This window comes from Dermochelys coriacea, chromosome 23 (assembly GCF_009764565.3).
Source record: "Dermochelys coriacea isolate rDerCor1 chromosome 23, rDerCor1.pri.v4, whole genome shotgun sequence".
Lineage (NCBI taxonomy): Eukaryota > Metazoa > Chordata > Testudines > Dermochelyidae > Dermochelys > Dermochelys coriacea.
The window spans coordinates 5,850,122-5,918,423 of NC_050090.1; the positions used below are offsets into that span (position 1 = coordinate 5,850,122).

The 68,302-nt window shown below is 61.5% G+C and overlaps 3 protein-coding genes across 7 annotated transcripts in view; all 3 read left to right on the plus strand.

Moving 5' to 3' along the window:
* The window catches only part of EML2 (EMAP like 2), a 26,484-nt gene extending 17,460 nt beyond the window's left edge, over positions 1-9,024 (plus strand). The window contains 8 exon segments of the mRNA XM_043501378.1: positions 4,183-4,314; positions 4,425-4,492; positions 5,017-5,105; positions 5,421-5,518; positions 5,828-5,915; positions 6,533-6,628; positions 7,779-7,909; positions 8,384-9,024. Coding sequence (XP_043357313.1) covers positions 4,183-4,314; positions 4,425-4,492; positions 5,017-5,105; positions 5,421-5,518; positions 5,828-5,915; positions 6,533-6,628; positions 7,779-7,909; positions 8,384-8,509 — 828 coding nt within the window. The 3' untranslated portion in view covers positions 8,510-9,024.
* A 26,087-nt stretch (positions 9,025-35,111) lies between these two features.
* On the plus strand, positions 35,112-56,276 carry GPR4 (G protein-coupled receptor 4). Of its 5 annotated transcripts, none has more exons than XM_043501488.1 (3): positions 35,112-35,242; positions 43,308-43,386; positions 52,402-54,068. In XM_043501488.1, exon 3 carries the CDS (start codon positions 52,696-52,698, stop codon positions 53,797-53,799), a length of 1,104 nt encoding a protein of 367 aa, XP_043357423.1. In that variant the 5' UTR covers positions 35,112-35,242; positions 43,308-43,386; positions 52,402-52,695; the 3' UTR covers positions 53,800-54,068. The 5 variants fall into 5 exon arrangements, with proteins under 5 accessions (XP_043357423.1, XP_043357422.1, XP_043357426.1 ...); XM_043501487.1 differs by lacking the exon at positions 35,112-35,242 and adding an exon at positions 36,601-36,787; XM_038381051.1 differs by lacking the exon at positions 35,112-35,242 and adding an exon at positions 41,479-41,860 and having other exon boundaries at positions 43,304-43,386; positions 52,402-56,276.
* Positions 56,277-61,692: 5,416 nt separating this feature from the next.
* Positions 61,693-64,267, plus strand: OPA3 (outer mitochondrial membrane lipid metabolism regulator OPA3). The gene is made up of 2 exons (XM_038382000.2): positions 61,693-61,895; positions 63,709-64,267. The coding sequence occupies exons 1-2, from the start codon at positions 61,754-61,756 to the stop codon at positions 64,035-64,037; spliced, it is 471 nt and encodes a 156-aa protein (XP_038237928.1). The 5' UTR covers positions 61,693-61,753; the 3' UTR covers positions 64,038-64,267.
* Positions 64,268-68,302: the final 4,035 nt, after the last annotated feature.

The following is a 68,302-nucleotide window of genomic DNA, read 5'->3' on the forward strand; positions in this document are numbered from 1 at the left end:
AGTCTGACCTCTTCCAGCTGTGCCTTTCCCCAAGTCCCCCTCCTGGGATGCCACCGTTGGTTCCCCTTCCCCAGACCCTTGCTCAGGCCAGTCTCCTTTGGGTTTCTTTCCATACCTCGCCCTGCTGCCCACCCACTCCTCTGCCAGCCAACCAGCACTGGGGAGATCCTTCGGCTCCCTGTCTGCTAGCCACGGTTTAAGCTTGTGGGACAGATCTCGCAGCGCGGCTCCACCCCAGCCAGGTTATCTGGCTCCTCCAGCCTGGGGTCCCCTGCACCCTGACCCGAGGTGCGAGAGGTTCTCCCAGCTTCCCTGTGGGTGTCTTTGCATGTCCCGAAGCCACCTCGTCCACGCCGCAGGGTCGTCCCAGTGGAGCCTGTTTGAAACTGTCCATAGTCCCCAGTCTCCACCCCATCCATCTGGCCATGCACCTCTATGGATCTGGGGCTGAGGGAGGGGTGAGAACGGCCGAGGCGCAGGACCAGCCGGGTTCAGATCACAGGCCTGGCAAAGGCAGGGAGGTCAGCGTCTTTAGCTGTACCCCTGCCCCATTAAACTGGGGCAACCCCTGTGGAGTTGCCTTTTCCCACTTGCCCCTCAGGGGGTCCTCTCGCCCCTTGCTCCTGCTCTTCTAGGTCCTACAGCTCCTTCCCTCTCAGCTCCAGCTCCCACCACTTCAGAGCTGTCAGTGGGAAGGAGCTGTAGGACCCAGAAGAGTGGGAGCAAGGGGCGAGAGGTCATGAAGACCCAGACGGGGAACCGGGTCTTGAGGACGTCCTGTTGCTGCCTCAACTGCTGTGTGTGTCACTGCCCGGCTGCTGCCTTGGCCACTCTCGGACCTGCTTCATGGGCCCATCGTCCTTCTCCAGCCGTGTAATCAGCTGCTCCTTGCTGAGCATCCCGATGCCTAACCTGTCTCCCTGCCTGAGTTGCAATGGACTTGGGGAGATCTCCTTTGACTACCCTTGTTTTCCTGCTGCACGTCACTTATTGCAAACAGCTTCTTGTGTATTCAGCATCCCACTTGCCACCACCAGTCACGGATCAAACAGGGTAGGTGCTCTGGCCCCAGATTTAGAAAGGCGCCCTTCAGTGTGCCAGACACCCTGGGGTTCTCACTCTTCCTCCAGAGCAGGCCCCGCAGCTTCACCACCTCCCTAGGCTGGACCCTGGGCTGTCAGCCCCTGTGCTTCCCACTGTGAGCTCCAGTCAGCGAGACCCGCTGAGGCAGACCCTGAGGTTGAGACAGTTGTACAATCTTAGGGAGCAAGGCACCTCACTCAGCATCCGCAGGGATGCTCAGCCAGCATTGTCTAAACAGTCAGCTGTATTAGTCGACGTGACCCCAGCATAGAAAGTGTTTGGTCAGCCAAAAGAAAAAAGTTCCAGCCTAGCCCATTGTGGTCAGTCCAGAGCCCAGCCGAGCAGTGTGACCCCCTTCGCTCCTGCCCTGTCCCTCCGTGTCATCTTTGTTCAAGTTCCCAAGCCCGTCCCACCTGGCCCTTCCTGTTCCCAGCTGCACAAACCTGGTTGACTTTCTGCAGGGGGGGGGGTTCCATGGTCGTTAGTTGCTAGGTACCAAGTGTCCGGCTGATTGGATTGGCCATTGTCTTTGGGACTCTCCATTGACTTGGGCCCCCAAACCCGAGACAGCCAGGCACCATTCACACCTCTAGGCCTTCACTGAGAGAAACCAGCCCTTTCCCAACCCCTTGGTGACAATGCAGCGTAGGGGGGAAACTGAGGCACATACAGTATTTATACCTAAATGTTTACAGAAAATTCCCACTTCAACACACCTATCTCTTCCACCTCTCTCCCTTGCAGGTACCCATCCCCACTCCCCACCCCGGCGGTATCCATCCCCTCCGCCTCTCTCCCCCTTGCAGGTACCCATCCCCTCAACCCCCCAACCACCTGCAGGTATCCATCCCCACTCCACACCCTTGCAGGTATCCATCCCCTCTCACTCCCACAGGTACCCATCCTCACCCCACACCCCCACAGGTAACCATATCCGCCTCCCATGGAGGATGCCCTGCCATGGCCTGGAGTGGGAGTCCGGGGCAGGACAAATGATGCTGAGACTGACTTCCCTGACAGCCAATAGAAGAGCTCTGTGCTGGCTCAGCCCCCTCCCCCCACCTTCTTGGTTGGCGGGGTGTGGGTGGGGCTCTCTGCGCTTTGGCATCTGAATACTTGGGGTCACATGCCTGGTTCTTGGGGGCGTCAGGCTGTGGGGAGCGAACACAGGTAGGGCGTGCCTAGAATACTCCCTGATCCGACTGAAGAGATTAGCGATTATCTTCGAAACCTCATGGAAGACAGGAGAGATGCCAGAGAACTGGAAAAGGGCAGATATGGTGCCCATCTGTAGAAAGGTGAATGAAGACAACCCAGGAAATTCCAGACCAGTCATCTTAATTTCCGTACTCAGAAAGAGAATGGAGCAAATAATCCATCAATCAATTTGCAAACATCTAGAAGATGATAAGGTGATACGTGACAGTCAGCATGGATTTGTCAAGAACAAATTGGGTCCACCAACTGGACAGCTTTCTTTGACAGGGTAACAAACTTTGTGGATGAGGGTGGGGAGAGCAGTAACTATGGTATATCTTGACTTTAGTAAGGCTTTTGATACTGTCTCGCATGACCTTCTCCTAAACAAACTAGGGAAATACAACCGAGCCCTGGTCTACACAACGAGTTTAGGTCAAATTTAGCAGCGTTAGATCGATTTAACTAGGGAATTACATCCTAGATGAAGCCACTATAAGGTGTAGAACTGGTTGGAAAATCGTTCCCAGAGAGTAATTATGAGTAGTTCACAGTCATGCTGGAAGGGCAAAACGAGTGGGGTCCCCTGGGGATCAATTCTCGGTCTGGTTCTGTTCAATATTTTCAATATCTTCAGCAGTGATTTAGATAATGAGATAATTAGATAATAGAGAGTCCACTTACAAAGTTTGCAGATGATAGCAAGCAGGGAGGGATTGCAAGTGCTTTGGAGGATAGGATTAAAATTTGAAATGATCTGGAGAAATGGTCTGAAGTAAATAGGATGAAATTCAATAAGGACAAATACAAAGTCCTCCACTTAGGAAGGAGCAATCAGTTGCACACGTACAAACTGGGAAATGGCTGCCTAGGAAGGAGTACTGCGGAAAGGGATCTGGGGTCATAGTGGATCACAAGCTAAATATGAGTCAACAATGTAATGCTGTTGCAAAAAAAGCAAACATCATTTTGGGATGTATTAGCAGGAGTGTTGTAAGCAAGACACGAGAAGTAATTCTTCCGCTCTACTCCTCACTGATATGACCTCAGCTGGAGTATTGTGTCCAGTTCTGGGCACACATTTCAGGAAAGATGTGGACAAATTGGAGAGTCCAGAGAAGAGCAACAAAAATTATGAAAGATCTGGAAAACATGAGCTATGAGGGAAGACTGAACAAACTGGGTTTGTTTCGTCTGGAGAAGAGAAGACTGAGTGGAGACATGAGAACAGTTTCAAGTACACAAAGGCTGTTACAAGGAGGAGGGTGAAAATTGTTCTCATTAACCCCTGAGGACAGGACAAGAAGCGATGGGTTAAATTGCAGCCAGCATGGTTTAGGTTTAGGAACAAGTTCCTGTCAGGGTGGTTAAGCCCTGGAACAAATCGCCCAGGGAGGTTTGCAATCGCCATCCCTGGAGGTTTTTAAGAGCAGGTTGGACGAAGAACTGGCAGGGGCGGGCGAGTTATTACCTGGTTCTGCCGTGAGTGCAGGGGGCTGAGCTAGTTGTCCTCTCGAGGTCCCTTCCTGTCCTACACTTCTGTGATTCTATGGTCACCTGGGAGCAGAGGAGAGCTCATGAGGGCCTTGGGTGTGGGGGTGAGCGCTTGGGATGGGGGGCAATGTGGGGGTCGCAGCCATAGTGATATACACAGGAAATAGAAAATGGTTTGCAACCTGGTTTGGGGGTCAGGAGTCAGGACACTGGTTTCTATGCCCAGCTCTGGGAGGGGAGTGGGGTCTAGTGCTCAGGGCAGGGAGGGGGCCAGGACTCCTGGGTTCTATCCCCATCTCTGAGGGGGATTATGCCCACGTGCTGAGGGACGGGGGGGCCCTGGGTGGGAAGGGCTGGGCGTAGCCGGATCGGGAATGCTGGGCACTCAGCAGGCCCATCTCTCCCCAGGGTCACACGGAGGAGCTCTGGGGCCTGGCCACCCACCCCAGCCTAGACCAGTTCCTGACCTGTGGCCAGGACAGGCAGGTTCATCTGTGGAGCGTGGCCACCCACCGGCCGCTGTGGAGCAAAGCCATCGAGGTGAGCAGATTGGGGGGCCCACTGGCTGGGAGGGTCCCATGGGGTGGGGGTGGGGCATTTGGTGCAGTTGTCCTAGGCCTGGAGTGAACCTGTCTCTCTCTGCCCCCCAGGACGCAGCCCGCTCAGCTGGCTTCCATCCCAATGGCTCTGTGCTGGCAGTGGGGACGGTGACGGGAAGGTATGGGGGTGGGGAGTGGAAGGGGCTGGCCCTATGGGGGTGCTGCAGCCCTCCGGGGAGCCCAGGGCCTGGTGGGGAGTGGACCACGGAGCCTCATTCCTGTGGGGTGAGGGAGGGCGCAGAGTCCGTGCTGCTGCCCCCGAGCTGGCAGTCCCTGGATGGTGGTGGCGCCCTGCATCGCCCCAGTGCCCGGCAGAGCTGGGTGTGGATGGCGGAGCTCAGGCCTGGCCTGGGAGCCGGTGCTGTAATGACCCCCCACCCCCAACCCGTGTCTGAGCAGCTGTGTCTGGGCACCCCCAGGGTGGGGGTTCGCCAGCCGGCTCCAGCTATGCTACCTGTGGGCAGGACACGCTCCAGTTCGGGGGCCTGCACCCTGAAACCCCCTCCCAGAGGGCCAGACCCCAAGATGGAGGATTATTGGAGGGGGGGTGCCAGGCCCTGCCCCCTCTGGGTAGCTGTCACCCATCAGACAGATGCTGGGCGGGTGCAGGGTCCCTGGACTACAGTCCCGTTCTCCCCACCAGGTGGCTGGTGCTGGACACGGAGACGCGGGACCTGGTCACAATCCACACGGACGGCAGCGAGCCCATCTCCGTCGTCAGCTTCTCGCCAGGTAGGGGACCCCCAGCGTGCTGAGCTAGCAGGGGCTGCGGGTCGGGAGTGGAGGGGCACCGGCAGAGCTGGAGGAGGGAGTCCAGGGCTGAGCTGGCAGGGGGCTACGGGTCGGGAGTGAGGGGCACTGGGAGATCCAGGGGTGGGGAGCTGACCCTGTCACGCCTGTCTTGACCCCGCATCCCCAGCCTTTCCCGTCCCCGATTCCAGTAGCTCCTCGGCTCCCGTGGAGGGGCGTCCCTCCACCCGCCCCTGGGCCGGGCCCTGCTCCGCAGCCCATGTGGCTCAGCCCAGCTCCCCCTCTCTGTGCCCCCAGGTGGCAGCTACCTGGCCGTGGGCTCCCACGATAACTTCGTCTATGTGTACGGCGTCTCCGAGGGTGGCAGGAAGTACAGCCGCGTCGGCAAGTGCTCGGTAGGTGGGAGCTGGGTGGGGACCGAGGGGCCCTGGGTGGGGGGGGCGGCAATGGGGCTAGCGGAGCCACTCGCCTGCGGTGCAGGGGGCGGCCAGTGGGAGACGCTGCCGAGCGTCTGCCCCGCGAGGCTCACCCCGGGGCTGCCCTGGCCGGGGGCGGGGAGCCAGCTTGGGGGTCTCTTGGGGCCCCTCTGAAACCAGATGCTCGTTCTCTCTGTAGCACGGGCCAGCCCCAGGTCAATCCTCCCCCTGGGATCAGTCAACTTCCCTCCCCCCCCCGTTAACCCCCTCCCTGCCCCTCACCCCCAGGGTCATTCCAGTTTCATCACTCACCTGGACTGGGCAGCCGACAGCAGCTGTTTCGTCACCAACTCTGGGGACTACGAGATCCTGTACTGTGAGTGTGGCTGGGTGCTGTGCCAGGCTCTGGGCATCGGGCTGGGGAGCTGGGCCCTGCTGGTTGCTGTGCCAGGCTTTGGGCATCAGGCCAGGGGGTCGGGTCCCGCTGGGCACCGTGCCAGGAGCTGTGGTCCCGCTGGGCACCACCCCTTTAAAGGCTGGGATGCTTTGGCCCCAAGGTGTCAGGGACAAATCAACCAGGGGCAGGTGTGTTCTTCCCCCCTGAGAAGAGAGAAATTGTCCCATGTCCCCAGAGGGGCCCAGAGACACACACATCCTCAGCCTGGGGAGTAAACGGTTAATGCAGGAAGGTCCTTGTGGGGCCCAAGGTACAGCCACTTCAGGGCTGACCTGGAGGGGGCAGGGGGCCAGGACTCCTGGGTTCTGCTCCTGGCGCTGGCCGGTGACAGAGCCGCGCCCTGGTCCCCCCCCATAATGGGGGGATTATGGGACTGTCCCCCACCCCAGGGTGGCACAGGGAGACCCCTGCGGCCAGGGGAGTATCCTGGGCTGTTGGGGTCGGGGGCTCTGGGGCTGTTCTGTGGGGCATCTCCCTGCCCCTCCCACACTGGAGGGTGCAGTGTCCCCTGCTCATTCCGGCCCCCTTGTCTACAGGGGACCCCACCACCTGCCGGCAGATCCCCAACACCGGGGCCGTTCGCAACCTGGAGTGGGCCACAGTCACCTGCGTGCTGGGCTTTGGGGTCTTCGGTGAGTGCTGGGGCAGCAGGGAGCTGGGGTCCAGCCCCACTCAGGACACCCTGCACTGCGGGGCTGTTTGGGGAACAGGGCTGGGGGAGGCTGCAGGGGGTAGGGGTGGCAGGTGAGTGAAAGGTTGGGGAGCAGATTGGGGGTCGGGTCAGGAAGCAGGGTGGGGTGGTGGTCGGGAGGGTGGCTAGGGTGGGGCTGGGGTCACTGGTTGAGGAGCAGGGCTGGGTGGGGAGCGCGACAGGGGGGTGAATGTGGCTCAGTCAGGGAACAGGGCTGGGAGCCTGGTCGGGGTTGGGGGGTGGATTGTGCTGGGAGGCAGGTTGGGGAGCAGTGCAGGGGACTGGGGGTGCGGGGCAGAAGGTCGTGGAGCGGGGTTCGGGGGGCTGGTTGGGGAGTGGGGTTGGGTGGTGGATTATGCTGGGAGGAGGTTGGGGAGTGGGGCGCTGGTTGGGGAGTGGTGTAGGGAGCTGTGGTGGAAGGTCGGAGAGTGGGGCTGGGGTGTGGGTGAGGCTGGGGGGCTGGTCTGGGAGCAGGATTGGGTGGGGAGCAGAGCTTGGGGGTTGGTTGGGGAGTGGGGCTGGGTTGTGGATGAGGCTGGGGGGGCTGGTTGGGGAGCAGGATTCGGTGGGGAGCAGGGCTAGGGGCTGGTCAGGGAGCAGGGCTGGGGTGTGGATGGGGCTCAGTCAGGGAGCAGGGCTCGGGGGCTGGTTGAGGAGTGGGGCTGGGTTGTGGGTGAGGCTGGCGGGCTGGTCGGGGAGCAGGATTGGGTGGGGAGCAGGGCTTGGGGACTGGGCGGGGAGTGGGGCTGGGTTGTGGGTGAGGCTGGGGGGGCTGGTCGGGGAGCAGGATTGGGCGGGGAGCAGGGCTTGGGGACTGGGCGGGGAGTGGGGCTGGGTTGTGGGTGAGGCTGGGGGGCTGGGCGGGGAGCAGGATTGGGCGGGGAGCAGGGCTTGGGGGCTGGTCTGGGAGTGGGGGCTGGGTTGTGGGTGTGGCTGGCGGGCTGGTCTGGGAGCAGGATTGGGCGGGGAGCAGGGCTCGGGGGGCTAGTTGGGGAGTGGGGCTCGGGGGGTGGATGGGGCTCAGTCAGGGAGCGGGAGTGGGGGCTCTGGGGTGGCCCCGTGCTCAGGCCTGGCCTGCCCTGCCCTGGCAGGGATCTGGCCGGAGGGCGCGGACGGGACAGACATCAACGCTGCGTGCCGCTCCCACGACGGCAAACTCCTGGCCTCCGCCGACGACTTCGGCAAAGTGCACTTGTTCTCCTACCCCTGCTGCCAGCCGCGGGTGAGTGCCAGCCCCGGGCCCCGCCCCCTGGTGCCCCACGCCTGCTGTGGGTGAGCGCCAGCCCTGTGCCCCGCCCCGTGGTGCCCCACGCCCGCTGTGAGTGAGCGCCAGCCCCGTGCCCGGCCCCCTGCTGCCCTACGCCCACTGTGGGTGAGTGGCATCCACATCTCTAAGTGCCCTGGGCCCCCCCAGCGCCAGCCGTGTCCCCCGCTGCCCCAGCACTGCCCCCTCCATCTCTCACTGCCCCTAGCTGTGGGGGGCCCCTTCTCCAGGCTGAGTCTCCTCTGGGTTGTTCCCTGCCCCTCCCTGGCTTGTGACCCCTGTCCCGCCCCCACAACCCAGCCCCTCTGGCACCCGTGTGCCCCCCTCATCCCTGGGGAGCGCCCAGCTATGGCCCCGGCTGCCGCAGGCCTTGGTTTGGGGGCGTCTTGTCCCCCCAGTTCCTGGCCCTGACGCTGCCTGTCTCCTTGGCAGGCCCCGAGCCACGCAGCCGGCGGGCACAGCAGCCACGTGACCAATGTTGCCTTCCTGCCCGACGACAGCCTGCTGCTCTCCACCGGCGGCACCGACACCAGCATCCTGCAGTGGCGCCTGGTCTAGGGGGCGGGGTGGGGGCCGTGGGGCAGGGGCTGTATTTTCCAGAGATCTATATATGTATTGAGTCTATATCCAGAGCTATATTGAAAGGCTGGAGGTTGCACAGGCTGGGATGGGATGGGGCCTGGGGGGCAGACCCACACCAGGGGGAGGGGGCACTTTGTCAGGGAGGGTGCCTGACTCCCCCCCAAGGGGAATAGTAGAGGGATCAAGGGTCACAAGTGCCCCTCCCTGGGGGTGGGGTTGGGAGAGGGACCCAGAATCTACACCCCAGCCAGGAGTGGGGTTGCCTCTGCCCTTCCCCACCCCCACTAGGCTGCTGAGTATGGGGGTCACACCCCCCTCCCCAGCCAGCCATATTTGCACTGGACACGGGGATGGTCCTGGCGTCCCTGGTGGGGGGGCCAAGGGCAGGGGCCAAAGCATGAACCTGTATTTCCAAAGAGCAGAGGCGGGGCTGCGGGCATCGAGCTCTTCTGTGCCCGGCCCAGCCAATAAAGGCAAGTGACTGAACCAGCCTGGCTCTGTGTGTGTGTGTGTGTGTGTGTGTGTGTGTGTGTGTGTGTGTGAACCTCCCTGGGGGTGTATATGAACCACTCAGAGTCTGGTTCTGTGTGTGTCTTGGGGGGACGCACTCAGGGGCTGGCTCTGGGTGTGGGTGTGGGTTGGGGGGACGCACTCAGGGGCCGGCTCTGTGTGTGTGTGTTGGGGGGACGCACTCAGGGGCCGGCTCGGTGTGTGTGTTGGGGGGTCACACTCAGGGGCCAGCTCAGTGTGTGTGTTGAGGGGGGACGCACTCAGGGGGTGGCTCTGTATGTGTTGTTGGGGGGGTGTCCCGGAGTCCCCGGGCGATGCTCTGGAACTGCTCCCTACGAAGCCAGTGAGGACTCTGGGGGGAGTCTCCGCTCTGGGAGCAGCCTGTCTGCAGGACACACAGCTCACCCGGCTTCCACCTTCCTGGGTCTGACCTCGGAGCATCCAGCATCCTCTGCCCCTCCATGCGCTTCCCACAGCGAGTCCGCACAGGCGGGGTCCAGGGGAGGCCAGAGGGTCCTGCCCCCCAACTCCGCAGTCAGACGTGACTCTCAGCCAGCCAGTAAAACAGAAGGTTTATTAGACGACAGGAACATGGTCTAACACAGAGCTTGTAGGTGCAGAGAACAGGACCCCTCAGCTGGGTCCATTTTGGGGGGCAGTGAGCCAGACAACCACGTCTGCACTTCACTCCATGTCCCCAGCCAGCCCCAAACTGAAACTCTCTCCAGCCCCTCCTGCTCTGGGCTTTGTCCCTTTTCCGGGCCAGGAGGGCACCTGATTCCTTTGTTCTCCAACCCTTTAGCTCTCACCTTGCAGGGGGGAAGGGCCCCGGCCATCAGCTGCCAGGAAACAGGGTGTTGGCCCTTCTCTGTGTCCAGACCCCTGCACCCACCTGCCCTCTAGGGCTCTTCAAGGATCATACACCCTTAACCCAGCACCTAGATACTTAAGAACTGTCTAGGGGAAACTGAGGCACCCCCACAATATTCAGAGGAAACATTAAGAACAGCTCCACTTCATCACAGGGGGGATGTGCCCAGGGACTGGCTCTGTGTGTGTGTGTGTGTGTGTGTTGGGGGGACGCACTCAGGGAACGGCTCTGTGTGTGTGTTGGGGGGGACGCACTCAGGGACCAGCTTTGTGAATGTGTATTGGGGGGGATGTGCCCAATGTGTGTGTGTGTTGGGGGAGATGCACTCAGGGACCGACTGTGTGTTGGGGGTGGGGACGCACTCGGGCCGGCTCTGTGTGTGAGTGTGTGTGTTTTGAGGGGGGACACACTCAGGGACCGGCTCTGTGTGTGTGTTGGGGGGGACGCACTCAGGGACCAGCTCTGTGTATGTGTATTGGGGGGGATGTGCCCAGTGTCTGTGTGTATGTGTGTGTGTGTTGAGGGGGGACGCACTCAGGGGTTCATGCATGGGGGGGAGGTGGAATTGCTGGTGTGTATCCCACATGTTACCCTGAGCCAAGCAGTGACATCCCAGCCGCAGCCCCTAGGTGGGGCCATTGAGCTGTACAATTCCCCTCTGAGAAAAGAAAACCCCGGGGCAGTTTCCTCCCCCCGCCCCGCTCCCACTCCCCCAGGCTGTGGGGTGAGGGGCTGGGCGGGGCTGGTGGCAGAGCACTCGCCTGCACCCCCTGGGGGAGGGACACAAGCTGTCAGCCTTGGGGCTGCCCTGAGGGGGCCTCTGCCCACTGTCCCCACACTGGGGGCTCAGTCACCCCCTCCCCCTCTCACAGGCCCCTGGGGGCTGCCTCGTGGGGATTGCCAGCCCCTCATGTGGGGGGTGCCCTGGTGACAGGAAACGAGGCGAGGCCCCGTAGCAGCAGGATTGGGGGGGCAGAACTCCTGCAGCGACAGCGGGTGATGCCCTCGCTGGCGGGGACCCAGGGGCTGCACCCTCCGAGGCCTCCAGGCCTGGGGGGAGTGAGGAGATTCCCTCCCCCAAGCCCCCCCATCCTGTACCTGAATCCAGGCCCCTTGTTACCAGGGAGACCCTGAGCACCTAGGGGGGCAACTCAGGGATGGGAGGCGGGGGGCATCTGTCCTGATGGGTGGGGTTGTCAACTTTCTGATTGCAGAAACTGAACACCCTTGCCCCGCCCCTTCTAAGGCCCCGCCCCCTGCGCACTCCACCCCCCCCCCGTTTGCTCGCCTTCCCCCCACCCTCAATGACTCGCTCATTTTCACTGGGCTGGGGCAGGGGGTTCGGGTGTGGGAGGGGGCTCAGGGCTGGGGCAGGGAGTTGGGTGTGAAAGGGGGCTCAGGGCTGGGGTGCAGGGTGCAGGCAGGGCTGTCCCTAGCGGGGTGCATGGCCTGGGACCTAGGCACCAAGTTTCTAATCAGCCAAGGGGTGCTCCGCCCAGGCCCCGCCCCCCCTCCACCCCTTCCCCCAAGGCCCTACTCCTGCCCCACCTCTTCCCACCCCACCCTCTCCCCACCCAGTTCGGCCCCCTCCTCTGAGCGTGCTGCACCCCTCGCTCTCTCCCCACCCTCCCAGCGCCTCCTGACATCGCGAAACACCCGATCCAGAGGAGGCGCTGGGTGGGAAAGGGAGGCGCTGATCAGCGAGGCCCGCCGGTGGGCAGGAGGCATTGGGGAGAGGGGGATCCTCCTTGCCCCCCCGCCCCACTCGCCTCCTCAACCTGCTCGCTCCCCTGCCCACCTCACCTCCCTGCCCGCCTCCTCGCACGGGGCCCCCCAAAGCGCAGGGCCCGGGGCAGTTGCCCCGATTCACAGTACCCAAGGGACGGCTCTGGGGTGGGCTTCGCACGGCGCTTACTTCAGGCAGCTCCTGGGAAGCAGCCGGCAGGTCTCTTTGGTGGCCAGCTGGCTCCGCATGCTGCCAGGCACCTTCCCCGCAGCTCTCATTGGCTGCGGTTCCTGGCCAATGGGAGCTGCGAAGCCGGTGCTCGGGGCGGGGGCAGTGCGCAGAGTCCCCAAGGCTGCCCCTCCCCCTAGGAGCTGGACAGGCCGCTGTGCGGAGCCGGTCAGGGAGTCTGCCTTAGCCCCGCTGCGCCGCAGACTGGCCTTTTAATGGCCTGGTCAACAGTGCCGGCCCGAGCCACCAGGGTCTCTTTCCACTGGGCGTTCCAGTTGAAAACTGGGCACCCGGCAACCCTACCGATGGGCCAAGAGACGAAACGGGGGGGTTGTGCAGAGGGCTGAGAAGGGGAAGCGTCAGCGTAATGATCTGCAGGAGGTGAATGGAGCCAGCTCGAAGCCCTGGGGCTCCCCGACGGGCTCGAGTCTAGCTGGGCATTGCCCCCCCCACCACCGCCCCGCTCCGGGGACTGGCTGGGGCTAAATAACCAGCATGGGGCCGGGCCCAGCCCCGCAGGACAGACAGGCCAGACCATGTTTGCTCCAGTCTGAGATTATCAACTGGGGCTCAGCAAGCCCCACGGCCCCCGAGCATGGCCCCAGGCCAGGCACCAGAGGGCCCTGGCCGCTTCATCACGGGGGGGGTATGTGGCCAGATCAGCAGGGGAGGGACGGAGCCGGGGACATGAGCTGGTGAGAGCCCAGACCCAGTGGGTGGCACTGGATACCCAGCAGGGCTTGCACGGGGGCACTGATCTCCCAGGACAAGTGCACGGGGCGATTTGATGGGCGCCCAGGGCAGCAAACGGGGCGCCCACCTCTCCCTGCAAAAACCTAGGTGGTGCTGTGGTGGAGTCCAATGCCCCTCCTGTCCCCGAGCAACTGGGCCGGGAAGTCTCAGAGCCATGCTGCCTGTCAGCTGTGGTGCGGTGCCAGCCAGCATCCTTCCCTGCGGCATCACTTCTACGGCACAGAGCTGCAACCAGCAGCCTCTAGAGCCCAGGCCCTGCTGCCCGGAGCAGGAGCTCAGCCTACAACCATTAGAGGGGGACAAAGCCTCCGGCACCCCCATGGCCCAGACCTGCAGGGCCAGCCCCTGTGGGGCTCAGTGCTGGGGGGCGCAAGGTGGTACCCGCAGCCATACCGCCCCACACGCCGAAACCCAGAAGGGGCTGGGCCCCATCCACTAGCAGGTGCTCAGCCCCCCCCCCCCTTGCGACCAGGCCCCTCCGGAATGTGAGGTGATTTCGGGGAGCGGGGGCAGGGACCAACAGCTGAGTGATGGTGCCACCCCCTCCTGTAGGGCTTTACGGCATTGCAGCCCGCAGGGCCTGCCAGCCCTGTGAGACACAAACCAGCAGGGTGGTGGAAAATGGCTCCTTCTGGCCGGCACTGCCCAGAGACCCTTGTGATGGGCCCCGGCATGAACCCCAGGGACCCACAGAAGATCCTGGCTCTGAGCGCTGGAGAGGAAATGGGCCAAATGGTTTTGAGGCACAAAATCTTGGGATGGTGGTGATTTACTGTCTGTGCTGTCAGCCGGCTTCCAGCTTGCCCTGCCAGGGCCCTTCAAAGCACGGAGCAGGCACCGCGTTCCCCTCTGCCCCCCAGGGAACATCTGCACCAGCTGCCCCTGCCCTTGGCAGTGCCACGGGCATTGGGCATGCGGAAGGGTGCAAGGGGCACCATGTAGCCACATCCACCCCAGCTCTCGCCGTCCCCTCCAGGGATCCACGAAGGGAACGGAGGCGCTCGGCTGGTGCAGTGCCGGCAGGGCTCCCCGTTCCCCCACGCTGGCAGTGCAGTGGCATGAATTGCCGCTTGCCCCCAGGCTTGGGCGGGGGAACCCTCAGGGAGACCACAGGGCAGCCCGGCCCACGGCTGGGACTCGGGCAGCTTCCTCTCGCCGGCCCCTCCAAGAGGAGCCCCAGTGCGCCGGGGGAGAGCTCCAACGTACGCGCACCCAGCTGGCCCCGGCACAGGGGCAATCATTCAAGGGTCCCTGCCTGTTCCCCTGGGGCACCATCATCCCCCCAGGAGCAGGGCAGCCCCTCAGCCTGCTGGGAGGGGGAGGAGCCCCAAGAGTTAGAGGTGGGGCTGCAGGGCAGAAGCCTTTGCTGGGCAAGGGGGCAGGCAGCTGTGGGGGTGATGAGGGACCCCCCGACATTCAGACCAGTGTCAGACCTGCATGGCCTCAAGCTGTGCACTCGCGCACCCTGTCCCGAGGGGCCACATGCCTGGAGCCCAGCTCGCCTGTGGGGGGCGGGCAGCTCTAGCCCCCCTCGGCCACCGCGTGAGCTCAGGCCGGGCTGTGCTCTGGAGGGGCAGCTGGCAGAGGTGGGCCGTGGCTGGCAGAGGTGCCGTTGTGGCTGGGGCAGTGACGTTGGCAATATTTCTAATGTGCCCCGATGGGCCAATGATGCGCTGAGCTCGGGGACAGCAAGGGTGGGGGGGGCTGCTTTTCCCTCACTCATTCTGCATCAAAAGAGTGAATATTTTCAAATCAGCTGCGGGGCGTGACATGCCGCGGGGCGGTGTCTGGGGAAGCCTTGCCCCAAGTGACCCCTCTGGCACCAGCTGCTGCGACCTGACCTACACATTTGCAAGCCCGGCTACCTAGGCCACTGGCTTTGAGAGCACTGGGGCGGCTAACGCCAGCTCATTGGAGGGGGCTGGTGTCACGGCGTCCCCAGGCGATGCTCTAGAACTGCTCCCTACGAAGCCAGGCAGACTCTGGGGGGAGTCTCCTTTCTGGGAGCAACTGTCTGCAGGACACACAGCTCACCCGGCTTCCCCCTTCCTGGGTCTGACCTCGGAGCATTCAGCATCCTCTCTGCCCCTCTGTGCGCTTCCCACAGCGAGTCCGCTCAGGTGGGGTCCTAGGGGGGCCAGAGGGTCCTGCCCCCCAACTCCGCAGTCAGACGTGACTCTCAGCCAGCCAGTAAAACAGAAGGTTTATTAGACGACAGGAACATGGTCTAACACAGAGCTTGTAGGTGCAGAGAACCGGACCCCTCAGCTGGGTCCATTTTGGGGGGCAGTGAGCCAGACAACCACGTCTGCACTTCACTCCATGTCTCCAGCCAGCCCCAAACTCTCTCCAGCTCCCCCCCCCCCCCCCGAGCTTTGTCCCTTTCCCGGGCCAGGAGGGCACCTGAGTCCTTTGTTCTCCAACCCTTTAGCTCTCACCTTGCAGGGGGGAAGAGCTCAGGCCATCAGTTGCCAGGAAACAGGGTGTTGGGGCTGGGTTGGAAACTGAGGCACCCCCACACTATTCAGAGGAAACATTAAGAACAGTCCTGCTTCGTCACATCAACGCCAGCTCATCGGAGGGGGCTGGTTCTCAGGAGCTCGTTGAGCAACGGCCACAAAATTTGCTCCGCTGAGTCACGCCCTGGTCCTGTGGCAACAAACCAATTTTCAAGCCCATCCCCCACAGCGTGGGAATTTTTGAGCCCTCCACAGGTTAACGTGTCCGGGACAGCCTGTGCAGGAGGAAGCCTTTCACCAAATCTGCCCCCCCCATTACTGACACACACACCCTGCCCTGACAAGACCCACCCGTTGTCACATCAGTGTGGGGAGTTTAGAGCAACTTTCTGAGCTTGTCACTGCCACAGACCCCCTCCCCCCATCACCCAGCCGCTGCTGACAGTCACCTGCGAGGGCGGGACCCGAACTCGCAGCCCTGAGGTGGCGTTTGTGTGCAAGGGCTATGGGCCGGTCACTTGCACCAGGACGTGCCAGCCGGCTGCGCTTTCCCCCAGCGGGTCGCTGCAGTGCATGCCCCAGGCTGGAGACCCATCAGGGCACAGCCCAGGTCTCTGCAGCCAGACTGAAGAGCCATGAAAGCCTGAGCTGTCAGTCACCCTGACGGGGGCACCCCTGGAGTGAGGCCTGTTCCCTGCCCATCCTCCACCCCCCAGTAGGGCCTGGCCAGAGGGTCTCAGACATTTCATCTCACAATCTCCCCATTCCATCACAGGACTTCGATATACAGTCACTGGCATGGTGCTGAGATGCAACCACTTTTGGAGTGGGGCTGTTTATATAGGAACCCTGCACCACAATGCAGCCACCTCTGGGGTGGGGATTGGGGACTGTTTATACAGGGTCCCTGCACCTAGATGCAGCTACCTCTGTGGCAGGGTGCATGGGGTGTTTATACAGGGCCCCTCGCCCCAGCACCAAGATGCAGCAGAACTGGAAGGGATGAGCCCGTATTCACCCGAAGTGGGTCCCATGGGGCAGCAGGAGGTTCCTGGCAGGGCATCCTCCCAGGGACACCAGTGATTTGTGGCCCATTGTTCCCAACCAGGAAGAGACTCGGGCTCCTACTTTCCGGCTCAGAGGGGCTGGATGCTGCCTGGAGCAGGATGCTGACCTGGCTCTTGGCTGCCTCCTCGATCCTCCCTGCCCATACTCTGCCTCCTGCAACACCCTGCTGCCTCAGGCACCACCCCTAGGGTCCCAGGCTCCACCCCCGCAGGTCTCCCCCTCCCCCAAGCTCTGCCCCTGCAGGATCCCCCCCGCCCCAGGTTTTACCTCCATAGGTTCCCTCCTGCCCCAGATTCCTCCCCTGTGGCCAGGCTCCACCCCCTCAGGGTCCCACCTGCCCCAAGCTCCCTCTGACGTGGGGGGAGGCTCAGCCCGGGGAGGTGTCTGGGATCTAAGTTCTCACTTAGAACCAGGACCCAGCAAGTGGGATTTACAAAAAGGAAAGGAGAACTTGTGGCACCTTAGAGACTAACAAATTTATTTGAGCATAAGCTTTCATGAGCTATGGGGCATTGGGGTTCCTGGGGTGGGGCCTTTCTGAGATCACTCAGAGGGGGTGGAGGGGCTGCCAGCATGCGGGGCACAGAGCTCATGCAGGGAGTGCACCGGCGGTGCTGGTACCATGAATCAGGGAGGTGCAGAGCGGGGCGAGGGTGCTGGTGCAGGGGATGGGGAGGCATGTACCCAACACAGAGCATGCCAGGTGCTCTGCCAACTCCAAGGAGGAGAAGAGGGGGCCAAGGTGGGGTTTCGCATGGGCACCAAAGCCAGGTGGGCCGGGGGCGGGCAACATAGTGGCGGAAAGTCTTGACATGCTCCTGCGTCCCACATTCAGCCTGAGTCCCCTATGGGCCCTGCAGGGCTCACCAGCTCCTCTATGGGAACTGTGTGGTCTCCCCAGCTCCCCCCGCTGTGATAAATGAAAGCAGGGAGGGGTAGCTCCTTTTATGGACCCAGCCAGCCTCTTAGCAGCTGTTCTCTACTTGCTTTACCTGTAAAGGGTTAAAAGAAGTGAGTGGGCACCTGGAGAGCCAATGGCAAGGCTAGAACTTTTTAAAATTGAAAAAAACCCTCCCCTTTCGTCTGTCTGTGGTTGTTGTCCCAGAGCAAGGGAACAGGGGAGAGCTATGCTGTAAGAAGCTTGGGGCCAGGTATGCAAAAATCATCAGGATCATATCTAGAAGCTACTCATTTAAAACCCCAGAGATGTAAGTAGATCAGGCAATGTCTAGGAAGACGCAATTAGGTTTATCCCTTTTATTTCTTTATGGCTTGTGGACTCCTCTGTGCTAACCCCAAATGCTTTTGTTATGCTTGTAACCTTTAAGCTGGACCCCAAGAACGTTAGTCTCGATGCTTAATCCTTGTAAGTGTTTTTTTTCCTTAAAGCTAGCAATAGCCTAAGTTTCCAAATGTATTTTTTCTTGTTGTTTTTAATAAAATTTACCTTTTTTAAGAACAGAATTGGGGTTTTTGTGTCCTAAGAGGTTGTGTGCATGTTATTTGATTAGCTGGTGGCAACAGCTGATTTCCTTTGTTTTCTTTCTCAGCTCTTCCCCGGAGGGGGCATAAAAGGGCTTGAGGGAACCCCACAGGAAGGAATTCCCAAGCGCTCCTTCCTGGATTCTCAGAGGGGTTTTGCATTTGGGTGGTTTACCCATCGAAGGTCAGAGAGAAGCTGTAACTGTGGGAGTTTGATACAAGCCTGGAGTGGCCAGTATTCATTTTTAGAGTCGTCGCAGGTCCCCATCTTCTGCACTCGAAGTGCCAGAATGAGGAATCACCCTTAACACTCCCCAATGGGCACTGCAGGGTCCCCCCCAGCCCCTGAAAAAGATATGAGAATTTTAAGGGGGAAGCCCCTACATTCCTGTCCCCAAATCTCCCGGGGGCCAGGGCTTTAGGGCACAAAGGGAGGAAGTGAGAAGTCAGCAAATCCCAAGTTAAGATTACCACCACAGCCTTAACTCTTCCCCTTTGCATCTCTAACTCTGCCCCTTGGGAGTGAGCACTGTGAGCCAGCCTTTACCATGCACTAGTGCACTCCCTGTTCTATTGCATTCCCCTGTCTCTGCTGTGGCTGCGACGGCTCCATTCCTCACTCCTTAACCCCCATAACTCCATAACCCCAGCCCCAGCTGCTTTCACGGTGGTGCGCTGAGCCCTGTCGCTCGCGCGCTGACACCTGTCTGTGAGAGAGGGGCCAAAACCTGCTCACCCAGCATGACCCGGGACTGCTGCACTGGTCCCCCCCCCACCCCATGTCTCCAACTGGCTCCCTGCGGGCCGGAGCTGTGCTAATCCCTGTCCAGAGGCTGCAGATCCGTCCTTTCTGTGCAGAGGGTCCTGGCAGAGACGCTGGCTGAGGGAGGCAGAGCATTGGCCTTTCCGCTCCCTCACGCCTAGCTGGGAGTCTGGGGAGCCCCATGGTGTGACGCAGGGCCAGGCCAGCTGGGGTCCCCCATGACTAGGGAAGGCTGGGTTAGTGGCTCAAGACCCAGGACATCCGGATTCTGTCCCTGGTTGTGCCACAGACTCCCTGCATAGCCAGGCACCTCACAGCTCGGTGCCTCAGCCTTAAAATGGGGTGTGATGACCTGGGTTCATTCACGCACCAGCCGCTCTAACAGCTGCGATGCAGAGATGGCAGCTGAATCCGCGAGAGGAGGGTCAGTAGTAAGAATCCAGTGCCTAGGATCTAATCCGAGTATTACGGTAGCGCCCGAGCCGGGCACTGCCCAGACACCGGGGGGACTCTGTTTCCAGGGGCTCCCAGACAAGGGAGGCTCATGACCCCGTCCCACAGGGGAGCTGAGGGCCAGACCAGATGTGGTGACCTGCCCAAGGCAGCTTGTGGTGCAGCTGGGCATTGAACCCAGATGTCCATCTTGGGCCCAGTAACTTTCATAGAATCATAGAATATCAGGGTTCGAAGAGACCTCAGGAGGTATCTAGTCCAACCCTCTGCTCAAAGCAGGACCAACCCCAACTAAATCATCCCAGCCAGGGCTTTATCAAGCCAAGCCTTAAAAACCTCTAAGGATGGAGATTCCACCACTTCCCTAGGGAACCCATTCCAGTGCTTCACCACCCTCCTAGTGAAATAGTGTTTCCTAATATCCAACCTACACCTCCCCAATGCAACCTGAGACCATTGCTCCTTGTTCTGTCATCTGCCACCACTGAGAACAGCCGAGCTCCATCCTCTTTCAGCACCAATGTGGACACAAGAACAAATGAGTATAAACTGGCCACCAGGAAGTTTAGACTTGAAATCAGACGAAGGTTTTTAACCATCAGAGGAGTGAAGTTTTGGAATAGCCTTCCAAGGGAAGCAGTGGGGGCAAAAGATCTATCTGGTTTTAAGATTCTACTTGATAAGTTTATGGAGGAGATGGTATGATGGGATAATGGGATTTTGATAAGTAATTGATCTTTAAATATTCAGGGTAAATAGGACTAATCCCCTGAGAGGGATATTAGATGGATGGGATCTGAGTTACCCAGGAAAGAATTTTCTTTAGTATCTGGCTGATGAATCTTGCCCATATGCTCAGGGTTTAGCTGATTGCCATATTTGGGGTCGGGAAGAAATTTTCCTCCAGGCAGATTGGAGAGGCCCTGGAGGTTTTTCGCCTTCCTCTGTAGCATGGGGCATGGTTGACTTGAGGGAGGCTTCTCTGCTCCTTGAAGTCTTTAACCATGATTTAAGGACTTCAATAGCTCAGACATAGGTGAAGTTTTTCATAGGAGTGGGTGGGTGAGATTCTGTGGCCTGCGCTGTGCAGGAGGTCGGACTAGATGATCAGAATGGTCCCTTCTGACCTTAGTATCTATGAATCAATGAATCTTTGGAACCCCCCTTCAGGTAGTTGAAGTCTGCTATCAAATCCCCCCTCACTCTTCTCTTCTGCAGACTAAATAACCCCAGTTCCCTCAGCCTCTCCTCGTAAGTCATGTGCCCCAGCCCTCGAATCATTTTCATTGCCCTCCGCTGGACTCTCTCCAATTTGTCCACATCCCTTCTGTAGTGGGGTGACCAAAACTGGACACAATACTTCAGGTATGGCCTCACCAGTGCCGAATAGAGGGGAATAATCACTTCCCTCGATCTGCTGGTAACGCTCCTACTAATGCAGCCCAATATGCCTTTGGCCTTCTTGGTGACGAGGGCACACTGCAGACTCATATCCAGCTTCTCGTCCACTGTAATCCCCAGGTCCTTTTCTGCAGAACTGTCATTTAGCCAGTCGGTCCCCAGCCTGTAGCGGTGCATGGGATTCTCCCTTACTAAGTGCATGACTCTGCACTTGTCCTTGTCGAACCTCATCAGATTTCTTTTGGCTCAGTCCTCCAATTTGTCTAGGTCACTCTGGACCCTATCCCTACCCTCCAGTATATCTATCTCTCCCCCCAGCTTAGTGTCATCTGCAAACTTGCTGAGGGAACAATGCATCCCATCATCCAGATCATAACAAAGATGTTGAACAAAACTGGCCCCCAGACCGACCCCTGGGGCACTCCGTTTGATACTGGCTGCCAACTAGACATCGAGCCGTTAATCACTACCATTGAGCCCAACGATCTAGCCAGCTTTCTATCCACCTTATAGTCCATTCATCCAATCCGTACTTTTTTTAACTTGCTGGCAAGAATACTGTGAGTGACCATAACAAAACCTTTGCTAAAATCAAGATATATCACAACCACCACTTTCCCCATATCCACAGAGCCAGTTATCTCATCATAGAAGGCAATCAGGTTGGTCAGACATGACTTGCCCCTGGTGAATCCATGTTGACTGTTCCTGATCACCTTCCTCTCCTCCAATTGCTTCAAAATGGATTCCTTGAGGACCTGCCCCATGATTTTGCCAGGGACTGAGGTGAGGCTGACAGGTCTGTAGTTTCCCGGGTTCTCTTTCTTCCCTTTTTAAAGATGGGCACTATATTGCCTTTTTCCAATTGTCTGGGACCTCCCCCTATTGCCACGAGATTTCAAAGATAATGGCCAATGACTCTACAATCACATCAGCCAACTCCTTCAGCACCCTTGGATGCATTAGATCTGGACCCATGGACTTGTGCACATCCAACTTTTCTAAATAGTCTTTAACCTGTTCTTTCACCACTGAAGGCTGTTCACCTCCTCCCCATACTGTGTTGCCCAGTGCAGCAGTCTGGGAGCTGACTTTGTCTGTGAAGACTGAGGCAAAGAAAGCATTGAGTACTTCAGCTTTTTCCACATCATCTGTCACTAGGTTGCCTCCCCCATTCAGTAAGGGGCCCACACGTTCCCCGGCCTTCTTCTTGTTGCTAACATACCTGTAGAAACCCTTCTTGTTACCCTTCACATCCCTTGCTAGCTGCAACTCCAATTGTGCTTTGGCCTTCCAGATTACACCTCTGCATGCTTGAGCAATATTTTTATACTCCTCCCTAGTCATCTATCCAAATTTCCACTTCTTGTAAGCTTCCTTTCTGAGGAAGGAAAGATCTCATCGAAGATTTCACTGTTAAGCCAAGCTGGTCACCTGCCATATTTGCTATTCTTTCTGCCCATCGGGATGGTTTGTTCCTGCACCCCCAATAAGGCTTCTTTAAAATACAGACATGCCCCTAGGCTGTGGGCTTGTTTGGGACCAGAGGTGCTGGGGGTGTGGCCGCACCTCCGGGCTTGAAGTGGTTTCCATCATATCAAGGGTGTACAGTTTGGTTCAATGGCTCACATCACCCCCACTATACACGTTGTTCCAGCAATTTGTCCTGCTTTGGACAGTACATCCTTATTAGGCATCCCCCCCCCGCCCAGCTCCTCAGCCCCCCGGCTCTGTCCCACCCGGGGCACTTTCCCCAGCTCTGGTGAGGGGCGCCCCTTGCGGGCACTGCCTGGGCCCGAGAGTGGGACCGTGCTGCAGGGGCTGTGGTATGTGCTCAGCTTCTGCTAACAGGCCCCGAGTGGAGCAAACTCGCTCGGATGAGGGCGCTTGTCTGGGCAGAAATGCCCCTGCGCGCCGCACTCCTTCTTTAGGGGTGTGTGGTCTGCCAGCTGCCAGCACCCACGCGGGGAGGGCCCGGCCTTGACCAAGTGACAGCTGCTGAGCTCTGCACTGGGGTGGGCCCCACAGACCCTGCCAGTCGCCCCAGGGGTATGGCGAGGCTGGATTTGATGGACCGGGCATGGGGCAGCCAGGTGGTCCTCGGGGTGATTCTGGGCTGGATCCATCCTCCCTGCTGGGGAGCGATGGAGCCCCCAGTCCCGCTGCTGGGTGTAATGAATGCTTAACTGTATTGTACCAGGTAACCACCTGCTGGTGCTGTGTGCGACATACCATATTTGTGCTAGCCTCAGTCATATGGTACAGGCAGAGCATTAGATACAGTGACCATATAGGCTCGTTCACCTGCGCACTCTACCAATGTGATATATGCCATCATGTGCCAGCAATGCCCCTCTGCCATGTACATTGGCCAAACTGGACAGTCTCTACGTAAAGAATGAATGGACACAAATCAGACGTCAAGAATTATAACATTCAAAAACCAGTTGGAGAACACTTCAATCTCTCTGGTCACTCAATCACAGACCTAAGAGTGGCTATACTTCAACAAAAAGCTTCAAAAACAGACTCCAACGAGAGACTGCTGAATTGGAATTAATTTGCAAATTGGATACAATTAACTTAGGCTTGAATAGAGACTGGGAATGGATGAGTCATTACACAAAGTAAACTATTTCCCCATTTATTTCTCCCTCCCCCCCCCCCACTGTTCCTCTGATATTCTTGTTAACTGCTGGAATTAGCCTACCTTGCTTGTCACCATGAAAGGTTTTCCTCCTTTCCCCCCCCTGCTGCTGGTGATGGCTTATCTTAAGTGATCACTCTCCTTACAGTGTATGATAAACCCATTGTTTCATGTTCTCTGTGTGTGTGTATATAAATCTCTCCTCTGCTTTTTCCACCAAATGCATCCGATGAAGTGAGCTGTAGCTCACGAAAGCTTATGCTCTAATAAATTTGTTAGTCTCTAAGGTGCCACGGGTACTCCTTTTCTTTTTGCGAATACAGACTAACACGGCTGCTACTCTGAAACATATCTGGTGTGGCTCTCTCTGAAAAGGAAGCTCTGTAGCCAGCCAGCAGGAACCTGACCTGCTACCAGCAGCCGTGTAACCAACCGTGTACAAGGTGTACATAGTCTGGGTTGGAAGTTAAAACTAGTGCCCGAGAACAGAACTAATGGGGAAAACAGCAACAAAGGTTAGGAAGGAGGAATCCCAAGCACCACTACAGGCTGGGGACTGACTGGCTAAGCGGCAGTTCTGCAGAAAAGGACCCGGGGATTACAGTGGACGAGAAGCTGGATATGAGTCAGCAGTGAGGCCTCGTCGCCAAGAAGGCTAACGGCATATTGGGCTGCATTAGTAGGAACGTTGCCAGCAGATCAAGGGAAGTGATTATTCCCCTCTATTCAGCACTGGTGAGGCCACATCTGGAGTACTGCGTCCAGTTTTGGGCCCTCCACTACAGAAGGGATATGGACAAATTGGAGAGAGTCCAGCGGAGGGCAACAAAATGATTAGGGGACTGGAACACATGACTTATGAGGAGAGGCTGAGGGAACTGGGCTTGTTTATTCTGCAGAAGAGAAGGGTGAGGGGGTACCTGATAGCAGCCTTCAACTACCTGAAGGGGGGTTCTAAAGAGGATGGAGCTTGGCTGTTCTCAGTGGTGGCTGATGACAGAACAAGGAGCAATGGTCTCAAGTTGCAGCGGGGGAGGTCTAGGTTGGATATGTGGAAACACTATTTCACTAGGAGGGTGTGTGAAGCACTGCAATGGGTTACCTAGGGAGATGGTGGAATCTCCTTCCTTAGAGGTTTTTAACGCCCAGCTTGACAAAGCCCTGGCTGAGATGATTTAGTTGGTGTTGGTCCTGCTTTGAGCAGGGGATTGGACTAGATGACCTCCTGAGGTCTCTTTGAACCCTAATATTCTATGAAAGGTTGCAGGATGGCACCACCATACCACTCTTCAGCACCCCAGAGAACTTCAGCTTTGGGAAACCTTACAGCGGACAAACCAGAAGCAGTATGGTGCAAGATTCTGAATTGCTACAAAGCGCCACCAGGAAACTGGAGATATCAGGTGTCATCTTTAATTGATGCTGTGGAAAGCAGATAGAACATATCTTTAAACCCTTCGGTTTTACAGAAGACAATCACAAAGATGACGATTGAAAAGGCCTGGCAGTGTTTGACAGTTTCTTTATACCTCTGAGAAATGGGGGGTATGAAAGAGCATGTTTCCACAGCAAATTCAAGAACGAGGGGAAATGTTGAATATTTTATAAGAGCTCTGCATGTGTTGACTGAAAACCGTAATTTTCAGAATGAAAAACATGAAAATATCAGAGCCAGGCTGGTTAGTGGGCTAACGGACAAAAATCAAAAACAGATTGACCCCTATGCACAGCTAAGCAGTGTGCAGGAGCAACGTGAAAAACCTGAAACTTGCATAAAAGCTGCGAACAGCATGAAGGCTAAAAATAACTGTCGTAAGATCTCTGACGCTAAAAGGGACAAATTCCAGGCAACAATGAACGACTTTCAGCCTATGTGCCCGAGGTGTGGAAAAGCCATAGCCCAACGGATGGATGTATCGCCAAAGGCACAGGTTATAAAAAGTGTGCAAACTAGCGACGTTTGTCAGCCATTTGCTGTGCCGAAGCAATATTCCAGACAATCACAGGCCATTGTTTCTGGGATCTATCATATGTGACGACACAGAGCCTTCCCGGAGAGTGAAACTGAATATTCATGGCAAGGCTTATTGACTTTAAAACTGACTCAGGAGCTGACGTCAGTCATCTCAGAAGGGCTCACAGTGACCTCCAACTCCTCCCGGAGCTGGAATCACTGACGCAGGCCCTGAGTAGCCCTGAAGGGATCCTGAACTGTAGGGGCCACTTCACCACAGAAACAACTTCCAGGACAAAAGTTTTGCATTCGGAGTGCATATGACCAAAAGACCACGGAGCGACACCTCTCTCAGCCACAGTGAGGCAGCCAGGATGGGCCTAGTGAGACAGGTTGGAAAACTCAATGGGACCCAAGAGGCCGGGGGTGCCAAGGGGCCAAGGACTGTCCACTTTTCACTATGGGCTAGGCCCCCTGCCCCTCCTCTTCCCTCCGAGACCCTGCCCCCATGGCCAGGCCAGAAGTGAAGCCTGACTCAGGAGCCTGGGCAACTGTGGGAAGCTGTGGACCCTCCACCTGCTCTGGGGGTGGGGGACTAGGGGGCAGGGACATGTGCCAGGGGCTGCTCTTGGGCCCCCCACCCCAGTTCTGGCTTCTGGCTTATCCAGGGGACGTGGCCTCGGGGGAAGAGGAGAGGCAGCAGGGCCCCTCACTTTTAGGCAGAATCCATCATCCCAATGGTACCTTTGGACTTCTGAAAGGAGATCAAGCACCAATCACCTGAAGAGACAGTGCTGAGCCATATAGCCTGCACACACCTCCTATCCCATTACTTCATCAAGCGAGCACTGAGTTAAAAAGAAGGGAGCAGATTGGCATAATGGTGTGTGCCCCCATGGTACCAGCTATATGGGAAAAAAACAAATCTGTTCTTGGTGAAGCCATTGTGAGAGGAAGATGTAGCTTCCCATCACTACATGACTTCCTCTGCAAAGTGGCAGGATGCTGCAGTATTCTCCCAGCTCAAGTGGATTTTTGGTAAATTATTTTAGCCAAGGAGAGTTCTGAATTGACAACATGGATCGCAGCCTTGGGAGATTTTGCTTTCGAAGGTTACCTTTCCGGATTATCAGTGCACCTGAAATTTTCCGAAGAAAGATGGCGGAACTGCTAATGAACACAAATGGAGCTGCAGTTTGCATAGACAATATTCTGATATGTGGATCTTTGACGGAAGAACGCAACAAAACACTCAACAAATTCCTAACCTCCTTGGCTAGTCTGGACTGACGCTAAGCAAGGAAAAGTGCAATTTCGCCTACCCCAAATCAAGATTTTGGCACAGACAATAAAGAATGAATCAGCCCGAGCCCTGAGCAAAGTAAAGGAAATTTGAGAACGGAATGCACCAAGGAATGGAACCAGAAGTGAGACATGTATTGGGGATGGTTAACTTATCTTGGTTGCTACCTACAAGACCTTTCTACAGTGACAAAACCCTGGAATGAACTATTAAGGTGCAACTCATCTTGGCTATGGGAGGCCAATCAGGAAATTGGCTTCTGAAAGGTGAAAGAACTGATCGCAACGGCTCCAGCTCTCAAGTCCTACAAGGTGAACAAACCCACCATGGGCAGTGTGGTCGCAAGCAGTTGTGGCCTAGGTGGTGAATTGTGGCAACAACATGGCTCGGGATGGAAGCCAAGCGTGTTTTGCTCTCGCAACCCTGCCACAAGCAGAAAGAGCAACATGCCACCGATGGAACGGGAGTGCCTGGCAAGTGTATGGGCAGGTGAGAACTTTCACCGAGATCTGTGTGGACAGGATTCCTTTCACTGATAACAGATCATAACCCGCTTGTAACCCTCATCAACGGGGTGAAAGCTGGATCAAGCTGAGATGCCAAAGTCTCTTGCTAAAGTTTAATGTGATTTAATCCAGTTGTTAACTATGTTTGCGGGAAAAATCATAGAATATCAGGGTTGGAAGTGACCTCAGGAAGTCATCTCGTCCAACCCACCTGCTCAACGCAGGAGTGATCCCCAATTTTGCCCCGATCCCTAAATGGCCCCCTCAAGGATTGAACTCTCAACCCTGCGTTTAGCAGGCCAATACTCAAACCACTGAACTATCCCTCCCTGGCTGGTAGCAAAAACTGTCATGGAGCCCGGCAATCTCACTCAGCTACTTGTGAGCTGGAAGAGGATATCAGGTGTATGTGGATGCTGTGGACACAGACGCACCAGTACATAGGTGCTGACTTTCTAATGTGCCGGGAGGTGCTCCCGCACAGCTCCACCTCAGGCCCCGGGCCCCCTCCTCCCCAAGCCCCCCCCCCCCCTACCTCTTCCTGCCCCGCCTCTTCTCACCCTTTTCTGCCCCCTCCCCCGAACACCTGGCCCTTGCTCCTTCCCCCTCTCCCCAGCACCTCCTGCACACTGCAGAACAGCTGATCCGCGGGAGGTGCTGGGGGAGGGAGAGGTGCTCATAGGGGGGCTGCTGTGGGTGCAGCCCCCGTTTCCGTGGGTGCTCCACACCAGTGTCAGAAAAGAGACGACTCCAGCTACAGAAAGCCACCATGACAGACACGCAACTTCAGGAAGTTCTAAATCACGAGGCCTGGTTGGCCCAAGCGTCTAAAGGGCACTAAGGAACTACTTTGCAGTGCATGGACGATCAGGCAAGTCAAAGGGACTCATGATTAAAGGCAATTGCAGTGGAATTCTAAACGAAATCAGAGGAGAAATGCTAAACCTCAACCCTGAAGGACATCAAGGATTATCTGATTGTCATGAACAGGCCAATCGGTCAGTACGGTTACCATATGTCCGTATTTTCCTGGATGGCGATTTAAGAACCATAAAGCCTGACCTGTCCAGGAAAATACGGATGTATGTTAACCCTACCTAAAGTTCTTTTTTAAAAAGATGGGCCTGAATTAGAGATGAGCTCCGTTTCACATGTGTGGGTCCCCACCACTCCCTGGGGGTGTGCTAGGGTGACCAGATGTCCCGATTTTATAGGGACAGTCCCAATTTTGGGCTCTTTTTCTTATATAGGCTCCTACTACCCCCCCAACCCCGTCCTGATTTTTCACACTTGTTGTCTGGTCACCCTAGGGTGTGCACATGTGTGGGTCCCAGCTGCTCCCTGCCCCCCTCATTGAAGCAGGTGTGCAGGGTTACTGCCCTGGGAACTGCAGGACACCAGTGAACGTGGGGCCAGTTGCAGACAGGGGTGTGGGGCAGGGCTAGCTGAAGGCAGGGGGTGCAGGGCTGGCTGCGGGCAGGGCAGGGGGTGCGGAGCTGGCTGGAGACCGGAGGGTGCAGGGTTGGCTGGAGGCAAGGGGGTGTGGGGCTGGCTGGAGACAGGGGCAGGCTGCGGGCAAGGCAGAGGGTGCGGGGGTGGCTGGAGACGGGCTGGCTTAAGGCAGGGCAGGGGGTGCGGCAGGGGCTGGCTGCGGGAAGGGCAGGGGGCGGCTGGAGGCAGAGCAGGGGGTGCAGGGGATGGCTGCGGGGCAGGGGCTGGCTGCGGGCAGGGTGCTGGGTGCTCACGGAGAGAGCGGCTCAGAGCAGCCCAGGCCCAGCAGAGCAGCCGGGGACCCCCAGGCAGGCAGCGGGAGCCCAGGCCAGGGGAGCAGCAGCAGCACCAGGGCTCGTGGCCAGGGCCTGGCAGGCAGCCCACGTGGCTCCCACAGCGCAGCGCCCCCGGTGGCCGGAGGCGGAATACATCACTTCCCAGCCAAAGCCCCTCAAAGCCTCAGCGCCCCTGCAGGGAAGCAAGTTCACAACACGGTTCTAAAACTAGTTCAAAATTTAACCACCAGTTCGCGCAAACCGAACCGGTGAGAACCAGCTCCAGCTCACCACTGGGCAGAGCCCCCAAGTTAAGAATCGCTGCGGTGACATCAGACCTTTTCCATGGGTTGATCACACGTCACCGAAATTTGCCAATTATGACACGACCAACCTGCAAAAACAGCACGATTCTCCACGATTTCATAGACCCCCCGTATGGGATGTTAAACTGTATTGTGCAGCTCAGCCACTAGGTGGCGCCATGTGCCACAGGCCCTGTAGTAGGAACCCCCAGCAGAGCGTTTCACGGGGAACCTCCAGGGGCGTCGCTCTGGCAAGGCAGCTCCGGGACCCTGCAGGCTAGTGCCAGCCTGGCGATCTGTCACGTCAAGAAGTATATGGCACCGGGCGATTCCCGGCTGGATATCTGCTCCCCCACTGGGGAGCGATGGGCCCCCGGCCCTTCCCCTGGGGGTGATTCCTGGCACAGGGGCCTCAGGGTTCTCTGCCCAAGCTGGTCCCTTGCCAGGCCCCTGGGGGCAGGCGCAACCCTGGATTCTGACTCCCCGCCCCCCCCCCAAAGTGGACGCCTGGGCTAGCCCCAGGGCAGAAGGGGCACCAGGTGGGATGTGGCTGGCACCGAACCCAAGCTCCACAGTGCAGCTGGCTCTGAGGCAGATCGTGTCCCAGCACCCGTGGCCTGGCCCCCAGCCTCCACTGCCAGGCCCGTGGGTGCCAGCTGGTGGCAGGGCCCTGGCACGGTTTCCGTGGGAGGGGAGGGGAGGGGGCAGCTTTGCCTTTACCCTCCCAGCCATGAGGAGGGGGGGTCAGGAGGGAGCCGCCCCCACCCTGAGTCCCCTGGCTCTGTGTTCCCATTGCTCCCAGGCCCCGGGGGTCAGCACCTCAAGCTGCCAACCCCCTGCGTCCCCCAGTCCATGGGCCTCAGCCTGGCCACGGAGCCACCCAAGGGACTGGGCATAGAAAGGGGCAGGTAACAGATGGGATGTGAGAGTTGGGGGGGTTGGGACCTGGGGGTTGAGACTGAGATATAGTGTTTGACTGTGGGAACTGGGGGGGATGGGACATGGCTGGGGTGGCAGGAGGGGTGGGGCATGGCAGGGGGCCTGGGATCTGTGGGAGCTGGGGCTGGCACCTGGGGGGTGGAAGAGCCTTGGGGCCAACCTTAATTGTCTGTGCCATACCAGCTTGGGGGCCCCGATCTCACCCGGGGTCCGCCGGGCGCTGCTAGCCAGGATATGCATGATAATAATGTTAGGAGGATGGGGCTCTGAGCAGGGAGTCAGGGACTCCTGGGTCCTGTTCCCCCAGCGTGGGGCAACCTTGGGTGAGTCTTCCCTATGCCATGCCTCAGTTTCCCCTCTCTGCAGGGAGAACCCTTTCCTCACTTTCTGCCCCCTTCACACATATACCCACTGAAGCATTTTTCTGGTGCTCAGTAGAAAATCCCCAGACCCCTGCAGGAGGGGTTAGAGCCAGGCAGGGGCCCAAAGCCCTCCCAGGCTGGGGTTCGGGGATGCATGGCTCAGGGGACTGGGACAAGCTGGGATGGGGCTGAGTTCGACACGTGGCCATGTGCCTAATGGCTGGGACTGCAGAGCCAATAAGGATGCTGCTGCCGCCCCCGACTCTGGCCAGTGTCCAGAGCCAGCATGCCCGAGGCCTGTGTGTTGGGATGCAAAGGGCCCGGATCCAGCCCCTCCTACCTCCATCCCTGCTGTTTGTAGTACATGGAAGCTGGGGCACAGTGTGTGTGGGGCGGGGGAGGGCAGGTTACTCTGAACTTCCTCCTGCCACCCACTCCATGGGGCTGGAGGGGCCAATCCTGGGTGCACCCCAAGATCACGCTTTGCCAGGGTCCCAGGGTGCAGTTCCCCCACTCCCCACCAAGTGGACTCTGCGACCCAGAGGAGCCAGCCAGCCCCCTGCCCTGGGGCTGGATGGGAGCAGGCGTCCCCTAGAGCGGAAAAGCCCCAGGTCCCATTCCCTGCCCCCCTGAGCCAGCCAGTCCCCCCAGCTTGTTGAGTGTCTGAGAGGGCGGGGGGCAGGCCAGGAGTCCCTGGTTCTGCTCCGACCGGGCTGCGATCTCTGGCTGCTGCCTGGCTGAGGCTGGCAGGCAGGTGAAGGGGCAAGCCGGTGCCGTTCTCCTGGCCTTTGTGGACTGGTCACCCCCTCCAAACACCCACCCACACCACACACACACACACCCCGTAAAGTTACTACCTTTGAAATGCAAAAAACCCGGCACACCCCACCCAGGCCAGCCCCCTGCAACCTCAACCCCCAACCATAAGGCAACTCTGCACCCCCACCCCAACGGCCACTTATTGTATCTAGAGAGAGCACGCGTAGAGACAAGAGTGATAACAGTGCACTTCTCCTCGCTCACATGTGTGACTCACCCTCTCGCACCCGCACGTGGCACTGGTGTGTTGGGGGGCAGACGGCTGCTGTGTTTTCTGCAGGTTCGCTCTGTGAGCGCACAGCCTGAGGAAGTGGCAGCACCTGTAGCTGGACACAGAAACGTTTCATGTGAGCTGGCCCCGGTTCTGGAGAGAATGATGCAAATCTTAGACCCACGTAAAAAACCCGGCAGATTCAATTATTTTTCTGGCAACTGGCACATCCATAAAAAAAACAGCCAGGCTGGTCAAATCAGCCAGGTGGTAACCGTACCATACACAACCCCTCTACACCCTCCATATACACACACACCCTGGCGGGATAACACACACACACAGACACTCCCCCACACTTCCACACACACCTGGCAAGATAACACACACACCCCTATCCACCCCCACACAAATACACACCGTGGTGGGCTAACACACCTACACAGACACACACACCAGGTGGGATAACACACACACACCCCACACATACCTATCCACCCCCCACACACACACACACCCTGGCAGGATAACACACACATACCTATCCAACCCCCCATACACACACACACCCTAGCAGGATAACATACACACCTATCTACACACTCCTCACACACACACACACACACCCTGGCAGGATAACACATTGACACCTATCCACTCCCCCCAAAACACATCCTGGCAGGATAATACACACTCAGTCATCCACTCCCCTCCCCCCGCCCACCCACACCCTGGCAGGATAACACACACCTATTCACCCCCCCACACACACACACCCTGGCAGGATAACACACATACACACACACAAGGGGGTATTTCCAGGCTGGAAGGAAGTCTGGAAGGGAAATTTTACAGTTTTGTCAACAGGCAGGAAACACATGCTGGGATCGCTGTGAGTGGCGGGGGGGGGGGGAGAGGGGATCCCCTGACCCAGCCCCAGAGCCTGTGCTGAGCACTGGAGGGGCTGGACAGGCAGGGGCTGGCTGGGGAGGGGATTCCAGCCCCTGGAGCAGCTGGGGAATGGAGCAGGCCCGAAGCAGGTGCTTCCCCCAGCCAGGCACAGTCCCACCAGCAGCAGAAGGGGAGGATGGGTCAGTCCCCCCCGGCCTTGTCTGCACAGGGTCCAGCCACGCTGCTGGAGCCAGCCCAGCGCCAGCGCTCTGCACCGGTGCACGCAGCGAGCAGGGCTGGAGTAGCCACCCCGGCGCGCCGTGTCCCGGCTGGGCCCGCGTCGCCCCCGCTCCCGCTCCCGCACGGCCTGCAGCCCACACACGGAGCAGAGCCCGGCTCAGCACAGCCCCTGGGAACTGTGTCCCCGCTGGGCCCGCGCCCCCCCGCTGAGCCCTCCGCCCGGCTCCGCCCCGCGCCCCGCGCCGAGCCGTCGCCCCGCCCCGCGGCCCGCCCCCCCGCTGAGCCCCCGCCCCGCGCCCCGCTCCCCCATGCCCCAGCACCGCACGGACTATGAAGGCAGGGCACCCCGGCTACGTCACTCGCCCGGCTCCGCAGCCCTCTGTGGTTTCCAGGAAGGCGCGTCCTTTGCCCCCTTGTCACTTCCAGGCCGGGAACAATCTACTACTCATTGTTGCAGAAACTTTGTTTATAGATACTTTACCAGCTGGAGGAAATGAATCCGCCGTGACCCGACGGCTCATTATCCGGCCTCCGGCCCAAGCCCCTCTCACCCACCGTCAAGGTTCCTGCCGCGCTGCTGAGCACTGGCTAGCTCATGACACAGGGGGCATGGTGGGGGGAGGGGCTGCAGGCGGGGACATTTTTGTCTTGTTGACCAGGGGGAAATGATGTACGTTGCGGTTAACCACGACTCCTGCCAGCGGGTAGGGGTCTAGTGGTCAGAGGAGGGGGTCTGGGCACCAGGATTCCTAGGTTCTATACCTGACTCTGGGAGGGAAGCGTTCTCTAGTGGTTGGAGCAGGGGGGCTGGGAGCCAGGACTCCTGGGTTCTATCCTTGCCTGTCACTGACTCCCAGTGTAGCCTTGGGACCCTCCTAGCACGTGTGTGTGAGGGGGTGAAGCTGGTTTCCTTCCTGTCCCCACAGCTCTGGGGCTTCTTGGCTGAGAAGAGGGAACAGCCCCCTCCTCTCCCCTCCCCCCCCCATGGCAGCAGCTTTTCTGAGAGACTACCTCCCATGGGGGTGGGATCGTTGTTACTAAGGCGACAGAGCGTCTGCCTGTCACAATGACTCAGTCCCCTAATTTACATAGCCCCACCCCTTCAATCAGTGGGCGGGGCCATGACAGGGAAACCCATCAGTTGAGTAGCGGGAGGGAGGCCCCACCTCCTCTAGGGCTGGGGCAAGAGGGTCAGTTCCTTCTCCACAGGGCTCTGGCAGCAGCCTGGTTAACCCAGCCTCCTTGGGCAGCAGTAGGCAGAGACCACGGCTGTCTCCAGAGGCTGCGATGGGTTAGCGCTGCGGATGGGACCCAGGCAGGGGTTGGGGGAACAGCCTGCTCCTCACAGCCTGGCACAGAGAGGGTTAATTCCTGGAGCCCTGCAGAGAAAGAGTTCATCCCAGGACAGGGTGCTTGGCAGATTGGAGCTTAATCCCTTCTCCTCAAAGTTCAAAGCCCATGCTTGGCGCTGAGGGGGTTAAACCTGGCAGTGGCGTCAGAAGCCTGGCACTGCAGGGGTTAACCCTGCCCTGCTCCAGGAGGCTGGTGCCAGGAGGGTTAACTCCCCAAGCTGTAGCTCACGAAAGCTTATGCTCAATAATTGTTAGTCTCTAAGGTGTCACAAGTCCTTTTCTTTTTTGCGAATACAGACTAACACGGCTGCTACTCTGAAACCTGTCCCCAAGGATGGGCTACTCTGACCTCCTGCAGGACAGAGGCCCTGAGTTCATCCCTGTATGAACTAGGGCCAAGCTCACCATCCCATGGTAATTCCCCTCCTTGATACCGACATACCCCATCTTTCCCATCTGCATATGGCCAGCTTCAGCTGCCAGGCATCAGCCCGTGTTCCACCTGGCTCGGCTAGACTGAAGAACCCAGGGTTAAATATTTGTGTCCCCCCGCAGGGGTACTTAGAGACTGCGAACAAGTTGCCCCTTCATCTTCTCTATGTTAAACTGAAGAGCTGGAGCTCCTGGTGTCTCTCACTGCAAGGCAGGTTTTCCAAGCCTTTGATCATTCCAGTGGCTCTTCTCTTCTCTCTCTTTATCAACGTCCTTCTTGAACTGTGGGCACCACCACTGGGCACAGGATCTCAGCCACGCCAACTACAGAGGAAAATCACCTCTCTGCTTCCGTATGCATCCCAGAATCCTGTTAACTCTTTTGGCCCCAGCATCGCCCTGGGAACTCCTGGCTCAGCTGATTGTCCACCACGATCCCCAAATCTTTGTCAGCTGCTGCTTCCCAGGATAGATTCCCCCGTCAGGTAGGTATGGCCTATCTCCGTTGTCCCTGGGTGGATTCATTTATATTTAGCCATATTCATTGCTTGCACCCTGTTGACCAACCGGTCCAGACTGCTCTGTATCAGTGACCGGCAGACTGACACTATTTCCCCAAGCTTTGCGCCATCTGCCAACGTGATCACTGATTAACTTTATGTTTTTCTTTCAGGGGTCTGATAAAAATGTTAAATAGCTTAGGGCCAAGAACAGGACCCCACTTGATACCCACCTGCTAAATGACAATTCCACATTTACAGTTACATTTTGAGGCCTGTCATTTAGCCTGGGTTTAAGCCATTTAATGGTTCCCACATTCATTTTATATTGTTCTTGTTTTTTAATCAAACTGCCAGATGCCTAACTGACATCTAAGGATATGACATCAACACTGTTACCTTTGTCAGTCAAACTTGTGATTTTGTTTTAAAAAAAGATATCAGATTAGCTTGACAGGATCCATTTTCCATGTTGATTGGTATTAATTACATCACCCTCCTTTTATTCTTTATTTATAGGGTCTTGGATCTGCTGCTCCATTATCTTGTCTGGGATCAGTGTCACGCTGACAAACCGATAATTACCCAGGTCATCTCATTTGCCCTTTTTAAATATTGGCACAAGATTCACTTTCTTCCAATCTCCTGGAACTTCCCAAGGAAGACTTATTGAAAATCCACATTAACGGTCCAGCAGGCGCCTCAGCCAACTCTTCTTAAACTCTTGGATGTTATCCAGACTTGCTGATGTAAAAATTTCTAACTTTAGTAAGTGCTATTTAAATTACTCATTGGCACAGGAAGCTGGCACCACATGGGTTAGATCACTTCAAATTGGGGAGGCTGGACAGAAAAGGATAACCCTGGTCCAGACCAGGGAAGATGGTATGGAAGTGGTTAACCTGGCTCTCTGGGGAGGCACTCCAGGTGTTAAATCCACTTGCTTACTTGGGGAGGCTGGCTGTGAAGGAGGTTTATCCTGCTGGTGCTGGGAGTTTGGCACTGCAGGGGTTAACCTCGTTCGGGAAGGCTGGCAGTGAAGAGGTTAACACCACTCGCTGGGGAGGCTGACAGTGAAATGGTTAACCCCGCTTGTTGGGAGTCTGGTGCTGAAGAGGTTAATCATGTTTGCTAGCCATGCTTGTGCTGAAGGGGTTAAACCTGCTTACGGGGGGGGCGACGCTGCAGGGGTTCACACTGCTCATCAGGGGGCTGACGCTGCAGGAGTTAACCCACTTGTTGGGGAGCCCGGCAACATGGGTTAACCCCGCTCACGGGGAGTCCAGCAGTGAAGGGGTTAACCCGCTGGAGGGAGGCTGGCAGAGAAGGGGTTAGCCTGCTGGCGAGGGATCGGCAGTTCAAGGGTTAACCTGCTTGTGAGGCCAGTAGCGCAGGGGTTAACCCGCCGGCGGGGGGGGGGATCCGGTAGTACAGGGGTTAACCCGCCGAGGTGTGGGGGGGAGCCGGTAGCTCAGGGGTTCACCCGCCGGCGGGGGGGGGGATCCGGCAGCGCAGGGGTTAACCCGCCGCGGGGGGGAGCCGGTAGCTCAGGGGTTCACCCGCCGGCGGGGGGGGGGGGGGATCCGGCAGCGCAGGGGTTAACCCGCCGCGGGGGGGAGCCGGTAGCTCAGGGGTTCACCCGCCGGCGGGGGGGGGATCCGGCAGCGCAGGGGTTAACCCGCCGCGGGGGGGAGCCGGTAGCTCAGGGGTTCACCCGCCTGCGGGAGGGGGGGAGCCGGTAGCTCAGAGGTTCACCCGCCGGCGGGAAGGGGGGATCCGGCAGTACAGGGGTTAACCCGCCGAGGTGTGTGGGGGGGGGAGCCGGTAGCTCAGAGGTTCACCCGCCGGCGGGAAGGGGGGATCCGGCAGTACAGGGGTTAACCCGCCGAGGTGTGTGGGGGGGAGCCGGTAGCTCAGGGGTTCACCCGCCGGGGCGGGGGGGGTCCTGCAGCGCAGGGGTTCACCCGCAGGGGCGGGAGTGGGGGTCCTGCAGCGCAGGGGTTCACCCGCCGGGGCGGGGGGGTCCTGCAGCGCAGGGGCGGGAGTGGGGGTCCGGCAGCGCAGGGGTTAACCCGCCGGCGGGGCCAGGCTGTGGCTGCGGCTCCCTCCCTGGGTCCTTCAGTCGCGCGGAGCCGGCGCCTCGGGACGCCGCCCGGACCCGCTGCTGCCCCAGGATTGACCCACGGAGGGCGAGGGGCTGGGCTGGCACGAGGGGCCCCATGGCACCGGGCGGAGACGGCCCAGCTGGGGGCTACGGACCCGGCCCCCTGCGCCCCACCCCCCGGTGACCCTCTGTCCTGGGAGTCCTGCACGGTGAGACCACGTCACGGGCTGATGGGGGCGCTGACATGTGGGGCTGAGGGTGCCCAGGAGTGGGGCACAGGGTGGGATGTTGGCGTGTGGGGCTGGGGATGCCCAGGTGTGGGGCACGGGGTGGGGGTGCTGACATGTGGGGCTGGGGGTGCCCGGATGTGGGGCACAGGGTGGGGGTGCTGACATGTGGGGCTGGGGATGCCCGGGTGTGGGGCACAGGGTGGGAGTGCTGACATGTGACGCTGGGGATGCCCGGGTGTGGGCATGGGGCGGGAGAAGGGGGTGTCAAGACATTGGGTTCAGGGGAGATCAGAGCCCTGCACCGTGTGGGGATAGCCGGGGGGGGCAGGGAGTTGGGGAATTGTCCTGGGAGGGCAAAGTCCCCCCTGCGAGCCCCCTGCCCTCCTCCTGCTCTGTGCCCCCCTCCTGCCCCCAGGAGATCCCCTCCCTCCAGAGTACCCCTGCTCCCCCTGCCCCTCAGGATACCCCCATGCTCTCACCCGCCTTTCATGCCCCCACCCATCAGTCCATCTCCCCTGGGGCAGGTGTCCTTGGCTCCTGAACAGGACAGAACCTGCCACTTTGGGTAGGGAGTTGGTGGGGCTGGTCCAGGTGTCCCCTCCTGGGCTCTGGGGGTTGCCCCATGGCTCAGTCTTCTGCCAGTTTAACCCCTCCCAGAACCCGTCGGGCTAAAGGCTCAGAGTCAGTTTGGGGCAGCATCGCCCCCGCTGGTCAGGTGACCCAATGCCTGGGCCACTTCTCCCTGGGAGTAAGGGGAACTGGCAGTGAATGGGGGAGCCCAGGGTTGGGGTAGCAGGGTCTGCAGGTCGGGAGTGAGGGACACTGGCAGAGATGGGGGGAGTCAAGGCTGGGGTAGCAGGGGCTGTGGGGCACTCGAAGTGATGGGGTGGGAGCTGTCCCGCCCCATGCAGCTGATATGAGTTTGGGTGGAGCCATTCAGAAGAGCGGGAGGGGTTGGGAGGCAGCCGGCAGGTCGAGTCGAGGTCTCACTGGGGGCGCTCACAGGGTGTAAGGCCGGGTGGGGAGGACCAATGGCACCATCTGAGAGCACTGCCCCTGTAGGGCGAGCGCCTGGCGCTGGGCAGTAGCCAGCCACACCTGGGATCCCACCCCCGCAGACATCCCCAGCGGGCTCTGGCCTGAGGGGCTGCAGGGAAACGAGGCCAGTTTTTGTGTTGAGCTCCAGCCAGGGAACAACACTGGGTCCTGGCCCGTGTGCCATGACAAACGGCCAGCTCTGCCAGGGGCCTGGCACCGGAGTCCTGGCGCCAAAGCCTTGGTGTGGGGGGCCCAAAGTTCTCCCTGCAGAGTTCTCTGCAGCTCGCCCAGTGCCGGTGGCCGTGCCGCACTGTAACGCCGGCACTCAGAGCAGACATCCATGGCTGGGCTCCCTCCTGCACTGGTCTGCCCCCGGCAGGTATTAGCGTGGAGCGAGGGGGGGTCAGGTGTGGACAGGGCAGGAGCCGGGGGACGTGGGTTGTAACTTGACTCAGCTCTGCAGGGGAGACAAGGGGCCGGGAGGGGTGCACAGGGCAGGAACCAAGGAGGCACCGACAGCCCCTAGCACACGTGCCAGGCCCCAAGGGCAGCATAGCCTGTGGGCAGCAATGCTGGGGGAGGGTTCACTCACCCCGCGAAGCAGCAGAGGAGCCCAGCGCCCCCACACGGAGACCTGGGCTGGGGCTCCCAGCAAGCGGCCAAAGCCAAGTCACCTTGGACACTGGAAATAAACAGTGAATTTGGGAGCCCTCCCCAGAGCTGGGCACAGCCTGGGCAGGTGGTGCTGGACTGGTGACTGGGGTAAATTGGAGCTAGGGTGCTTTCACCTGGAGCCAAAGTTTCCCGGGGGGCTGGGGGCATTGCGGGCACTGGAGGCACAGCAGGGGCTGGGGGCCTGGCCCCAAATATGGGTGCAAAGTGACTGAAAACGTGGCTGTTCCCGGGCTGCTCTTGGCTCACCCCAAGGGATAGGTGCTGGCAGGACATGACCCCTCACTCTAGGCCCCTGGCCCCCAGAGGAGGGGCCCTGCCCTATTTCCCAGGCCACTTCTTCAGCCTTCAGGAATCCTGGTGCCAGACCCTCTCCAGCCGCACTCCCAGCACATTCCCAGCAAGGAGGAGTATCAGGGTCATTGGGGGAACTTGAGGCACCAAGCCGAGGGGCAGGGGCTGGCCCCACCCCACTGAACCAGGGACACAGCTGGGAACAGGACCCAGGAGGGACTCTGGCTGGGAGGGAACCCTGGGCTCAGGTCCTATTGCCAGGGTTCCCCTCACTGCCAGCGCAGACCCCAGGGCTTGTCTCCGCCGACGCTGGGGCCAGGGGGCAGTGACCCAGCTCCTGGGGGGTTCGGGAGAAGCTAGCTGCCCCCAGACCCTACCTCAGGCTCTGACCCCCAGCCCCTGCAGGGAGCTCTGGCAGCCCCAAACCCCAAAGTCTCTGGGGTCTGACCCCCAGCCCCTTCAGGGAGCTCAGCCAGCCCCCCCCCCCGGCTCTAACCCCCGGTCTTTGCAGGGAGCACTGCCAGCCCCCCTGCCCACTGCCAGCCTCTGACCCCCAGCCCCTGCAGGGCGCTGTGCCAGTCCCCCCCGCCCCACACACACAGCCTCTGGGCTCTGACCCCCAGCCACTGAAGGGAGCTCTGGCAGCCCCCAACCCCCCAGCCTCTGGGCTTTGACCCACAGCCCCTTCAGGGAGCTCTGCCAGTCCCTCCCTGCAGCCTCAGCCCCTGGGCTCTGACCTCCAGCCCCCTGCAGAAAGCTCTGCCAGTCCCTGGGCTCTGACCCCTAACCCCCCCATGCAGGGAGCTCTGCCAGCCCCCCCAAGACCCAGCCCCTGGGCACTGCCTGCCCGGTGGCTGTTCAGGGGCAGCACCCGTAGCCCCCACCTCTCCACATAATCCCGCTGCCAGGGGCTGGTCAGAGCAGGGGATGGTTGCCCAAGGGCCTGGGATGACATCTGGGCACAGGGCCTGGGCCGCTGGGGTCTGTCGGGGTCCTGGCTGGTCTCGGCCCTTCATTCCCATTGTGGGGCACGGTCAGTGCTGACCCATGGGGGGAGGGGGCGTGTCCCCCTGTGGCAGAACTGCCCACGGTGACGTCGCCTGAGACAAACTAATTTGCCGACTTGTTCCCCATAGCTCTGAACCAGCTGCCCTGAGCCAGCTGCCCCCTGGGGAATATTAACTCCTAGGGTGCCAGCCGCGGCTGAGCGGCCAGGCCTTGGAGCCCGGGCATTGGCAGCGCCCTGGGCGGGGGTTGGAATCCCCCCAAGGGGGCTGTCCTGTCCCCGGCCAGGGCCCTGCTGCCAGCCCCACACCTCCCCCTCCCTGCGGGCAGGGGAGGGGCCAAGGCGCTCCTGGGGCACAGGGCCAGGTTGGCAACAATGCACTTTGGGAAGTTATCCCTCAATTCCCAGCTTCGCTCTCAACAGCACTGAGGTGCGGGTGATTTCGCACGGGCCCCAGGGCATTGTGGGATAGCAGAGGGGTGCGGCACGGGCCCCAGGGCATTGTGGGGAGTGGCACGGGCCCCAGGGCATTGTGGGATAGCAGAGGGGTGCGGCACGGGCTCCAGGGCATTGTGGGGAATGGCACGGGCCCCAGGGCATTGTGGATAGCAGAGGGGTGCGGCACGGGCTCCAGGGCACTGTGGGGAGTGGCACGGGCTCCAGGGCATTGTGGGGAATGGCACAGGCCCCAGGGCATTGTGGGATAGCAGAGGGGTGCGGCACGGGCCCCAGGGCATTCTGGGGAGTGGCACGGGCCCCAGGGCATTGTGGGATAGCAGAGGGGTGCGGCACGGGCTCCAGGGCATTGTGGGGAGTGGCACGGGCCCCAGGGCATTGTGGGATAGCAGAGGGGTGCGGCACGGGCTCCAGGGCACTGTGGGGAGTGGCACGGGCTCCAGGGCATTGTGGGGAATGGCACAGGCCCCAGGGCATTGTGGGATAGCAGAGGGGTGCGGCACGGGCCCCAGGGCATTCTGGGGAGTGGCACGGGCCCCAGGGCATTGTGGGATAGCAGAGGGGTGCGGCACGGGCTCCAGGGCATTGTGGGGAGTGGCACGGGCCCCAGGGCATTGTGGGATAGCAGAGGGGTGCGGCACGGGCTCCAGGGCACTGTGGGGAGTGGCACGGGCTCCAGGGCATTGTGGGGAATGGCACAGGCCCCAGGGCATTGTGGGATAGCAGAGGGGTGCGGCACGGGCCCCAGGGCATTCTGGGGAGTGGCACGGGCCCCAGGGCATTGTGGGATAGCAGAGGGGTGCGGCACGGGCTCCAGGGCACTGTGGGGAGTAGCATGGGCCCCAGGGCATTGTGGGGAGTGGCACGGGCTCCAGGGCATTGTGGGGAATGGCACGGGCCCCAGGGCATTGTGGGATAGCAGAGGGGTGCGGCACGGGCTCCAGGGCACTATGGGGAGTAGCATGGGCCCCAGGGCATTGTGGGGAGTGGCACGGGCTCCAGGGCATTGTGGGATAGCAGAGGGGAGTGGCACGGGCCCCAGGACATTCTGGGATAGCAGAGGGGTGCGGCACAGGCCCCAGGGCATTCTGGGGAGTGGCACAGGCCCCAGGGCATTGTGGGATAGCAGTGGGGAGTGGCACAGGCCCCAGGGCATTGTGGGATAGCAGAGGGGTGTGGCATGGGCCCCAGGGCATTGTGGGGTGTGGCACAGGCCCCAGAGCATTATGGGATAGCAGTGGGGAGTGGCATGGGCCCCAGGGCATTGTGGGATAGTTGTGGGTTGTGGGAGATTTCACATAGGCCCCAGGGCTTTGTGAGATAGCTGTGGGGTGCAGCACGGGCCCCAAGGCATTGTGAGATAGCTGTGGAAGGACCACTAGAACCGTTCCTAGAGCACCCCCAATGCCAATCTCCCTGGTTCCCCGCCGCACACACCTGTGCTCCTGGCTGGCGGAGCTGGGGCTGGGTTAGGAGCCAAGGTTACAGCCGTGGGCTGCCCGTTGGGCTTGGAGTGACGCACCGAGACCCTTGCGTGGTTATTGCAGGGCAGCGGTTGGCCTGTGGCAATGAGGCTCATCGTGCAGGTAGCAGCCAGCCCTGCTGCCCTCTGCCTGGAGCAGAGCTGGGCGGGTCAGGTTGCGATGGCGGGGGGCTGTGGGTCGGGATTTAGGGGCACCCATGTGTGGAGGGGTCACAGCAGGAGACTAGCTAGTTTGGCACAGTTGGGGTTGATCTGCCCACCCCCATCTCTTGCCTCCCAGCTTCTGGAAAGTGATTCCTGAGAGTCCCCTGCGATGGCCTCATGCAGGGACTGGGGTAGCGGGGAGCTCCCCGCAAGCCAGCTCCTGCCCCACTCCCCACAGCGCCCCCTGGTGGGAGGGACCAGGGCTGGCGTAGCCGGGAGCTCTGCCTCAGCCAGCTCCTGCCCCACTCCCCACAGTGCCCCCTGCTAGCAGAGGCCATGCCTGGCATAGCCGTGAGCTCCCCTGCCCAGATTCCAAGGACAGGCTGGTGCAGCTCTGTCCTGGTGTGTGGCCGCCGGGGCCCAGCTGGGCTGCAGCGTGAGACCCTGGCACATCCGGCAGCGCAGACGGGCAGGCAGGTTATAAATAGCCCCGCACTGGGGTAATCGAATTGGGCTGCGAGCACAGGCTGCCGCAAGTGCACCAGCTGGGGGGCTGGTCCCGGCTGGGGGGACACTTTAACCCCTTCATGCCTGGGGCTGCTTGCATGCTCAGAGGAGAGGGGGGTAGGGACCCCAGTCCTCACTGCCAGAGGACAGGAGGGGAACGCAGGTGCTGGGGATGCCAGCAGAGACCAGTTCATGCCCGTGGGGGGTGGGGTGACAGGGTGGGTCTGGCTGGCTGGGGTTGGCTGGGGGGTTAGGTCAGGGGTAGGTGTGGGGGGGTTGCGGGGGGGTGGCTGTGTGGTATATGGGGGGCTGGGGAAGGGGTGGCCGTGGGGGGGATATGGGGCTGGGAGAGTGAGTTGGCATGGGGAGGGGGTTGCTGTGTGGGGGATGAGGGGGCTGGAGGACGGGGGTGGCTGTGTGGTATATGGGGGGCTGGGGAAAGGATGGCCGTGCAGGGGGATAGGGGGCTGGGAGGGTGAGTTGGCATGGGGAGGGGGTGGCTGTCCGGGGGATGAGGGGCTGTGGAGGGGGCTGGGAAGGTGGATTGGCATGAGGAGGGGGTGACTGTGGGGGGCAATCTGGGGGCTGGGGAGGGAGCGTCTCTCCCTCAGGCCCATCTGCGTGGGCAGCAGGTGGGCAGCGGGGCCTGGGCTGGGCTAATGTCATTGCAGCTGGTAATGGGCAGACAGAGGAGCCCTGAGCGGGGGAGGGAAAGGGGGGCGGGAGCTGGACATGCTGCCTCCCTCTGGGCCCCCACCCTCAGGGCGCTGAGACCTACCAGGGACGGCCTTGGGGGCCCACTGGGCGCGGGCTGTTGGGGGGCTGGGGACAGGAGCCCCCTACCTTGGGGTGTTGTCCCCCGGGATCTCATCCACTCTCTCTCTCTTTGTGCCAGGCAGCGTCCCTCGTCCTCTCACCATCCCGCCTCCCTTCGGACCTTGTGGCCCCACTGACAGGCCAGTCGGCAGGACCCTCCGGGTGAGCCCACAGGGCAGGGCCCCCCTTTCCCCCCCCACACACTTTGGGCTCCGGGACACTGCGCTCGGGGGCAGGGTAATGTTAATTCTGGCACAAATACTAGTGGGGCTGCGGGTCGGGAGTGAGGGGCACTGGCTGGGTTGGGGGGAGCCCAGGGCTGGGCCAGCAGGGGGCTGCAGGTCAGGAATGAGGGGCACCGACAGAGGTAGGGAGGGGGTCAGGGCTGGGTTAGCAGGAGGCTGTGGGTTGGGAATGAGGGGCGTCATAGAGTCGCACTGGCCCAGCCACAGCTCCCGGCTGAGCCGTTGTGCACCAGTGACCTGCTCCTGGTTTCATCCGAAGGAAAGGGCCCCCTCGAAGCTGTGGGGCAGGTCCCTGGGCCCAGCTCCCGGGCATGGCACCGGGCCCTCTCTGGCCATGCCAATGCGCTGCCCGCTGGATCTCATGGAATGGTGGGGAGACGGGGTGCAACGTGTTGCGTGATGGGGAGGGGCCCACAGTGACCAGGATATGGCCCCAGGTGTCGGGTGGGCCCAGCCCCCCTTCCCCAGCGCGGTGCCACTCGCCAGCTGGTTACACAGTAACAAGGCTCTGCCGGGGCATCACTAACACACCACAGCTCCGGCCTCACCCGGCTCACACAGCGCTGCTCAGCCCCGCCAGGCTCCAGCTCGGGGAGGGGAGCGGGGCTTACTGGGTATGGCTGGGGGCTGGGAGCCAGGACTCCTGGGTTCTATCCCCAGCTCTGAGAGGGGAGTGGGGTCTAGTGGTCAGAGCAGGGGGCTGGGAGCCAGGACTTTTCGGTTCTACCCCCAATTCTGAGAAGAGAGTGGGGTATAGTAGGGATTGCTCGGACCTGGGAGCCAGGACTCCTGCGTTCCATTCCAATGGCTCCGAACGACTCCTCATAGACTTTGGTTAAGTCCCTTCCACTCTCTGTGTTCCAGGCCACTTGGCCTGTGGGGCTGGACTGGGCAGAGTCCATCCAGCCGAGTCTCTGGAGGGACGAATTCCTGGGCTCCTGCGGGTGGGGCAGGCCTGGGCTAGTGCTTTTGCTGGAGCAATGGGGCAGGCGGACCCCAGCCGGAGAGCAGGCCTGGGGGGCAGAGCGGGGACCACAAGTTCTGGCTCGTCCCGGGAGCCCAGAGACTTCCATCCTCAAGCAGCTTCTTGGCTAGCCCAGCCCAGAGCTGCCAGCTCCCTGCTTCCTCTGGGTGACCTGAGAAGGGGTAGAGCCAGCCAGGGCCCCCCTCAATGCCCCCCAAGGCTCATCCACGTCCCTTCTACCATCAGCTGTGCAGGGGGTGTCAGGCTGCTGAGGGGTAGGGAGTGTCAGGCAGCGGGGAGGTGAAGGGGGGTGGGGGAGAGTCAAGCAGCCAGGGGTGTGGGGGGGTATTGGGCAGTGGGGGATGGGGTGAGAGTCAGGCAGCCAGGGGTATGTGTGGCGGGGTGTTGGGCAATGGGGGTGGGGTGAGTCAGGCAGCTGGGGAGTGGGGGGTGTTGGGCAGTGAAGGGCGGTGAGAGTCAGGCAGCCAGGAGAGAGTGTGTGTGTGTGGGGGGGGGGGGTGTTGGGAAGTGGGGTGGGGGGAGAGTCAGGCAGCCCAGGGAGTGGGGGGATATTGGACACTGGGGGAGTGGGGAGTGTTGGCAGCCAGGGAAGTGGGGGAATGTTGAGTAGTGGGGGGTGGGGAGTGTCGGGCAGCCAGGGGAGTGGGGTTGGGGGGGTTGGGCAGTGGGGTGGATCTGACTGGGAAGGAAGTGGAAAAGTGGCCAGTTTCCTCCCAACCCTGGAAAGTCTCAAAATCTCCAAGGAACGCGGCGGCAGTCAGGGGTGGGGGGAGAACCAGAATTCTGGAGCAGCAGCTGAATTACCCCCTCCTCCGCAGGGCTGGATAAGGGTGCGGCCAGACCAGAGCCCCCAGCCCTGTGGTTCCCCATCCTACAGCCTCCACTGGCCAAGACCTGCATCCCACAGCTTCCCACCCCACTGGCCAGGCCTAAGCCAGGTTGCTGGGGTCAAGGGCCGAAGGTACATGTCGGCCCCTAGCTCAACCCAAGGGCACCCCCTGCCTTCGCCCCAGGTGTCCCTGGCAATGTTCCCATGGAGTTTCCCACCCAGCAGGGTCCCCCTTCATCCCACAGGGCTGCCCCCATGCTCAGGTGGGGGCATCAGGACCCAGGCGTCCTAGCCCCAAGATGCAGTCCCTCCTCAGAAATGGGTCAGGGCTCCCCATCTCCTCCAGTCAGCCCAGAGCCAAACCATGGGCCTCATTGGCCCCAGCCAAACCATGGGCCTCATTGGCCCCATGGCCAATCCACCCCTCGGGAGCTGTCTGCCTGGGGCAGGCCAGGTGCATTGTGGGCCATTCCCTCCTGCGGAGGGGGGAGGCCAGGTGCATTGTGAGATATTCCCTCTTTCCCTCATGTGGTGATGAGCCAGGTTCATTGTGGGATATTCCCTTGTCCCCTCATGAGGGGGCAGGCCAGGTGCACTGTGGGCCATTCCCTCGCGCAGGGGAGGCCAGGTGCATTGTGGGATATCCCCTTCATTGCTCCTGTGCCCAGGGTCCCCAGGAGGCCTCCGTATCTGGATGTCCGCGTTCTATCCCCAGACCCCGTTTACAACCCTTGTTAGTGGCGTTGGGGCTTCAGCCCCTAGGCGGGGGGTCTGGCCGTGAAATGGGGGCATTGTCGTTACTGCTAACAGCTCAGCTGGCACCAGGGCCTGAGCCCAGGGATAGAGCCCGGGGAGCTCCCGCTCCGGCCAGTGGGTGAGGGTTGAAGCATTTTCCTTTGTTTTGGTAAAAATTTGGTGTTTTTATTGGGATCTGACCAGCAGCTTCCCTGAGGCCCAATCATCAGGTCCCTTTAGAGACCCCCCAACCCACTGGGTGCCCCCTATCCTCCCTGAGCTGGGACTAGAACCCAGGAGTCCTGACTCCCAGACCCCCCAGCTCTAACCGCTCACTTTAACCCCCCTGCTTGCTTTACGCTGCAGGAGTTTGGGAGCCACGACTCCTGGGTTCTAACCCAGCTCTGTCACCCACTCACTTGATGCGGATCCCTTCCTGCCAATCAGTGCCGCAGTTTCCCATCTGTGATGTGTGGAGAAGGACACTGCCCCCCTGCATGAATTTGGGTACTCTATGATTCCCCGCTGGAGGGGGCCAGCCTGGCAAAGATCCCAGCCTGCCCTACCGCAAGGCCCCAAACCATAGGAGTAAAGGCCCCGCAGCCCAGCCCCACAGCCATTAACCGGGATCAAAGGTACAGGGTGTGCGGGGATGGCGCTATCTAATCGGGCATGAATTGCGATGCAAATAAAGCGCCCATTGCCAGGGAACTGGGTCTGGCCTTGGTTGGCACTAAGAGTGCTGGGATGGGGGGCAGGGACAGATGGAGCCACCCCCTCCCCTCACCCTGGTGCTGCTGACCCCTGATCCCCACCAGTCTTCACTCCGATCACTCCATGCTATGAGGAGGGGAATTTCCTCTTCCCAGCCAAGCCAGATCCATTGGCTTGTGCCCCCGCCCCCCGTGCAGATGCTCCCGGACATGAGCTCTCTGTCCTTAGCCCCAGCCAAAGGAGCCAGGTCATGCCACTAATCTTTATTCTATCAACCCTGGGTGGGGATAGAACCTGGCACTGAGGAGCTGCCATCTGGCAGCAGTATTGGTCTGTTACCCACCCCAGGGAGCTGCCCTCAGCCAGTGGGGCCTGGCGCGGGGCTGCCAGGCCCTTGAAGAGGTGCCAGGACAGAACCATCAGGACTGTTGTTGGGATGGGGGGTGGTGCGGGACTCTGGCAGGACAGGACACAGGGGTGTGTGAGGCTCTGGCAGGTTTGGGCCCCGCTGGGAGGGTGCGAGGCTCTGGTGGGATTAGGCCCCATTGGGGGGGAATCCGGGGCTCTGGCAGGATTGGGCCCCATGGGGGGGGGCTCTGGCCCCGTTCGGGGGGATGTGAGGCTCTGTTGGGATCAGCCCCCGCCGGAGGGGATGCAGGGCTCTGGCAGGATTGGGCCCCTTGGGGTTCTGGAGGGATTGGGCCCCATTGGGGGGGATGCAAGGCTCTGGCAGGATTCAGCCCCACTGGGCAGGGGCTCTGGCGGGATTGGGCCCCTCTGGGGGGGGGTACTAGGCTCTGGCAGGATTGGGCCACATTGGCGGGGCTCCAGCGGGATCGGTCCCCATGGGGAAGATGCAGGGCTCTGGTGGGATTGGGCCCTGCTGGGGGGGCTCTGGCGGATCGGGCCCCACTGGGGGGGTTGCGGGGCTCTGGTGGGATCGGGCCCCATTGCAGTGGGTGCAAGGCTCTTGTGGGATCAGGCCTCTCAGGGGCAGGGTACTAGGCTCTGGCAGGATCGGGCCCCGTTGGGGGGGTTCTGGTGGGATTGGGCCCCATGGGGAGGATGCAGGGCTCTGGTGGGATCGGGCCCCACTGAGGGGGGGTACGAGGCTCTGGCAGGATTGGGCCATGTTGCGGGGGCTCTGGTGGGATCGGGCCCCATGGGGAGAATGCAGGGCTCTGGCAGGATAGGGCCCCAATGGGGGGGCTCCAGTGGGATTGGGCCCGGCTCTGGGGCCAGGGGATCCCGTTGGGGCTGCGCTGGGCCCTGGCATCTCGTCTCACGCAGCCGCTGGCTCTGTTGCCTTTGCCCTTTGGTGCCTGGCAGGGGAGTTCTGGGCCGGCCCGGAGGATTAGTGGATTAGGGGCCTGGAAAGGTCGCGCTCACCTGCCTGTGGCTGCTGGCCCAGCCAGCCCCACTGGGCCCCTTGTGCTTGGCCTCAGACAGCCCCGCCCTCCTGGTCCCCAGCCACCACCGGCAGCTGGCCCCCAGACATCACCCACCACCCTCTTGGCCCCAGCCCCTGCCCCCAGCCATCACCCCCTGGCCCCCGGCCACCACCTTCCAGCCCCAGCCTCCTGGCCCCTGGCCACCACCCTCCAGCCTCCTGGCCCCCGGCCACCACCCTCCAGCCAGCCCCCACCCTGCCTGGCCCCCTGGCTCCCAGCCTCCACCCACCACTCCCCAGCCCCCCCCTCCGCCCACTTCCAGCCAGCTCCAGCCCCAGCCTCCTGGCCCCCATCAACACCCCTCATTCTCCAGCCATCACCCCCCATCTCCCTGGCCCAATCCCCAGCCTGAAGCCCCACCCCCTCCCAGCTGCCATCCATTGCCCCTCCTGACTCCTGGCCTCCAGCCTCCCCAGCAGGCTTCCAGCCATCGCTCCTCCCAGCTCAGCCCCTGGCCCCACCCCTGAGTGAGATCCACTTCCCCTCCATTAACTCCTTCTCCTGCCTTGATTCTGAACAGGCACAATCCGGAGCCTCCCAGCAGAGCTCTTTGCAGCCTTAATTCTGCCCTGGGCACCATCCCCAGCCGACCTTAACTTTGCCAGTCCCACTCCACCCTTACTTCTGCCCCTTTGCCCCCCTGATTCCACCCTTAACTCTGCCCCCTGGCAGCTGGCACCTTCCCCAACTGACCTTAACTGCCCCTTCTCTCCGCTCCATCCCACCCTTAACTCTGCCCCTTTCACTACCCTCCCTGTCACCCCTTGGCTCTGCCCCTTCACGCCCCCCCACCCTTGACTCTGCCCCGGCACTGTCCTGTCAGTCGGACGTGCAGTAGTGACGTAACTCCTGGTTTCTGGCTGGTGCTGCTGCCTCACGGGGTGCCCCCACCCAAGGCGCAGTCAGGTGCCAGCAGAGGGGGATCTGGAGCGAGGTGGGGGTGTCGGGATGTGCCAAGGCCCCGGGGAGGCAGGAAGCTGTCGGGAGGGCAGCCCCACACTGCGCCCAGCTAATCCGTGCTAAAGATGCTCGTGCCCATGGCCAGTGGTTCCGGTTTTCCTCCAGCAGCCACACAAGCTGCACCTGATCAGCCCCGGTGACTCCCTCCTTCCCCCCCACCCCAGTAAGGGGGAGCTGCGGGCAGGGAGAGCCAGGCTAGGGGGAGGACACTGGCTGGTGGAGGAGGAGGGAAGCTGGGGATGCTGATGTTACTGGGTGAGAGGTGGTGCTGGCTTGGGGGGGAACTGGCAGGGACGGGGGGAGTCAAGCTGCGGGTCTGTCTGGAAGGTGGCTTGGGGGGAAGGAGGGGCTGGTGGGACGGGGGGTTGGCAGGGGTGGGGGGTTCTGGTGAGGGATAGGGGGCTGGCTGGGGAGTTTTGTGGGGCAGGGTGGAATCTGGCTGTGGATTTAGGGAGATCTGGCAGGGGCAGAGGGGGGGCTGGCTGGAGGCAAACTATGGGGTGGGGGGATCAGGCTAGTGGGGGCAGGGGCATCTGGCTGAGGATTTGAGGGGTCTGGTGCAGGGCAGGGGGTCTGGCTGTAGGGTTGAGGGGATATGGCAGGGTCAGAGAGGGGCTGGCTGGGGAGGCAGAGGATCAGACTGGGGATTTAGGAAGGGGCTGGCAGAGGGGTTCGGGGGGCTGTCAGAGTAAGGGGGCTGCAGAAGTGGGGGGATGGGATCTGGCTGGGCGTTTAGGGGGGTCTGGTGGGGGGCAGGGGCAGCAGGCTAGTGGTTTACGGGTGTCTGGAGGTTTGGGGGGCTGCAGAGGCAGTGCAGCTGCAGGGGTGGGGGAGGCTGGCTGGGGGGACAGGGATCTGGCTGAGGGTTTGTGGGGTCTGGCAGGGGCAGAGGCAGCTGGCTGAGGGTTTAGGGGGGGTCTGGCTGGGGGGCAGGGGGAGGTTGGCTAGCGGGTGAGGGTCTGGCTCGGATCCCCCACCCCAGCCACGCTCCGGGATCCATTGCAGTGATCAAGTCATTAGCTGCCAGGCCACTGAGGAGAAAGGAGGAGCGGGGAGGGGCTACAGCCAGTGGGGGCAAACATTTGCGTTGTGCCCAGCCCCAGCCCTGCCCCTCTGGTTGGCCCCAGCGTGGGCTTGCCATCACCTGCCCCAGTGCCCTTTCCCTGCCTCAGTTTCCCCTCCATGGTTCATGGGTTTGGGCAGCTGAGACACGGGACAGGCCCAGACCCGCTAGTGCCATGTGGCAGCAGCACGGCCTGCGGGCCTGGCGAGTGGATACTATGCTGGGGTTGCTGTGCCATCCAGCCTGACCTGCGGGGGGTGCACACCCAGCACAGCCAGGGGCTGGCGGCTGGACGGCCTCCCACCCTGGCAGCCGGGTCGCGCTGACCCATGGGACTATCCTGCCACGCTCGCTCCCAGGCTGTGTGTGAATGGGCTGTGGGCCAAGAGGGCCGGTTGCAGCCTGAGCCCTGGACGTCCCTGCATTCCTGCTTGTGTAAATAAACCCGGGAGGGCCCCGCCGCAGACCTGCTTCCGAATGGAGAGCGGCTCTGAGGCTGGGGCCCTGCAGTGCTAGGCAGGGCTCGGCTTTGTTATTGTAGGGTCTTCCACGAGCCCTGGGCTCTGCGCTGGTCTGTTATTGTCGGGTCTCTTGGGAGCGCTGATCTGTTATGGTCGGGTGTCCCACGAGTGCTGGGCTCTGCTCTGGTTTGTTATTGTAAGGTCTCTCAGGAGCGCTGGTGTCACGGATCCACAGGGTCGGGGCTATGGCCCAGCTTTGGAACAGTCTCTGGGAAGCCCCATCAGTGCACCAGAGCCCCTGGGGGTCTCATTCTTCCTCCGGGGCAGGCCCCGCAGCTTCATGGCCTCTCTAGGCTGGACCCCTGGGCCACCAGCCCCCTGCTTCCCTTTGTGAGCTCCGCTCAGAGAGACCCACTGAGGCAGACCCCAGGGGTCTGGGGGAGACTTGTACAGACTTGGGGAGCAACGGGTCAGCCCAGAACCCTGGCCCTTTGCCTGCCCCGGCCCAATTCAGGTGTGTGCCCCTGGCTGCTTCCTGCAGCCCACACTTCACCCCTCCCCGCCCCAGTCCAATGTCCCCCAGCTGGGCAAACCCAGCCAGCATCCCACCAAGAGGGGCCAGCCCTGGTGGTCAGTTGTAAGGTGTCAAAGTCCCGGTGACTGCGTTTGCCATTGTCTTCATGGATTCTCCACTGACATGGGGATTAAGGCCCACTTAGTCCCAGCCAGCTGGGTGCTGCTCAGACCTGGGTTTTAGCCTGCCCAGGGAGCCAACAGACCTCCACACCCTCCCCACTCCCCCCGACTAAGTAACAATGCAGCTATAGGGAAACTGAGGCACACAGAGGCTTAATAAAATATTACAAAATTCCCACTTCATCACAGCTGGACTCTGTGCTGGTCTGTTATTGTTGGGTCTCTCAGGACTGCTGGGCTCTGTGCTGGTCTGTTATTGTAGGGTCTCTCGGGAGCACAAAGCTCCCTACTGGTCTGTTATTGTAGGGTCTCTCAGGAATGCTGGACGTGGTGCTGGTTTGTTACTGTAGGGTCTTAAGCGTCTGGCTGTGGGGTAGACATACCGGTGCGGTGCAGGGGGCAACCCTGGGGGTTGCCTGTGGGATAGGGGGTAGGGGACCTGCTCAGAGACTCCCAGGTAGATCGGGGGGGGAGTGGGAAGGCAGTGACTGGCGTGGGGTACATGCCCGTCACCAGGCAGAGTCACGCGTGACCTGGGAACCCCCAGCCTGGGGGGTCAGGGCTGCCAGAGTGAGGGTGAGGCATTTCCCAGAGCGGGGCAGGGTGACCTCTCCCATGCACAGGAGGGCTGGTAGGGGTGGGGACCCTTGGGCATGGGGCAAGGTTCAGCCTGACCCTCACTCCCTGGTCAGGGTCTGGAACCCGCTGGGGATGGCTGGTCAGAGGACTACTGGGGGTCACTGACAGGGGGTGGGGGGCTGGAGTAAGGCCCTGTGAGGGGAGGATGTGGGCAGCTGGTGATGGGCAGGGGGTCATGTGGGGGGGTGGCTGGGGGCAGGGGGTCTGAGGGAGGCCAGGAAGCTGGCTGGGGGGATAATGTGGGGGGCTGCAGACAGGATCCTCTAGGGGCCTTGGCAGGGGGTGTTGAGTGAGGGGCCATAGGGAGCTGGCTGGGGGCTATACAGGGGGCTGTGGCTATGTGAGGGCTGCACGTGCACTGGTTGGCACTCCCCCTAACTCTCTCTCCTCCTTTCCCAGGAGCTGTGTCCCAGGCTCCCCATCCGTGGGGCAGGCGGCTCCTCTGACCCCCTGGATCATCCCTGCCACCCAGACCTCCCACGAGCACCCAGACCTGCTTCTCTGGGGAGGGCGGATGGGGTTGGGGTGAGGGGGCCCCACAGCAGGGCCCAGCCTGGGGCTATGGAGACCCTGCCCCAGTGCCGCCCCTGCAGGACGATCTGCTTGGTCCTGTGGGAATTGCAGCCCCAGCTCTGAGTGGAACCCCCCCACGCCTGCTGGACTCTCCACACCGGGGACCTGCTGGCACTGAGAATGTGCAACACCACCCTGGTGAGCTGCAACGTGGATTCCAAGATCGACCACCTTTTCCCCCCCACGCTGTACATCATGGTCATCACCATGGGGCTGCCCACCAACTGCATGGCCCTGTGGGCTGCCTACCTGCAGGTCCGGCAGCACAATGAGCTGGGCATCTACCTGCTCAACCTGTCCGTGGCCGACCTGCTCTACATCGCCACCCTGCCCCTGTGGATCGACTACTTCCTGCACTACGACAACTGGATCCACGGGCAGGAGTCCTGCAAGCTCTTCGGCTTCGTCTTCTACACCAACATCTACATCAGCATCGCCTTCCTCTGCTGCATCTCCGTGGACCGCTACCTGGCCGTGGCCCACCCGCTGCGCTTCGCCAAGGTGCGCCGGGTCAAGACGGCCGTGGCAGTGAGTGCCGTGGTCTGGGCCATCGAGATCGGGGCCAACTCGGCCCCGCTCTTCCACAACGAGCTCTTCCACGACCGCTACAACCACACCTTCTGCTTCGAGAAGTACCCCATGGAGGAGTGGGTGGCCTGGATGAACCTCTACCGGGTCTTCATTGGCTTTCTCTTCCCCTGGGTGCTCATGCTCTTCTCCTACCAGGGCATCCTGCGGGCCGTGCGTGGCAACGTCTCCACCGAGCAGCAGGAGAAAGCCAAGATCAAGCGGCTGGCCCTCAGCCTCATCGCCATCCTCCTCTTCTGCTTCGCCCCCTACCACGTCATCCTGCTCTCCCGCAGCGCCGTCTACCTCAGCAAGCCCTGCGACTGCAGCTTCGAGGAGAAGGTCTTTGTGGCCTACCACAGCTCACTGGCCTTCACCAGCCTCAACTGCGTGGCGGACCCCATCCTGTACTGCTTCGTCAACGAGGGGGCCCGCAGCGACGTGGCCAAGGCCCTGTCCACCCTGTTGCGCTTCCTGACCAGCTCCAAGCCCCAGGAGATGGCCACTGCCTCGCTCACCTTGGACACCCCACTCTCCTCCAAGAAGAGTAGCTTCTGCCGGCTCCCCGTGCTCCCCCAGCCCCCGCCCCCACCCCTGCCCCCCCTGGGCCCACCCGACGAGGAGCTGCAGATGAAGATCTTGACTTTCAACCCATGAGCGCTCCCCGTCAACACCACGGCCCTGGATGCAAATGAGATGTAAATACAGTATTGTTCTGAATGATAATAATGCAGGGGCCCAGTGCCGTACGGCCATGCCCAGTGAGGCCCCGGGGGGACAGCGTGGGAGGCGGCTGCTTGGCCTGACGGGGGCTCTGCCAGGACTGCCGGACACCTGGGTGCTGCAGGCACATGAGAAAGGGGGAATGGCCGAAATACAGCTAGGTCCTGAGCAGGCTAGAGGATTGTCAGGGAAGACAGACGGACAGACGGGGGGGAGGGCGAGGGGGGAGGATGGAGGGATGATACAAAAGGATGTTTGGCAATGGATGACTGTATAGGGATAGACAGATTGATAGAGGTGTGTGTATAGGGATGGATGATGATGGGTGTGTATGGCAATGGATGGAGGGGTGGGGGGGGGCTGGAGCAATGGATGGAAGGGTATATATAGGGCTGGGTTGACCCAGAGGCTGTGAAGAACAATGGGTGGACAGAGCCACTGGATAGATGGAGAGTGTGACTGGGGATGGATGGAGAGTGTGAGTGGGGATTGATGGCTGGAGGGTGTGACTGGGGATGGATAGTGTGACGGGATGGGGAGGTTGGAGGGTGTGACTGGGGATGGATGGTGTGAGTGGGGAGGGAGGGAGGGGGGTGTGAGTGGGGAGGGATAGATGGATGGGGTGTGTGACTGGGGATGGATGGAGGGTGTGACTGGGGATTGAGAGGAGCCATCCCTCCATATTTCAGTGCAAAGCTCCTGGCCCCTTCCCATTAATAACCCCAGACTCAGCCCCACCCCTGCCCCCATGCCCAGGCTGGTATGGGATGGGGCACTGCAGAGCAGAAGCATCTGGGCAGTGCCCGTTTCTACTGTGGCTTTTCCTAGTGCCCCTGCCTGGCTGCATCTCACCCTGAGCCGATTTCTCCTACCCCTGCTCTGGAGACGGGGGCTGGGGCTGGTACAGGCAGTGCCTCCTGTGGCCAGCCAGGTGAGGGCGCTGCTCTGAAGTAGGACGAGCTCCCAAACACGCACCCCAGGGAAACCGCCGAGGGCACCACGCAGAGCGCAGCGATGCACGGACCAGGGCTGCTGATCAGCCTAGAGACAACCCTGGCATGGCAGACGTTGTCCTCAGCTACAGGAACTGGGCCCTGCTTTCCTGCTGCCAAGGGGGCTCTTCGGGGGCGGATGAGTCCCCCTGGTGTGGCTGGTCCACAGAAGAAAAGAGCCTACTACTGCAGCCGGCTGAAGGTGCGCCTAGGTGGCAGGCCGTGGGTTAGCGGGGAGCCCTGTCCGCAGTGTGGATAGCAGAGGGTGCCCATCTGTGCCGATGGGGCTGTCCAGTGACGGGCAATGCTGCTGACCTGATGATTAATTAGAGTTATTTATTTCCTGGGGGGAGGCTGGAGGGGCCCCTCTGAAGGATAGGGGGCCTCTGTGGGGGAATCAGGGCCCAGATATGCCAGGCACTGTACATTTCTGAAGCGAATAGTCCCTGTCCCAAAGGGAGCAATTGTGCTGCTAGATCTGGCCGTGCCAGGGGCAGGCAGCGTTGGCCGGTGTGTGGAGGGATGAACAAAGCGCTGTTTTAATTGAACAATTTCAGACTCTTCCTCCCTCATAAAGAAACCAAAGCAAAGGGCACAAGCCCAAAACCTCCCAGAATCCCATGCAGGTTTGGTTAGCTGGGAGTGAAGGTGGGTCATTAAGGTCCCCCAGTCTGTCCCAGGGATCCCACAGCTACCACCAAAACCCCACAGCTAAAAGTCAGCATGTGGATGGGAACAGCTACCTCTGCTGCCCTACATCCCTTGGCATTCAGTGGGCACAGAATCTCCCTGGGCAGAGCCAGGGCCGACCCAGGCACTTCTCCAGCCTACTTGAACTGGGTTCCTAGCTGCACTGGGGAGCCAGGACACCTGGGTTCCATGCCTGGCTCGGCCCAATGTGCGGGGTGAACTTAGGCGAGTCTCTTCCCTTCTGTGAGTCTGCCCCATGTCCATCCAGCCTGGGAGCTCTCCTGAGCCAGGCTGTCTCCCCCTCAGTGTCTAGGCAGCGCCCGGCCCATGGAGCCCCATTTGGGGTTGGTGCTACTGCAGTCCCCATGGCCTGAGGGCAATCTGAGACAAAGCTGAGGAGGGGTCTCGAGTCTGCCACAGGAGTCTCTCGGTGCCCCATGCTGGCATCTCCCCATGGCCCCAGCCAGCGCCAAGCCCATGTTGGCAGCAGACGTGGGAACCTCGCGTTGGCACTGGGTGGGCGCTTTCGTCAAGGCCCAGCGATGGATCATGCTGGCATCAGGCTGTTTCTGGCTCTCCCGGCTAGGGAGAAAAGCTGGGAAAGGTTGGGGGGCTCAGGCCCTGCAGGGAGAATAAAGACCCCCCACACACACACACACAACTGTTTGTGGCTCTCCTGATTTCAGAGACAGTCTGGCGAATGGGGGGCCTGGCTCTGCTCTTGGGGCACCAGCTTGGCGAGGCCCGGTGGGAACTGGGAACCTAAAGAGCTTGGCGGAGGTGGGCCTGAGCTCCCAGAATCCACCACAGTTGGCAGCACAGTTGGCCTTGGGGTTGGAAGGGGGCTTGGGAGCGGGAGGGGCTAGGCGGGGGGGAGGCAGCTGTGCCCACGCACGTCCCCCGGAGTGGAGTGTGCCGCAGGCCACGGTGTTGGCCACTCGTGGGATTTCAGGGGGTGGCTCTGTGCAGCCCTCCCCTGAGAGAGCCCTCCACTGGGTTGTTATTGTCGGGTCTTTCAGGAGCGCTGGGCTGGACGCTGGTTTGTTACTGAGCAAGGAGGCTGCAGGTCTGGCCCATCTGCTCTGAGTGCTGCTCCTGGTGGGGGCAGGGGGATCCTGGAGTCCCGGGCAGGGCAGGGCCATCCCTGCCCCGACCCTGCTCCAGCGCCTGGCTCCAGGTTCCAGCAGGTGGGTTGTTAATGCGACAGGGAAGGCAGATGGATGCTGGAGGCGCAGGACGCAGCTCTGCAAGGGATGAGACGGGGGCACCGTGCACCCAGGCACCAGCCCCGCACCACAAGGCTTCGCGTTCCGGGCCCTGAGAGTCAGGTCAAAGGTCACAAGAGTCCTGGGCCCCAGCGCCCCCCCTTCCCCCACTAAACCGTACTCCTCTCCCAAAGCTGGGCATGGGAACGCAGGAGTCCTGGCTCTCAGCCCCCCTGCTCTAACCTATATTTCTATATTCTGTTTAGACCCCACTCCCATCCTGGAGCTAGGGACAGAACCCAGGAGTCCTGGCTCCTCCAGCGCCAATTACTAGCCCTCAGGCCTCTCCCATAGAGGGGACAGAGAACCCAGGAGTCCGGACCTCCAGCCCTCCCCGCTCTACCCCCTGGACCCCACTCCCCTCCCTCCTCTGCCTTATACGTTGAACGAGGCCCGTGAGCCATCCTGCCTGGTTCTCCCTTCGCTGGAGCAGCCCAAGGGGCTGATTCAGGAAGCGCAGCGATGGGCCCACCACACAAGGCTGCTCCCTACCCCACCAGTGGATGGGGGCTTAGCCACCAAGTGGGACCTAACCATTGTCATGGGTTGTTCACCCCATGTGAGCCACCCAGCCTCGGCTATGTACAGGGGCCAGACCAGGGCCCTCTTTGTCAGAGGGGGGTGGGGGTAGGGGGGGGCAGAAGAACCAGGGTCCTGCACAGAAGTGGGGGGCAGTGGCTGGGTTGGGCCAGGGCTCTGGTCCCAAGTGTATCCCAGATGTTTTCTTGCCCTGCTGCTGGGAATCCTACGCTGCCCACAAAAGTGCCATCCTGGTGCTGGCACTCAGCATGAGCTGTGGGTCATGCCCTCCACACTAGACAGGCCGCTGTATCTCAGCATTAGGCACAGAGCCCCTGTTTAAACAGCCCCTGTGCCCCATCCCAGAGGTGGCTGCATCTCAGTGCTGGGCAAGAGCCCGCTGTATAAATAGCCCCCATGCTCCTCCCCAGAGGTGGCTGCATCTCAGCACTGCGTAACAAGCCATTCTTCTGTCTGCTCTTAATAAATCCTCCTTGGCCTTGAGCTGACTGGCAAAGGTGCCCCCTGTGGCCCCCTGCTGCCTCTCCCAGGTGGGGGGGGGGTGAGAGGGCGACAGGCAGTGACTGCACAAGCAGCAGCTGCCTGACCCCGGCGCTGCTCCCCACGTCACCGGGCAGGGGGGCTTTGCAATGGGAACATTCCCGGGAATAAACAGGAAGCACTCAGGCCCAGGGATCTCCCACGCTCCTCGTGCGGGGTGAGGCGTCCCCTCCTGCCTGGTGAGGGGAGTTACCCCACCCCCTGCGTGCCCCCCCCAGCCCCTTTGCCGCCGCGGTTTCTCCCTGCATGGTCCTGAGTTGGGGGAACCGTGGCTGGGACACCGGCGATCTCGGGGCTGCTGCAGCCAGCGTCTTGGCGCTGCCCAGGGCTCTGGGCAGTGGGGCCAAAGGGGGAGATTTTCCCTTTGCCCGTTTGTTTAGTTTTCTCTCTTGCCTAATTCCACTTGATCCTACCACCCACCCAGCTCCCGCAAGGGCAGTGCCCTCCCCCGCCCCCAGAGAACCCAGGAGTCCCGGCTCCCAGCCCCCACAGTCAGATTGCCCTGTACGGCACACACTGCTGGGTCTCCCGCTTCTGTTGGTGCTGCCCAGATCCGGCCCAGGGCAACGGTGACCCCATCGTCCTCCTCCCCCGGCTGCTCCCCTCAGAGCTCTGTGCCCCACCCAAGAGGGCAGGGAACCCCACACAGGCCCTGACGGATTCCTGCAGCCACAACAGAGAGCCCAGCAGCCAATGGGCTATGGAGCCTGAGCTCCCCACCCGCTCCAGGGGACCTCCAGGGCTGGAAGGGGGGCACTGGCCCTGCCATTCCTCCGCCCAGATCTCCTCTGGGTTCTATTCCCAGCTCTGAGGAGGGAAGGGGGTCTAGTGGTTAGAGCGGGGGGGCTGGGAGTCAGGATTCCTGGGTTCTACGCCTGGTGTGGGGAGTGGGGTCTAGTGGTTAGAGCACAGGTGCTGGAAGGCACAACTTCCAGGTTCTATCCCTGGTTCTGGGAGGGGAGTAGAGTTTAGTGGTCAGAGTGGGCGGGGGGGCTGGGGAGCCAGGATTCCTGGGTTCTATCCAGGACCGGCTGTGGGCACCAGCAAAGCAAGCACGTGCTCGGGGCGGCACAATTCCAGGGGTGGCATTCTGGCCACCCTTTTTTTTTTTTTTTTTGCGCTCTCAGAGCTTGGGGTGGCAAAAAACCTAGAGCTGCTATCCCCAGCTTGGGCGGGCAGGCGGGGGGTGGGAGTTAGTGGTTAGAGTGGGAGGGAGTGGGACAGGGCTGGGAGCTAGGACGCCTGGGTTCTGGCTCTGGGAGGGGCATGGGATCTAGTGGTCAGAGCCGGGGGGGGGGGGGGGGCTGGGAGCCAGAATTCCTGTGTTCTACAGCTGGCTTGCAGAGGGGAGGGGGGAAACTAGTGGTTAGAGCGGGGGGAGGGGGCTGGAAGCCAGGACACCTGGGTTCTATTCCCACTTACCCTGCCTGTTTCCCTTCACGCACTGGGGGCTGGGGAATTCGTTCAGTGCTTGGAGATCCCCCAGGAGAAAAAACCTGGAGCTGGGCCAATGGCTGCGGCCTGCTGGGAGCAAGGAGCCCTGCCGTTCTTCACTCCAACCCCGCTTCCGCCCAGCCTTGCAGCTCTCACCAGGCTGTTCGCACGGCCCTGGTGACATGGGGACGGCCCTGAGCAGCCCCCGGCTAGGAGCCACCTGGCCTGGCTGGGCCCTTGTCCTCACACGAACTCAGTGAACCCAGAAAGGGGGTGAGCAGCTGATGGGGATCCTGGGTGAGACTGTGCGGAGCTGAACACAGCTCAGCCCCATGGATAGCCAAGCCCCCCGTCCTGTGCTGGGGGTTCGGTCTGGGGGAGGGTCTGGCTCCCTTCTGATCAGCCCCAGCAGACTCCAGGCTGCAGCAGGCAGGGGCAGCGGAGAAGGACCCTGTGATGGGGGTGATGGATGGGAACAGCATGCCCCAGGGAGGCCGGTCCGATCTGGGGCGAGACTTGGGCCGAGAGGGGGCCCATGAGTGGGGGTGAGAGAGGGGAGTCAGGACTTGGTGGGGCGGGGGGGAGAGAGTGGTCAGTTGGGGGCAGGGGCTTAAAAGGATGAACCCACCAGGGACCCTCCTTTTCCTTTTGTCGCCCTGGGCCCCCAGGTCAGGGAAGCACGGGGGGGGGTTCGTTGCAGCTCATCGGGGAAGAGACCACAGCCATAGCTCATGGGCCTCGCCCCATTCTCCTTCCCGAATCATAGGGAAACCCCCGCAGTGCCCCGCAAACCCTCCCCAGCCAGCAGGCGGCAGTCAGGAGTCCCAGACCCCACAGCGCTTGTGGGGAGACACTGTGGGTCCAGGGTCCTTCCCATCCCTGCACACTAGGGAAGGGCCCCAGAACGCCTCCCGCACCACCCCCGGGGCCCTCACCCATCACCCACATGCAGCCCCCTCTGGGGAGAGCCCGGCAGCGGCTCAACGGCCGGGCCCGACAAGGAGTTAGGGAGAATCCCGAAGCCAGGGGAAGTGGCCGGAGGCGGGACGGGGTCGGGGGGAAGAGCCGAGGGAGGGGCCGTTGCGTCGCAGAGTCAGGAGCTGTTCTACGGCTCCTATCAAACGCAGCCCCCCAACTGCACAGGGCTGGTGGAGCAAGGAGGCCAGCGTTGACAGCCGGGGAGACGCCCCCTGCCCCGCTCCACGACACACCCCCAGTACCCCAGCCCCGATCCACAGCGCCCCCCCAGTCCCCCTGCCGAGCCCCCGACCCCGCTCCACGGCGCCCCCCCCAGTCCCCCTGCCGCGCCCCCGACCCCGCTCCACGGCGCCCCCCCCAGTCCCCCTGCCGCGCCCCCGACCCCGCTCCACGGCGCCCCCCCTGTCCCCCTGTCGAGCCCCCGGACCCCGCTCCACGGCGCCCCCCCAGTCCCCCTGCCGCGCCCCCGACCCCGCTCCACGGCGCCCCCCCAGTCCCCCTGCCCTGCCCCGGACCCCGCTCCACGGCGCCCCCCCAGTTCCCCTGCCGAGCCCCCGGATCCCGCTCCACGGCGCCCCCCCAGTCCCCCTGCCGAGCCCCGGATCCCGCTCCACGGCGCCCCCCCAGTTCCCCTGCCGAGCCCCCGGATCCCGCACCACGGCCCCCCCCCCAGTCCCCCTGCCGAGCCCCGGATCCCGCTCCACGGCGCCCCCCCAGTCCCCCTGCCCTGCCCCGGATCCCGCTCCACGGCGCCCCCCCAGTCCCCCTGCCGCGCCCCCGACCCCGCTCCACGGCGCCCCCCCAGTCCCCCTGCCGCGCCCCGGATCCCGCTCCACGGCGCCCCCCCAGTCCCCCTGCCGCGCCCCCGACCCCGCTCCACGGCGCCCCCCCAGTCCCCCTGCCGCGCCCCCGACCCCGCTCCACGGCGCCCCCCCAGTCCCCCTGCCGCGCCCCCGACCCCGCTCCACGGCGCCCCCCCAGTCCCCCTGCCGCGCCCCCGACCCCGCTCCACGGCGCCCCCTAGCGCTAGTCTCTGACTGCCGGGGACACGCCCCTGCCGCGACCCCGCCCCGCTCTCCTGGCCCCGCCCCCAGGCTCTGACAAGTCGCCCGGCCCCGCCCTCCAGCTCAGCTCCTGGAGGGTGGGCGGGAAGTGGGGCGGGAGACACGTGGGGAGGCGGCCCCTGCTCTAATTTGCATACCGATGAGCTAATTTACATACTCGGGCAAGGATTTGCCTAAACTCGGAAGCCGCACGTCTGGAACGCACACCCAGATATTGCATATTCATGACTTTCTTTGCATACCCACCTTCTAATTTGCATATTGATCACACTCCCGCGGCGGACGCACGACGCAAATTCATGAGCATCGTTTGCATATTATGCGCCCCGCCCCTTCCTCCGCGCTGACGTCACGGCGGCGCGGCGCGGGGCCGCCGGGAGGGAGGATGGTGGCCGGCGCGTTCCCCATCGCAAAGCTCCTGTACCTGGGCGTGCGGCAGCTGAGTCGGCCCCTAGCCGCGCGCATCAAGGCGGGGGCTCGCGCCAGCCCTTTTTTCCGGGCCTACGTCTGCGGGCCGCCCGCGCAGCGTGAGTGACGGGCCGCGCGCGGGGCGCCGAGCCAATGGGGCGGGGCTGCGGGCCAATGGGACTTCGGAGGGACGGGGCTGCGAGTACAGGGAGCCAATGGAGCGCCTCCGGGGGAGGGACAGAGAGCTCTGCCGGCCAATGGAGGCGGTGTGGGGGCGGGCTTAGGTCCCAGCAGGCCAATGGCATTGTTGCGCAGGCGGGGCAAAGAGCCTAGCTGGGAGATGGGGGCGCGGGGCGAGCCGGGGTCCCTTGAACCAATGGTTGAAGACTGAGGGCGGGGCGTGGGTCCAGCGGGCCAATAGGCGGAGCCCATGTGCGGGCCCACGGCTGACATTGAACAGGCACCCACAAATCAAAGCCATAAGTGACCCTTGACGCACCCCCGCACATCTCCCTGATCGGGCCGGGCCGGGCGGGGTGGGGGCTGCGGGTCGGGAGCGAGGGGCACCGGCCGGGCGGGGGGAGCCCGGGGCCGGGCCGGGAGGGGGCTGCGGGTCGGGAGCGAGGGGCACCGGCCGGGCGGGGGGAGCCCGGGGCCGGGCGGGGAGGGGGCTGCGGGTCGGGAGCGAGGGGCACCGGCCGGGCGGGGGGGAGCCCGGGGCCGGGCCGGGCCGGGGCTGCGGGTCGGGAGCGAGGGGCACCGGCCGGGCGGGGGGAGCCCGGGGCCGGGCGGGGTGGGGGCTGCGGGTCGGGAGCGAGGGGCACCGGCCGGGCGGGGGGAGCCCGGGGCCGGGCGGGGTGGGGGCTGCGGGTCGGGAGCGAGGGGCACCGGCCGGGCGGGGGGAGCCCGGGGCCGGGCCGGGAGGGGGCTGCGGGTCGGGAGCGCGGGGCACCGGCCGGGCGGGGGGCGCCCGGGGCCGGGCGGGGAGGGGGCTGCGGGTCGGGAGCGAGGGGCACCGGCCGGGCGGGGGGAGCCCGGGGCCGGGCGGGGAGGGGGCTGCGGGTCGGGAGCGAGGGGCACCGGCCGGGCGGGGGGAGCCCGGGGCCGGGCGGGGAGGGGGCTGCGGGTCGGGAGCGAGGGGCACCGGCCGGGCGGGGGGAGCCCGGGGCCGGGCCGGGGCTGCGGGTCGGGAGCGAGGGGCACCGGCCGGGCGGGGGGAGCCCGGGGCCGGGCCGGGCCGGGGCTGCGGGTCGGGAGCGAGGGGCACCGGCCGGGCGGGGGGAGCCCGGGGCCGGGCGGGGTGGGGCTGCGGGTCGGGAGCGAGGGGCACCGGGCGGGGGGAGCCCGGGGCCGGGCGGGGTGGGGGCTGCGGGTCGGGAGCGAGGGGCACCGGCCGGGCGGGGGGAGCCCGGGGCCGGGCCGGGAGGGGGCTGCGGGTCGGGAGCGAGGGGCACCGGCCGGGCGGGGTGGGGGCTGCGGGTCGGGAGCGAGGGGCACCGGCCGGGCGGGGGGAGCCCGGGGCCGGGCCGGGAGGGGGCTGCGGGTCGGGAGCGAGGGGCACCGGCCGGGCGGGGGGAGCCCGGGGCCGGGCGGGGTGGGGGCTGCGGGTCGGGAGCGAGGGGCACCGGCCGGGCGGGGGAGCCCGGGGCCGGGCCGGGAGGGGGCTGCGGGTCGGGAGCGAGGGGCACCGGCCGGGCGGGGGGAGCCCGGGGCCGGGCGGGGTGGGGGCTGCGGGTCGGGAGCGAGGGGCACCGGCCGGGCGGGGGGAGCCCGGGGCCGGGCCGGGAGGGGGCTGCGGGTCGGGAGCGAGGGGCACCGGCCGGGCGGGGTGGGGGCTGCGGGTCGGGAGCGAGGGGCACCGGCCGGGCGGGGGGAGCCCGGGGCCGGGCTGGGCTGGCAGCCCCCTCCCCCTCATGCCCTTCGCCCCTGCAGTGTACCACTGGGTCGAGATGCGAACCAAGATGCGGATCATGGGCTTCCGCGGCGCCACCATCAAGCCCCTGAACGAGGAGGCGGCAGCGGAGCTGGGCGCGGAGCTGCTGGGCGAAGCCATCGTCTTCGGCGTGGGCGGCCTGTGCATCTTCCTGGAGTACGCGCGCCAGGCCTCCAACACCCGGAGGAAGGAGGAGGAGCAGAGCAGCACCCTGCTGGGCCTGCAGGAGCAGGTGGCCGAGCTGGGCCTGGCCGTGGAGACCCTGGACGCGCAGCTGCGCGAGGTGAACCGCCTGCTGCTGGACGTCTCCACCAGCGCCAAGAAATAGGGGGCCCCCGAGGCGGGCTGCCAAGGAGGAGCCTGGCGCGTGTGGGCCCTGCCCCCCGGTGCCGGGGCACGGAGCTGGCTGTGGCCAGGAGGAGCCTGCGCTGGACCAAGCGAGCGAGGCAGGCCTGCGTGTGGGCTGGGGGGTCCCGGCTCATGACCAGCCTCGGCTTCCGTGGGATCTGAGTTTTCTACAGTGTAAATATTCATCCATTAAAACCCACCTGCTGCTGAGGAGGCGGGGCCATGATTGGGGCGGGGCTGGGGAAAAGGGGCAGAGCCGTAGGGTTGCCAGCAGCACTCCTTTGCGCCCCGGGCTCCCCTAGAAAATGGAGCTGGTCCCAGCTCCTCCTTCCCCGGGGTCTAGGATCGGCCCCTTCCCTAGGGCCTGTCCTGGCTCAGGCAGCGGGGGGCCCAGCTAGAGCCACTTCCCTTCCGGGTGTCTGGCCAAGGGGGCACTCCATGGGGCGGGGTCCATGGGGCAGCCTGGCCAGAGAGATTCCTAGGGGGAGCCACTGGGTGGGACTGCATGGACAAAGCTGATTAATGCAGCGGGGCAGGGGTTGGAGGTCTCTATGCCCCCCCCCCACCCCTTCCATGCAGGCCCAGTGCCCCCCCGCTCCTCCAGTCCAACAGGACCCACATGGCCAAGCCCTGCTGTTGGTCTAACGGGATGGGGCTACCCTGGACACTTTCTGCCCTAGCCCAGGGAGGTGGGGCTGCTCCCCCAGGATTCCCCTGTGGCTAGTGTTAGTGAGGGCATCCCTGGTTTGGCCAAGGAAAAGGCAGAAGGGTGGGAGCTGCATCTGCCTGGAGAGGGCAAGTCCTGGGTAATATGCTGTAGGGGCAGGCCAGGCTGGGGAGTCAGCCATCAGCCCGGCTGGATTTGCCCTGGGGCAGGAGAGGGGCATGCAGGGTTGGGGACCAGGCTGGCTGGGGATGGGAAGAGACCCAGCAGGGCTGGGCTGTGTCCTTCCCCCTGGCTCAGTAGTGCAGCCCCCTGCTCTGAATCCAGGGATTGAACCAGCCTGGGCTGGCTGCTGCCTTAGCTTGGCTCTGCCCTGAGGGGGAGCTGGGGGAGGGGGCTGGGAGGCCTGGTTCTGGGAGTCGGGTGGGGAGGGTGCAGGGATGTTGGGGAGGCCCGGTTCTGGGGCAGGGTGAAGGGGCGCAGGGTGCTGGAAAGGCCCACACTGGCCCTGGATGGTGCCCACCCCTCTGGACCTTAGTGCGAGCCCCCTGGCATTGCTGGCCGGGAGCCATTTGTTGGCCATACAGCCCATGTGGGGGGCAACACCTGCTCACAGAGCCTTGAGCAAGAAGGGCTGCCTGATGGGCAGTTTGGGGTGGAGAGTTGGAGGGAGGGATGGATGACAGTCCTGGTTCCAGTTGATTCAGAGGCCTGGAGCTGGTTTCCAAGCAGTTATTGGGGGGATGCCATGCGTCCCCCATGGGAGCATCCTGCCCAGGGACCCACCCCGCACATCAGGCCTGCTGGCCCTCACCCTCAGCTGCAGGGAACAGGGCTGGGGCAGGCAGATTTAGAATAAATTTTGGCCAGCGCCCCAGCCCCCGCCATGGCTGGGCCTGGAGAAACGGGCCAACAGCTGCTCTGCGGGAGTGAAGCACTAGGGACCAGCTGCCCGCTCCCCATCCCTGCCCCACGCTTGCCCTCCTCATGCACTCCCCCAACCTAGGAAATCCATGCACAGGAGGTGCCAATTTGCAACTAATGCCCTGGAGCTAGTACACACACCCCCGCCCCCGTCATGGAGTTCCCGGGCGATGCTCTGGAACTGCTCCCTACAAAGCCAGGCAGGACTCCATGTCCCCAGCCAGCCCCAAACTGAAACCCTCTCCAGCCCCTCCTCCTCTGGGCTTTGTCCCTTTCCCGGGGCGGGCACCTGATTCCTTTGTTCTCCAACCCTTTAGTTCTCACCTTGCAGGGGGGAAGGGGCCAGGCCATCAGTTGCCAGGAAACAGGGTGTCAGCCATTCTCTGTGTCCAGGCCCCTGCACACACCTGCCCTCTAGGGCTCTGCAATGATCATACACCCTTATCCCACCACCTAGATACTTAAGAACTGCATGGGGGAAACTGAGGCACATCCACAATATTCAGAAGAAACATTAAGAACAGTCCCACTTCGTCACATCTCTCCCCCCTTCGAGAGTGAACTGAGTGGGGTCACTTTAGCCAGTTACCTGGGGAAGTTCGAAGCCACCAACATTCCCATGGATGCCCCAGCATCTCTCCCATTCCTTGGTGGGAATTACACCAGGCCCTTCCAGTTTCACACACTCCCTTAGGTCAGCGGTAGTTGATAGCACTTGCATGCCACATGTGGGAAGGTTTATGCGGCCTGTGCCCTTTTGCCACCCCAAAAACCCCAGGGGTCAAACTGGGATCGGGTCTTCTCCCAGCGCTCCAGTCTGGAGGGCTGCAATTCGAGCTCTCTTGGTTAAGAGCCCCCATCTTGACCTGGGCCACATACTGTTCACTTACAGAACTAGCATGGAGACATCCCTTTCTCAACAACCTTGTCTTCCCAACAAGCTGGCCAAACACAGCCACTTAGTTATAGGACTGTTTAACTTTCTTAACAGCTTTCACTTCATCTGAGACCTTCTCAAAGCTATCCACACTGGATATTTCAACAGGAAAGCCAGTGGCTTCATTCACAACCGAAAATTTCTGGCTGTTAGGAACTGAAACTTTCTTGATTAATTTCAGAGTAGCAGCCGTGTTAGTCTATATTCGCAAAAAGAAAAGGAGTACTTGTGGCACCTTAGAGACTAACAAATTTATTAGAGCATAAGCTTTCGTGAGCTACAGCTCACTTCATCGGATGCATCCGATGAAGTGAGCTGTAGCTCACGAAAGCTTATGCTCTAATAAATTTGTTAGTCTCTAAGGTGCCACAAGTACTCCTTTTCTTTTTTCTTGATTAAATCACTTTCACACCCTTCAGTTGCAGTAAACTGCTGCAAAGACTCCATGAGGATTCCTTTCCCTAGGGGCTTTTCTATGCAACAATTCACCCTTCACAGAAATTTTGCTCTTACACTCTTTACCTAGGGCTTGCTCTAGAGGAACACTTTCCTGAGCAACAACAGACTCTTTCTGGGTCTCACTTACATCCAGAATCACTTCTGGCCCATCAGGCGGATTTCTACACAATCCCCTTTCAGCCAAACTCACAGATGTCCTAGATAAAAGGTGAGAAGCATTTTCCTTCACACAAAAGTTCAGGAATCTTCCTTCTTGCTACAGGTTTCCACACCATCAGTAGGTAACACAATCAAATCACCTTTATGCTCTCCTTGTGCCCTGGCTAGGATCTCACAGAGATTTGATTAGACAGAGTTGCTACACCCTTTCCCAACAACACACTAGCAACAGGCAAAATACAAGCACCAGAATTGTCTGGTCTCTGGGATTGTATATAGACACTAACTGGATGTGACCTAGTTACAGGGCCATTCTCCCCAGGAGACACAAACTTAGGGCCATTCCCTTCTTGGGCTTTAGCTGAAACCAGAACCAACTCTGAGACAACTGCACTATTCTCACCATCACAGGCTGAAAGGCCCCTTCTGTCCGCTCCACTGACAAAGAAGAGCTGGAGACGCTTTCTCCTTTCCCACACACACAGCTTGGGGTCTCATTCCCCTGCTCCCAGCACACAAGGCTGTTCACAGACAACTGCTTGGAGACGGGGTAGCTCCCTCCACAGGCGAGTCAATACCCCTGACAGACACTGGCACATTTCCTTCACTGTCCCACTTCTCCACCCAGCTAACAGGTAAGGTGCAGGGACACTCATCTTCCACTCTCCTCGCCTTCCCACCCTGCTGACTAGACACATCAGCTCACAAGGCTGCCTAGGCTCATCCAGACTTTCCTTACAAAGCACCTTGCCACTCCCAACAGGTACCCTGCCCTGCCTGTGTCTCCCTCCACTCAGCTGGGGTCTCAGCTCCCACTGTGCTCAGCCCTGCCCTTGCTGTCCCAGTGGGGGTAGGCAGCGAGCTCGCTGCTTTCCTCACTGCATCAGAGCCAGCGTGAACTCCCTCTCCGGTGTGCAAGGGGGTGGGGAGCATCTCTTTGTCCCACCCAGCCCCAGGGGTCTGGTTACAGGCAGGCAGGTATCCTGAGCCGAGCAGCTCCTCCCCACTGCCAGCCAGGTCATCTACATTTTCACTGACCATTTCCCTCTCCACCGATTGGTTCCCTGGATTCAAATTTCAGAGTAGCAGACATGTTAGTCTG

Bases quoted from the DNA above. Each gene is read 5' to 3' on its own strand.
- GPR4 (XM_043501488.1), top strand. From the start codon at position 52,696: ATGTGCAACACCACCCTGGTGAGCTGCAACGTGGATTCCAAGATCGAC.
- OPA3 (XM_038382000.2), top strand. From the start codon at position 61,754: ATGGTGGCCGGCGCGTTCCCCATCGCAAAGCTCCTGTACCTGGGCGTG. The intron at 61,896-63,708 runs GTGAGTGACGGG...TCGCCCCTGCAG, and splicing joins CTGCGGGCCGCCCGCGCAGC to TGTACCACTGGGTCGAGATG.